General features: G+C 34.6%; 1 protein-coding gene across 1 annotated transcript; it reads left to right on the top strand.

The window, feature by feature from the left end:
- The first annotated feature begins 4,977 nt into the window (after nucleotides 1-4,977).
- Nucleotides 4,978-44,189, top strand: LOC150100763 (QRFP-like peptide receptor). Its single transcript, XM_090401606.1, has 7 exons — nucleotides 4,978-4,988; nucleotides 35,307-35,626; nucleotides 35,823-35,944; nucleotides 39,747-39,870; nucleotides 40,027-40,232; nucleotides 40,617-40,737; nucleotides 43,520-44,189. Exons 2-7 carry the CDS (start codon nucleotides 35,324-35,326, stop codon nucleotides 43,850-43,852), a joined length of 1,209 nt encoding a protein of 402 aa, XP_090257732.1. The 5' UTR covers nucleotides 4,978-4,988; nucleotides 35,307-35,323; the 3' UTR covers nucleotides 43,853-44,189.
- Nucleotides 44,190-72,089: the final 27,900 nt, after the last annotated feature.

The following is a 72,089-nucleotide window of genomic DNA, read 5'->3' on the forward strand; positions in this document are numbered from 1 at the left end:
ATGATCTGGAAAAGAAAAAAAAAATATTTTTTTCTTCGTACAAAGTTTACCGATGTTATTCAAATAACCGGAATATTTTCTATAGCTTTAATTCTTAGCGACGATCTACTTTTTAAAATTCACGGAACGCATTACGTCACTAGTACGTTATCACGATATGAAGAATTGATCAACATCCTTGTTTTTTTTTCCCTATTTATGAAAACGAATTGAAATGTAAATAACTACTCATCAACTGAGCAAAAATAAAATACATATTTATTTTGCCATGAAACCCAGTTGTCGGGTTTCATGCGAAATGTGTGTTAAAATCACTAAAGACAGTGTTTTATTATTGCTTGACTTATTTTCTTCCATTGAGACAAATGCAGAAAAATCCACCCCCCTCACACATACACAGCAATGCAAAATGCATACTAGTTATATTTCATTAGCGCCTAAAGTACTGTTTGTCATAGATATTGCTTGTCATAGATATTGTTTAGCACTTTTAGTGCTAAACAAAAATTCATTTATCAGAATCAAATTTGACAAATTTCGTTAAAATGAAAATAAAAAACTTTTCTGTAAGCCAAGGGCAGAAGATGACATTAAGTCGAATATTTAAGTGTGCAACCAAGTGCAGCTCAACAATAGTTGTGATGCATAAATACGTTGGCATCCTTTGTTATGTAAAATGATTGTTATTTGTTACACGAATAATAAAATAGACGATGGTCCATAATAGATGATATGGCTATAAATCAGCAGATCAGCATAAATGACTCCATTCATTTACAAGCAGGAATACAGAGATCGACTGGCTCTCAGCAGGGATAGGCTGACATACGGCCAATGAGCTTAATAATAAACAGATAAGATTTATAAGATGAAAAATCTGAATCTTTTTGTTGTGTTAATTTTGCAGTTGTGGAAATGGAGAACGAATAGGAAGTGGTGGTTTCTTTGCTCAAGTTTCATAAAGAAATGTTGCTCGACAACGTAAGCGATGCCAATTTCGTAAGCGATGCCAATTCTCTGTGTCCAATTATATGGATTTCAGAAAATATGTTTTTCGATCATAACAAAGCACGTTTGGAATTAATTGTCAAATTTGATTCTGATAAATGAATTTTTGTTTAGCACTTTTAGTATGTGTCAATTATTTAATTTCCTAATATTGATCATAAGCATTCATCACTGATATTGCATGTGCTTTTACATTGTAGGAAAATGCATACAATTAAGTAGCTACAAGTAGAATGCAGACAGTTAACAATTCTTCATATCATTATCAATAAAATCCTCGTTTACTAAGTCAGTAATACCAGGTCCATTGTCTTGCAAAACAGCTTAAATACGGATTTTGTCCTTACAGAAATGCAACCGACCATGCATGAAATAAATTCATTTTTAGAATTAATAATAACAATCATAGAACATTGGGGCAGGTGAGACTTAAGAGGATCGAATTGCTTGTTAAAGATAATAATCAATTTAGGGGATCAGTTCCACCAGGATGGTACTCTAGGGGAAACTTGAAACAAATAAGGCAATAATTAATAAATACTGAGGCTTTTAAATGTAACAAACAAGCCACTTTTGGGAACATAATAAGTGAAGCGAAAACCACTGGTGCAAGATGCATAGCGCTCCGTATAATATTTATTATGGGACTCACACCCACCCCGAGGTTTAAGTCGTCTGTATGTACAATGCTTTTAAGCAGTTTTTAGGAAATTGGGACCTAATTGAGAGCACTTACAGAGGTTTCTAGACAACTCAGTTCAAATCTTATGCTGATGGAATTAATATTGTTTTCTATAATGAGGATCTCATGAACTACGTGGTCATTGTAGAGATTTTCTTTTCGGAATCAAATGCTGGACATTTCAACTCCTGCTACAACACTGAGTTTCATTGATTCAGCTGCAAATGAATGATAAACAGCTGATAACTCAGAGTAATTCTGTTATAAAAGCTGACCATTGTAATTTTAAAAATTGCAAAGGATTTTATACTTGAAAAGTACAAAATGAAGTTATATGTTAAAACATTTTGCTATCCACAAGCCTCTAGGAGAAAGAAATAGAAAAAATAAATGTCTCCGATATATTTTTTTTTACTCTTCGAAGAGACTAGGTAGAATTCTTTAAGCTTAATTTTTCATTGGAAATGTGTAGACTGCCGTCTCCAGTTGTTCAGTTCATTTCTATCAGCTTCTTAAAGGAGAAGGTTGCCAAAATAAGGCATTTGGCACCACCAATGTTTAATGAGTTGTAAAGTTAAAATCAAAGTTTCTTTACGAAACAAAAAAAAAGTAATCTGGGTTTTTCCTAGGAAATCAGCTAAAAATGCTTCGAACAAATTCATCAAGTAATATTTCTAGTTGTTCTATTGCAAATTAGCTTGTGCTTTTGCTGCACTAAGGTAAAAATTGACAATTGACATTTATGTCTTTAGGGGTGAAGCAAGATGCTTTTCATATTCCCCGCTATCTGTTGTGGTTGCAGTGAAGGTAAAATTTATGAGCACAATGCTCGCCCTGATTGGGCATGGAGATTATGCATCACTAAAGGAGGCCAATATAGCTTTTGGTCTTCTATATTTGAATATGTCCGTTGGATCGTATGCTGTAGCTTGTTGAACCAAATCGTTGGGATGTGTGGACGTCTTTAGGAAAAACTTGGTGACTAAGGATCGTAGAAAAGAGAAAATATAGGGAATATTTGTGTCTCTGTGGAGTTGAATGTTTCTAACATACCACGGGGCGTTCAAAATCATTCTCAGGCACTTGTTCTGCACTCGCTGTATTTTGATGATGTTAACATTAGAGGTGTGGCTCCAGGCCGGAGAGGCATAGGTGATTATAGGACGAATTGTCATCTGGTATAGTTGCAATTTGATTCTGTTGCTGAGCTTGCTATTTCTATTAATTAGCGGATAGATCTGTGCTATGGCTTTAGATACCTTTGTGCATGCAGACTTGGTGTGTTGATTGAAAGATAGCTTTTTGTCGAGAATTACACCCAGGTAATTTGTTTCTGACTTCCAGGGAATTTTAGTATTGAATAGTAACAAATCTCCTACAGGAGACATTGGCCTTTTTGAGAAAAGAACGGCTGAGCTTTTCTGGGGGTTGACTTCCAATCTCCACTTAGAGAACCAACCCTCCAGCTTTAGAATGTTTTCTTGAAGCTTTCTAGTAATGAAAAGGGGTCTGAGAGATCTGGTTAGAATTGCCGTATCGTCCGCATATAGGGCCAAAATGGAAGTCATCGGATTGTGCGGGATGTCTGACATGTATATAGAGAACAGTAATGGAGCCAGTAGAGATCCCTGCGGCACTCCAGCAAAGATCTGGCGCTGGGAGGATGTAGAACCGTTGATTTTTACTTGCATTGATCTATTTTGAAGATATGAGTGGATTAAATGAACCATTTTAGGTGAGATGCCGGCTGAGATAAGCTTGTGCAGGAGTCCAAAATGCCAGATTTTGTCAAATGCTTTGGATAAGTCTAGGAAAACAGCGCCTGTGCACTGGAGCCAGTTGTAGCTGGTTGTGATGTATTCAACAATTCTGTGGATTTGCTGGGTAGTACTATGGTGTTGCCTAAAACCAAACTGTTCTTTTGGAAGGATGTTTAGGTCATTTATTGAGGCCTGAAGTCGTGAGAGGATGACCTTCTCTGCAACCTTACCCAGATTTGAGATGAGACTGATTGGACGATAATTTTGGGGTAGGTGTGAGTCTTTGCCTGGCTTATGTATGGGAATTACGTCAAGTTTCCAGGTGGAAGGAAAATAGTGAAATCTTAAAATTGCATTTATTATACTGGTCAGGTACACTACTGCCCTCCGGGGCAGAAGTTTAATCACACGATTAGTAATGCCGTCTGGTCTAGGAGCTTTTTTTGTTCTTTAAATTTTTAATAATCTAAGGTAAAAAAAAATTTCATTTTTTTATCTATTGCTTAACTATGAGAATATTTAAATGGTGTTTTTCGAAGTCATTTAAGAAAATAAATAAATTATTTAAAAATAATAATAATATTTCTTAATTTTAATTTTTTTTAGTTATCGTAGAATTACTGTTATATACATTAAGTTTGATTTTAATAGATATAATTTGTAATAATAATAAAAAATTAGAATTTACTGAGAGCAAATTATATTTGTATTCTATTGCAAATTAGCTTGTGCTTTTGCTGCACTAAGGTAAAAAAAAACTTTTCATTTCTTTTTTATCTATTGCTTAACTATGAGAATATTTAAATGGTGTTTTTCGAAGTTATTTAAGAAAATAAATTATTTAAAAATAATAATAATATTTCTTAATTTTTATTTTTTTTTAATTATAGTAGAATTACTGTTATATACATTAAATTTGATTTTAATAGATGTAATTTATAATAATAATAAAACATTAGAATTTACAGAGAGCAAATTATATTTGTGTTCGGATGATTTTTCATTAAATTTAAATAAGAATAATGATGACGTTTTATTAAATGTAAATTAAAAATAATCTATTTATACTTGATGCATAATGATATGAATTACAAATCTGAAAAAAAAATTATATTTTGATAAATATTATTCAGAAACCGAAATGTTAATAAATTGTAATTAGCTATTTCTCGTCGTTCTTAACGATATTTGCTATGGACGGGAAAAATGGATAAAAAATAAAATAAAAGATGAGACAAGATTAACAATCTCTGTTTTGTTATTCGAAAGGCGATGCATGGAACTGTGAACTCACGAGTTAAAACATTTTTAAGCTAAGTGGATCTCGATCTTCACTCTGACTTTTTTTTTCCAAAATTTCTTATTTTGTAATTCTTTCAGGTAAAAAATTCTTTCTTAAAAATGTTTTTACACCACTTTCGCATCCCTCTGAGATCTCTTTGATTAAAAAAATGGGATTAAAATGGCGGTAACGCTTTTAATGTTAACAGCTATAAGAAATGGCGAAAGGTTTGAACTACTGGAAGACAGCAAAATTCGTGAGTAAAATATATTAAGTTCGTTAACAGGCTTATCTGTTTTTATGGAAAAATATGTATATCGAATTCCGCTTTTCTTTTGGGTTGCACTTCACAGCGCATCCACTATAAGGTGTATCGATATTCTGTGAAATGCAATAACAAGTGTACAATAACAATCAATGTTGTTGTTTAGCTCTCCGCAAATCAACAATTTAAGAAAAATGACTCAGGAAAAACCAAGATTTGGGTGATTTGATGCAGTTAGGAGTGTTTCAGAAGAGTGAAATCAAAAAGAGGATCCATCGGAAATTAATAGCAGACTAGTCGCGGAAAATAACTTGTGTTTATCGTATCTGGTATACTTCATACGTCGCAAAACGATGTGGATAATTATTAAATATGCATCGTGAATTATTCATGATATGTATCAAGTTGCAAAGTTTGTTGACAAACTTTAGATAACCGCCGAATGTTTGCAGAAGAAGAGATGAAAGAGGTTGTCGTGGATATTATGAGCTATTTCAGATGCGTTCGTGAATATAAAAATAAAAAATGTCGATGCGACTGAATAGGGTCACATCCCTTCCCATCCCAACAAAACTGTGATAAACAGTTTAGTGAAGACAAATGAGAAGAAAGAAATGCGCATTCTACGTAAGCCGATTATGGTTATTAAATCACCCACTATTTTATTGGCTTGGTTAAGAAGATATTCCCAATTTTTGCATCAACTTTATTAGTATAAGTTTTAATAAAATGCTTTTATTGCATTTCAAATGTGTCTCTTTTCGAGGTAGTGCTATTACAATCATCCTTTTATTATTAGTTTATTAATTAATTTTTTTTGTTTCAAGTTCATCTGCTCTTTTTCTAACTTTCTTTCTTATATTTTCATTAAGGTGGTTCTTAAAAAAAAAAAAAAAAAAAAAAACTTGATCCAATTCTCGACACGACGTGAGGAATCTTTACAGTATTTTGTTTAAATAAAGGCGACGTAGCAGAGTTTTTTTCACATAGGAACTGTGTTTTCCCTCTGTTCAAAAACCAGCCACAGAACACACATAATTAATGAAACAATGACATGTTCTTCATTTCCCACGATGGGACTTCACGGCGGTGCCATGTAGTAGTAGTAGTAGTAGTAGTAATAATAATAATAATAATAGTAATAATAATAATAATAATAATAACTACGGGAATTGTGGTTAATGAAGTGGAGGTGAGTAGTCTATTGCATAACCTCTTCACGGAGTTCACGGCGGTGCCATGTAGTAGTAGTAGTAGTAGTAGTAATAATAATAATAATAATAGTAATAATAATAATAATAATAATAACTACGGGAATTGTGGTTAATGAAGTGGAGGTGAGTAGTCTATTGCATAACCTCAATGTCAATACATCTGTGGGATTGGATGGTATACCAGCTCGTGTTGTACGAGAAGCAGCTAAAGAATTGTCAGTACCCTTGACCATTTTGTTTAATTTGAGTCTCGGGTCTGGGTTAGTCCCGAGCGGATGGAAAGAGGGGAAAATAGTTCCACTGCATAAAGGTGGTTCCAAGACTGCTGTTGTAAATTACCGACCGATTAGCATATCAGGAATCATTGTCAAGGTCTTAGAGAAAATAGTCAAGAGGAAAATACAAGATTGGATAGAAGAAAATGGGATACTGTATCGGGGACAGCATGGTTTTGTGAAGGGTAGGTCATGCCTCAGTAACTTGCTCACGTATTATAACACAGTGACGGCTGAACTGGATAAGGGTAATGGGTTTAAGGTGATTCTACTGGACCTTGCCAAGGCCTTTGACAGGATTCCACATGGAATTCTAATCAGTAAATTGCAGCATATGGGAATGGACATAGGGTTGGTGAGATGGATAGGAGGGTGGTTGACGGAGAGATATCAGAGAGTGGTTTACTCGGGAGTAGAGTCCACAAGACGGCCTGTGACTAGTGGTGTGCCACAAGGATCTGTTCTTGGACCACTGCTGTTTAATTTGTTCATAAATGATATAGGAAATGATCTGAGAGGAACAGTTCATTTGTTTGCGGATGATGCGAAGTTGGGTAGGGCAATAGTGAATGCAGATGACGTCAAAATTTTGCAGGATGATTTGGATAGATTGGAGGTCTGGGCTATGGAGAATGGATGTCAGTTTAATGTGGCAAAATGTAAGGTTATGCATTTTGGGGTGAAAAGATTGGCGGCAGTTTACTGCATTGGTGGAACCCTGCTCCAGGAAATTGATGAGGCACGAGATTTAGGAGTGTTGGTGGATAAGGAATTGAAATTTAGGGGACACATTGCAAAAGTGACCAAAACAGCTCATCAAATCACTTGGTTGCTGAAGAATACGTTGACAAGCAGAGACAAGCAGGTTATTGTTCCTCTGTATCGAGCCTTGATAAGACCCCATCTGGACTACTGTGCTCAGATTTGGTCACCTATGTTTCTTCTTGATGGGGAGGAGGTGGAGAGGATCCAGAGGCGAGTGACCAAGATGATAGCAGGTCTGTGGAATGAACCTTATGAGAACAGGTTGAGGATTTGTGGGTTGCAAAAATTGGTTGATAGGCAGAGGAGGGGGAGATATGATTGAGACATTCAAATTACTGAAGGGTTTCTATAAAATTAATTCAGAAGATATTTTTGAGAACAGGGCTGGTTGTGGGAGGACTAGGGGACATCCATGGAAACTAGGCAAAAGTGTGGTTAGTAAAGGTGTTAGAGCTGGGTTCTTTACTTTTAGAGTAGTGAATGAGTGGAATGCGCTCCCTGAGTCTGTGGTGGATGCTGTGACAGTGAATGAGTTTAAGGCGAGGTATGATAGATACTGTATGAATGTCAAATAGTTGTGATGAATATGATTTGAGGCCTCCCTCGATGAGTCTAATGACTCCCTGGAGTTGCCCGTAATAATAGTAATAATAGTAATAGTAATAATAATAATATCTTGAAACGAATCTATTTGTGATATTGATCTTGTGGAAATTGTAGCACATATCTTGTGCATAATGATTTGCAGTGAACTATTTAAGGAGATGCCATGGAGAGCTTTTCAACTCCCAAAATCTTTAAGGACATACATTGCAAATAAATAGATAAATAAAGTTTGAAGAAGTTCAGAAATATTTGCTTTCAAATGACAAGATTACTTATTTTCTATGCTAAGATATTTACTTGTGCATTTGTTCGTAACTCGTCTGGTGAAAATTGATCAGTTGTGTGCTATTTAAATAGAAGGTGTCATGTGAAATTCCAAAACTGCTGCCCTTTTCAAGTGTTTATTTTAAGGTGATAAGTTTACGTATTAAACCTAGGTGCATTACATTAACGTACAAAGAATTTAGTAAAGCATTGAAATCAGACTCAGCTTTCAGAAGTTCAAACTTCGTACCAATAGTTGGAAATATTCCAGTCTTAAGGCTTGAAAACTGATTTGAATTAAAACTCTCAGTCTGTGCAGGTGTCTAAAAAGACATAAAAAAGAGAATGATTCAGAACTTATCCATCCTGTGATCATCCACTGTTCTAATCTGTAGTGAGTGGGATATGTATGTTTCCCTCAATCTAATGAATGATGGGATAGCAATGCTACTTTACTAGGGAATTTTTATAGAACAAGGTGGTTTCCAGTTATCCAACAGTAAATATTTATGTCTAGACATGCGTGTTCAAGGAGCCGGTTAACCTGTTTTCAGAGACAACCAAATTGAGTTTTCTGAAGAAAACACCTCCACCTCAAGATGAGACCGGATAACTCATCTTTGAGTAAGAAGTCCTGATGAAGGTTTTTTCACGTCCTCTACGGGATTTCAATTCAGATCTTTCCAACTAAAGGGCTCCCTTTAACCCAATTGAACTACTGAGGCTCTTGGTTGAGATAATCCCCTTAATGGTAGCATATCCTATATATTATTTATAGATATAAAATTGCGATAGTCTCGGGTAAGTTAATTGCTAACAACTAAATATGTCCGCTGGCCTTATCGTGAACATTTCTAATAGTTTCATGAAATCTGATGAGCATGCTCAGTGCCGGGTTTAAATTCGTTATTTCACAGTTAGTTTATTTAAAAATTGGGAATTATGTCCTGATTTTAAGCAAAAAAAGAATGCTAATCTTTTTTCAGTACTTGCCTCTTACCTTTCTAAACACTTATCACATCTTTTATAAAATCAACGGATTTTAGAGAGAGAGAGAGAGAGAGAGAGAGAGAGAGAGAGAGAGAGAGAGAGAGAGAGAGAGAGAGAGAGAGAGAGAGAGAGAGAGAGAGATAGTTTGCATGCGTGCGTTTGTCCTTTGTATACGGTATTGAAAATGTACATGACTTTCTCAGTCTTGGTTTGCACATCACTAGACCAAGTCACCTACTGCGATCGTACCTTGAACAAACAGAATAAGTTTGTAGCGTTTGAGTAAGTTTCGATCCGTAGCGTTACATACTCATCTGAACCAAAACAAGGGATGAACAACAAAAGCGAAATTTTAAGGAAGAAACTTTATTATTTATTTATTTATTTATTTATTTTAAATGAATGTTCTTATTTTTATTGACTTGAAATGAATACCAAGTAACAAATAATTGGGAATCGCGAATTTTGCCTTTATCACCTGAAGTATTCGCCATCGCTGTCCAAGACTCATCCAATATATGCATTCTTAATATTCGTTGCACAAATTTTTGTAACTGATTGAAGACGTCTTACTTTATACACTTGAATTACACACTTGAACCTGAAGGAACATATTGAGTTGCTGATACGTTGCGAGGTGACCCCGTGCCTGTTTGCTAATTGGACTGAAAATTTATTAAACACGTACTTTATGTCTTAGTTCAGGATGAAACCATGTGCATAACTGAAATTATTATGGTACTGGAGAAATTGTGTTCCTTCCAGAAAGAGTCTGGATTAGCACTTGATAATATTATTAAATGGAAATCAACCAAGTACTGTATAATTTACGTGGTATACGTATGATTTGCAATCAACTTTTTTAATGTCACTCCTACCATTAAAGTGTATAAGCCTACAGCGTATTATTAACACGGTAGGACAAAGATTGTTTAAAATTATTTTTAATATTTTTATTTTTTTATATGATCCAGAAATCTTTCTTTAGATAATAGACATGAAACTTTTTCAAGCCATTTCACGGTTCCGATAAGCAGGATAGAGGTCTCACACTGAATACAGAGAGAGATCTCACCTACAGAAAGGCACAGATATCCAGGTGACCTGTTAGTTTACAAGCTGCTGCGGAATTCGAATCTAGAGACTTTTTAAAAAAAAAATATCGGTTTGAATGAACAAACCATTCGGCCAACTAGGCCGACTAATGAAATTGTTAAAGCCACCGTCCCCCCAAAAACAAACTTCCGGATCGTTCTTGATAAATATTTGCTTTTTGCGAACACTTTGGTGCCTTGAAAATGGCAGCTTCAATCTCTTTAGCCATTATGCTATTAAACGCAGAGAGAGAGAGAGAGAGAGAGAGAGAGAGAGAGAGAGAGAGAAACCCACAACATCATCTAACACTGAAAACTTGACAATAAAAGGATTACTGTACCCACTTCGAAGCCCTTCGCATTCCTATAATGAAACACGCTGTAATTAATCTTATAATTACAGTGTGTTTTATGGAAGGCTTATGCCCAAATATAGGATACGAGTTCGTTTTCTGCTTTTGGTTCCTTTAAAAGTTCGATAAAAGATACCACAAACGTAACAACCACGTCTCTTCATCATTCCTGTTATTCAAGCTGTTTGGTAACTTAGTTTCTCTTTTTGAAAACATACGATCGGTTTTAGACTTCAAAGATAGCAGCCGAGTTACTGATTTCAAAAGGGCCGACTTGGACACTCATTATACAAAGAACGGACTATTATTCGTGTTCAGAAGATTATAACCGGCCAGCCAAGTCACTCGATTCCGAATAGCGGAAGGCCCCCCTTTTTTATTAGAAAGAGAATTCTTAATGGCCATGAAGAGTATTAACAAACAAAATCTTACTGATGTTTGCAGAATTAATGAATCTCATTTTATCTTTGAGAATTCTTTTCAAAAACAGACTCCGTTTTCTTTCTTGTTGGTCAGTACAGGAACTAGTTTGATTACTTTGGCAAGGATCTCCAAATTCTTTAGACACGTTTGTTTCATTACACTACTACTATGCTAAGCCATTGTATTATGAGACGTAATAGAATGTGATCTCACAGGAAAATAATAGATAGAAAGAAAAAGGAAGAAATACGAAAAGGGGAGAAATAAAAAAAGAATACAGCGAAAAGAGGAACAGAGAGAGAAATACAGAGTGGAGAAAAGAAGTTATTTAGGGAAACAAATGAAAAATAAATAAATAATGAAAATAATTCGATAAATTGAAAAAGAAAAGATCTTCTGCTATCAAGATTGATGACACGTTCGTGACATTTTTCTAATAAAAATCCAGGTAGTTACATTGGTGAAGAACAATAAAAAAAATTCTGAATTTCAGCCATCTTGAGATGCAGATGATTTCATCGAGCTCTGTGAGACCCTTATCTTAATTTTTAAAGCATTGAAGTGATTTTAAAATTTTGTAATAATGCTTCATCTCAGAAACGGGATCCTCGTGTTATATCACTGAAACCATCCACGTTCTGATTTAAGATAACTGACAACCTTTCGTTAGTCAGAACTGTGAAAAAAATCTCTAAAACGTTGCTGTCCAGTCTTGCCACAGTGTTATGTAGAAAAGACATAACGGAACTGTTGACTTGCCATTCTACAATTCTCGAGGTCTTTGTGATATAGTAACAGAGTCTCTACATCCTTATTATATGGAAGTGCCTGTCATAATTTTACCTTTACGTCTAGTACAGTGTGTTTCGCTATTGTGGATATCACGCACAGCTATTCTCCCTAAGAAAATGCCACATAAAATGGCGACACTAACTACCGTAAACCCCGAAAGAACTGAATATATGATGACAGGGAAATGAGATCAACACCAGACATCTATGGCTGAAGGACTTCATCAGTTGTTACGTATTGAATGAGGAACTTGCAATAATATTAAGCGATCATATCTGAAGCCATGACTGCCATAACATGCTTAAAATATTAGGTTGTTTTCATACACTTAATCTGTTCATTCAAAGATATCCCGTCTTTCCAATCTTGTTGCTTAGAAAGACTAAAAAAATGTTTTATTTAAAAGCCATACTTCCAACTGCATTTATCGTTGCAGTGAATTGAATTATCGCACGTTAACCAAACAGTCAGGTGATTAAAGTTTTGTCAATTTTTAATCTATCGAAAGAAAACGTTTAGCGGAAAACAGACATCTAGGTGCATTTTTCCTTTCAAGACGAAACATTCCACCAATCACAGAGCAGGTAATTTATGGCACGAACCCATATCACACCTTTGTGCGAGAAGTAATTAAAGGCTACTTAACCACTTAACCAACCTTTCCGTGTTTTACTGGCGAATATTGAGGCTTTAAATTTGCTAACTTGTCTTAAAGTTGATCAAAGATCTCTAAAACTCCGTTCATTTCTCTGGGGGAGCGACTTTATTCCCTCGAAAGATTGTCTCGGTATTTCCTTATGTCACATTCTTTAAGTTGATATGCGTTTTTCTGCCAGCTAAAGATAAACAAGAAATCTGTAAGTAAAAAAAAAAAAAATTGCCCACTTTCTCCACTAGCTTCATACCATGAGAAGTTTAGGACTCGCTAAGTATCTAATAATGACATAGTCCAAGCGCATTTGGCGAATGATTACACGAAAAACGAAGATTTTTATCTCCCAGTTTCATGTGTTTAGGAGAGCTGTTCGTGACACCAACGATTTTTGACCGACTGAAATTAGAACGTGCACGACAGGCTCACACCTTTAGCGATTGCAGAGGAGATCGATTAACGGTTATAGGAATTTTTTCTGAACACGGCTGCTCTTTGCAACAAGGGGAGTGCGTGTCTGATAAATAGTTAAATATCCTTTCGTAAATTGTAGCTTGACACAGGAATTTGTTTGCAACACCATTCACTAAAACAATGCCTTAGCATAATTATTAATGGAGGATGGTTATACTTGGAGGTTAACAAACAATCTTTCATATTTCTTATTGTCTAATAAGAAATTGAGGTATAGTAAATCCCCCCTCCCAAAAAAAAAAAAAAAAAAAATATGTTTTTGGGTAAAGATCTGAGTTCCAATCCCATCTAGGACCAAAAGGTCTTTATAAAGACTTTTCAAATGAAGGTGAGTTGTTGTTGTCGTCTCATGAAAAAGAAGTTTTTAACCCCGGAATTAAAGAATTTTTATTACGCAATACAGTTAAATCTATCAAAGAACACGCGCAATTAACAGAAATAACACGCTAGCCTTATAGCCTTGATTACTGCTGTTGAAATTCAAAACAACTCCATTCAACAATCGGAACTGAACTTTTAAAAACAACAGATAACAAAAAGGCCGATTTTCTACAACAGATATCATCGAAAATTGCTAAACATTAATAGAGTATGTGGAAAAGATTTCCATCTAGGATGAGATAGACTTTGTAAATGTTTCTACTCAAAGGATTAATCAGTTTTGTGTAGCTGTCAGAGATTGAATTTCCACTACCGAAAATCGTGTTTTTCCAACCAACCCAATTATTTTCATCAGTATAAACTATGTTATCCTCATTCAACCTTTCATAGGAGAAGAGCTTAGACTGCAGTGGTGTAATGTAAAAAAATGTTTACACAAAACGAGGTTCAATAGAAATTTTTATAACGTCATTTGTTCGTGTTTTCCACTGAAGTTTTAGTTTTAAGAGCAGAGTAAATCTGATTCCATAAAATACTTAATAATTAATAGCTTAAGATAGTTTTTATGTTGGAAAGAACGTGATAGAAATTTGAGGAAAGCTTTTAGTGGGTGCGCTGGGTTTTCTTGTTGCCAGTCTTATGCTATTGTACTATTGATAGACGCTTTCTTTTATAACAGAATCTAAAGGAAACTGTCTTTCATTCGTTCAGGCAGACTGCGCTATTTGAGACCATCGCTGAGCTTGTTTACCTTCTAGAGAACACGTCTGTGCAACTTTTATGAGCGGAGGCCATATTACACACGAAGGCCACTGTAGACAAAACAAAAAAGAAAGAAAATAGGAGAAAGGGAGAAAAAAAGGACATGCGAAGGTGTATATAATGCATGACTTCCATATTAAACATGTTAACGAAATAATTAAAATATTCATGTATTTCAAAACCCTGTGAGGGAGTGTAAGGATCTTGATCCTGGACGAGTCTTATGACTATAACAGATAAGAAGAGAGAGAGAGATTTTTCATGTTCGAAGAATTCACACAAAGAGAAAGAAAGCGATCAACTCACTAGTAAGCCAGTAAATTGGAGAGGGTTAAACAGTTGGAAAACATCGTATAGGAGCTCCTTTCATTCGTTCCGAACCAACTGGCTATGGACACATCTTTACTGACTGATCACCATTAGAAAATGCAAAGCTAGGTAATTTCTAATGTGAATTTCTTACAATCCCTTTCTTTACACATGCATCAGCCTTGCTTTGAGCATACAGTGCATTAGTGATTTTAATACAATATATGTTCAAAGCAAGCACCTTTTTATGATTAAAAAGAGGTTTGTGCCCACGAGCGATCGAGAACCTCTGACACCATGTCGCCATCATGGAGTCAAAACCATAGTTTCTGCTGGTTGCAATGCTTTGTTGATTCTGTTGTCTATTTCCATATTTAATTTACCATCTTCACTAAAAATCGTGTCTAAGTAGCTGAAATGTTTTACTTGTTCTATAAGTTCTCCATTCCATTCACGACGCTGTTGATATTTTCAGTGCTTCTGCCTATTTTCATTGTCTTATTATTGCTGATTTTCATACCAAATTCATTACAATGGTTATTCAGTTTAGTCAGGGTAACTTGCAGACTTATAGCAGATTTATTTAGAAGTATAACATCTTCCTCATAAAGTAAAGAGCTGAGATTAACATCTCCAATTTTGATATCATGTTTAATACCACTTTCCTTCATAATGTGATCCATAGATGATGAATAACAGTTGAGATAATGTACAACCTTGTCGCATACCGGAAGTAACATTAAACCATCTTCCTGTACTTCCTTCAGTTCTAACTGCTGACTTACAACTCAAATAAAGACTAAGTATGGCTAATGTAATGCCCAATTGACATAGCTTCTCTTTTGGCACCCTGTATTGAATAGCTTCTCTCTTGGCACCTTGTCATATGCTTTTTCCAGATCTACAAAACTTAAATATAGATCTTGGTTATATTCCCATGCATACTTTTTCAACTATTTGTCGTAAAGTGAAGATCTAAGATCTAATCCTGACAGCCTCTATCTATTTGCCCTGAATCCAGCTTTTTCTTCGCCAAACTTCCCTTCCACAATCCTTCTTAGCCGATTCTCAAGTATACTTGCATAAATCTTACCAAGAACACCCCGTAGGGAAATACCCCTGTAATTCTAACATTCAGTTTTATTGCCCTTTTTTGTATGTAAGTAGTATGAGAGTTCTATTCAAATCATCTGGAATTCGTCCCTTTGTCCAGGCCTTCTGAAGTATGCAGTGTAGCCAGTGTGAGACTATACTTCCATGTTTGAGCATTTCTGGTTGAATATTATCTACTCCAGCTGCCTTTTCACATTTCAGGCTTTTATCACTGTGTTGTCACTGCTTGTTCCATTTAGCAATTTTTCGAAGTAATTACTCCATACTTCAAGGATATCTTTTTCTCGAGTTTTCATGTCCCCTTTATCATCTCTAATTCCTTTTACAGCACTTTTTCCTCCACTTCTGGACTTTGTCAACATCCTTCAGAATATTTTGCCGCCTTCCTAGTATTTATTTTCTGTGTTCTTACCAAAGTCTTCCTTACCTTTACTAAACACATTTTAGTGTTTACCTTTCTTACATTTATCTCTGTATTCTCTAACAGCACAAGCTGACTTATTCGTCAGGAACTTTTGATACGCTCTTTCACTGCCTTTTTAACTTTCTGTATCCACTATGGAGTTCTGCTTTTTCTGTCCTTGCAGACAACCTCACCACATGCCTCTCTGGCTGAATCAATCAATGTTTTCTTCAGAGTTTGCCACTGAATTTACAAGGTTTGGTTCCTGTTCTCAAACTCTTTCATGTTTTCTTGAATAATGTTTCTGTATTTTAGTTTGTATATTTATTTTACTGACATGGAAAATAAATTTTATCCTGCTCAAGACTAAATGGTGATTACTTCCAATTTCAAATCCTCTGTACACTAGTGTCCTGCACCAGGGAGAAAACATCACTATCAACAATAACATAGTCAATGAGACTTTCTTATTCCTAGCCTCTTCTCTCCATGTGAATTTGTGCACATTTGTATGTGGGAAAATTGTGTTGGTAATAACCAGTCCATATCCTGAGCAGAAATCCAACAGGTGTTTGCCATTATTATTAGATTTGTTCTTTTCTCCAAACGTTCCCAAAATATTTTTGTATGTCTGACAATCATTTCCTACTCTACTTTTTAGATCCCCAACAAGGACACTTTTCCTTTTTCATTGTGTCAGTTGCGTTCTCTAAAGCATCAAAACTTCCTCCACTTCTACCTTAGTAGAACCTACTGTGGGACCATAGGCACAAATAAGTCTCATTGTCCAGTTCCCCATTCTCATATTTGCCCACATTACTCTACTTGAGACTGACTGCCATTCAAGAAGATTAGCCTCGTATTTTGTATTCAATACTATAGCTACACCTTCTTCCCCCTGATTGTCATTGCCAGAATATAACATTTTATTTATTGTTCAGAAAGATCTCACCAGTTTTTATCTTTTTTGTTTCAGTCACCCCTATTACATCGATATGGTACTTACCCAATTCCTCAGCTAGCTCCATTTCTTTGCCATTCAGGCTTCGTATGTTGATAGTACCGATCTTGAACTCTGGTGATGTTGAGTTGGGGGTGTGTTTCAGGATTTGTTCCAGTAGCTAACGTTTTCGCTGTTCGCCCTGGTTCCCTGGCGAAAACAACGGGAGCCTTGCGGTCAACTTCCCAGCTGGCATGAGATTCTGTCATGCTTTACCATCATTTTACTTTGCTGTTAAGCCAATAAGAATACAGTTTGGTCTGCTAAATCCCAAATTGCCAGCCCATCCTCTTTCGTTCATTATCCAGGCAGATACCTAACAGGGTGCACCACGAGAAGATGAGGATTGGACATTAGGTCAGAAGCCCTGGTCGGTTTTCGGCATTCCTTTAAAGTCTATGTGGAGGTAACCTCTCAGTTATACAGCTGTGACCCTTAAGCATCCCTGTCTATTTTTTTCGGGATGGAAAACTAGAATTTCAATGATAAAACTCTTCACATCCTATATGAGACCTGGTAACACTGGGAAGTCAAGGCTCAAATCTTCTACTATGGTTTTTCGCTCAACCGCCTCTGCTTTTCACTTTTTCGTTACCCATCATACTTTACAATTTTATGATGTAGGGAGATTTACTACACTAAACTAGTCTGGGCTGAAGATACTAATTTTTCTTTTTATGATCTGCACGGACTTTCTGTTGTTTTGTAATATGCAATGCTATTTCACCCGCTAATGCTGTGGACTTAACTGCATGAGGTGGCTAATTCGGTAGCACTGACAAAGTACTTCTTATTGTACTTAACTGTTTAAATTTTCTCTTAGTAATACTATTTGGTCTCTTATTTTTTATTAAGCTAATATCCCCTGACAGAGCCTCCGCAGCCGAGTTGGTATAGATGAGGTGGAAAGACCCGAGTTAGAATTCCTTCTCTGACCTGATAGCGGGTCTTTTCAATCAAAATGGTGAGGTAGCCCGTCTCGTACGGAGATAGAAGGTTTTTCTTCCGGAGTTTTTATCCCTCAGAACAAGACAATCTGTCCCGTGAACTCAGATCTACAGCCAAAAAGTACTTGCCCTTACGGGATGCAGCAAAAGTGACGTGATGGTTGCATTAATTCTTCATAACGCCTCAGGTACGGAAGGACGAGTTGAAGAAGAATACCCCCTGGAATGATATCTACGTAGATGGTTCGAATTGATTTCAATACTACGAACAACTAGGAACTTATTTGAACTTAACACAATTAAGTGCGTATAACAGTTAATTGTAATGTATAAATAATTCCTTTTTAATACTTTCTACAATGTCATTTATTACAAGAGTTTTGTGTAATTATCTTTGTTTTCTTACCTTCTTATTATATTCAGTTATAATGTCTAGAAAGAGTATCGCCAATTATTTCAGAATAAGGTCAAATAGCTTGAAATCATTAACTCTATTCTTTGTATAATTTCAACTGTACTCCGGATGTTGACAATCACTCGATCCTCTTCTTTGACTGGCTTTATAACATGAAATATTTTGAAATATTTGATTTTAAATTTCATAAAATTTTTTATTAAAATTTAAAATTTTAAAGTAAATGATGTTTCATAATCGAAATCATCATCTGAAAATGCAATTATAATTGCTAAATTAAAATTTAAAATTTTATATATGGTTTTGAAAGTCTGCGCGCAAAGTAAATTTTATTTAACACACACACACACACACACACACACACACACACACACACACACACACACACACACACACACACACACACACACACACACACACACACACACACAAAGTTTGACGCATTTACCATATTTTGCGTTGTTCTTACTGGCACACCTTAAGACGTTTTCAAAATGGGAAAGTCATGCAGAGATTCAAACAATCTGGCAAAGTCAGTAGTAAAATAGAAGCATTGCTCTCTCTGCCACCAAGAGTCAGTTGCTCTTTAACAAAAATAAATAAACAATTCAGCGGAACTTCTGTTTATGCTTACACTTCCTTTTGTTTCTTGAATACAATCAAATAACACACTTCTTATTTTAGCTGTTCACTCTAGAAATATTCTAGTAGGGATGGAACAACTTTTCTCCCAAACTTCTTCCCGTTCTCACTTTAAATCAGAGGACTAAACTCTCATCACTGGTTTCAGCATAACAGTATACATGATTATTTTTCATGAATGAGTTAGCGTGTGTTGCCTTGTAGGTACGTTTCAACATCACCCAAAGAAAGATCACCATAGGTTCGAACCTCGATTAGACATATTTGTTCTATAGCTTTTTTTTTATTGTTGGGTCGATCCTCCGAGTTAGTTGATCTTGGGCACTGCTAGAACTCTAAAACGTTGAGAAGATTTTTAGACTTACAACTCAAAAAAATCGACCGAAGAACTCACATTATTTCTTACAATAATCTATGCATTACGATATGAGATGACAACATCGCTGTACGATTTTCCTGAAACCTTGAAATTATGGCAGCTATGAACTTAATTACGAATGAGGTTGAATGGTGGAAAGCGACTACCTACCGATTTCCAAATGTTTGTTAGGTTGAAAAGAGTTCTGACCTCTACGCCTTTCGGGGAATGGGAATTAAATATTGATTTGCTTTATTTGGGATAAATGAACTAGAGAAGGCATTTGCAGTTGACATTTCTTAGCATTTATTCGTTGTTATGCAATTTGCACATTTCTTGATATCTCTCTCTCTCTCTCTCTCTCTCTCTTGAACTTAACTGAAAGCAATACAAGCCTCTCGCTGTATCATTACGCAGTTCGAAAATAAATGTCTTTGTTCTTACTGACGTAATGCTAACAGCGTTAAGGTTCACGTTAAAGCTGAACTGTTGAGTTGGAAGGAAGGAAATCCAGCAGTTGCGGAAGTAATAACTTATTTAATCTCAAAATGCGAAATAAATTTAAAATGTGAAAAAAGGAAACTGAAAGTAAAATCGAACAGGATAATAGATTAGTAGCTCGATAACATATTGATATTAGATGAAGATTCCGAGAAATCAATAATTAGAAAGAATATTGACAAATGTACACCCAATCGTACGTAATGTAAATATAAGGAGAGAAATTAATATCGCTTCAAGGGCTCTTTGAGGTATTAAGTTTCTGCAGTTTCAAAATATTTACGGTTGGTCATCTGTCAATATTGAAAGGAATAACCATTTCGCTGTTTTATTTCAAATATTTCCGCAATTTCCAATAAAATTTACTGTAATTTCTGCCAATCTGTCATTCTGGGAAAGTATACTCATCGATCTCAGTGGTTCAATTTTTCCGTTGCTGTAATGGCGTGGTGTTATGCAGTGAAGAAACTTGTACAGGGGTTTGTAATGGATGCAGCGAACGGTATTTTTCGTTGCAGTTTCATCAATGGAATCTGCAGTTTAAATTTCAGTGAATGATTTGGCTAATATCTAAGATGCAGTAAGAACAAATGTGAATTGTTTACGAAAGTTTTAATTATATGTTTCCTGTTCTTATTTTTTTTTTCAGTGGGAAAAGAAAATAAAGGTAATTACTTTGTGCATTCGTAATTAGGCTGTTATTAAAATGTGCGCTTTTATCAATGTTTTCTCGCACATAACACTGAATCCCAGTAGGACAAACACCAAAAACAGCTTCCATTTATTATTAATTGTTTCTGTGCGATTCTGTTCATAACCCGGAAGTGATCGTGTTTAGATATTACTGATGAAATTTATTTGGAAAGCTCAAAATAATTATCGTATCACATTTGGACCAAAAACTTTCTTTTGAAATTGATAAATAAAAATTCTGTATTCGTCACTGATATTTGAACAAATACACCGAAAATCAATTTAGAAATGGTAAAAGTTAATTCTGTTTAAGAAAAAAAAAGGCATTGCGGTCATATATTTTGTGGCGAAAATGTTCGGAGTATTATGCATTTACAATAACTTCCAAACTTTTGAAACGTTACTGTCTGGTGATAGAATTTTAAACTAGTAAGAGGACTCTTCAGAGACCCTGTCTTTAAAGTAGTACAATGATAAATCAAAGCTGGAATTTGTGAACATTTCGAGCATCGGACCGCAGTTACGTCATCGATTTTTACATTTTTTGTTTTTAAATTAAAAGCTAGATATTTTTATAAAAATTGCAAATCAAATCAAAATGTCAAAATGCAAAATTTATTTGAATGCAAAAGTATTGGTGGCTGCTCTGTTGCATTACAAGTCAAAACAACCAAGACCATAAAATCAGTTAAATATATTATCATTATGTATGTTTGAGTTAGCTATATTAGATACTGCCATATAATGCTTTATTGCTGACAACTAATTCATATTCATTCAAGTTTTAATTTGTTGACTGAATATTAGCACTGTGTGATACGAAACAAGAGTTAAATCTTTGGAAAACCAATAGCGCGTGACCTCTTTGGTTGGAACAATTCTAGACTTCATTACTCAATCCTAAATACGGTTACGTGTGTCCTATGCAAGCATGCTGCCTAATCCGCACACTTTATTAATGCGAGAGTAAGTGGACATTTCGAAGCATATAGCCAGGATTTCTTGAGTGTCGTCTCGTACGTCATTAGCACGTGCGACGTATTCACTTAAGGGAGAGAGAAGTGCTGCCAACCATTCGGAGCATTTCAGTTGTTTCTGTGGCTTTGATAATTCGGTTGTAATTGCCTATTCAGCAAACGGATATCATCTAGGAGACGCGAAAATCTCCTGAGATGAGCGTAATTCAATTATAAACCTCTAACTGTGAACACAGGAATTAAATACATTTTAATTGTAGGTGTTTCTGGCATTCGCAAAGAACTGTTGTCCTTTAGATGGCGACAAAGTTCGACAGAAAAATTGCTGCTTATGTGGATGATAAAATTGATAAATGATGCTGATGATGAAAAGTATAATCATGGTGATGACAATGGAAGGTAGTGATGATGACAAGACATAATGATGGTGATTGTGAAGATGAATAACGACGGTGATGACAATTACAAAAATAGCTAACAATAGCGATTATAGCAAAGATGTACATGATGGTGATAGTGTGGATACCGTTAGATAGTGGAATTGATGAAAAAGATAGATATTGAAGATGATGATGATGATAATGATCATGGAAAATATGGATATTGACGATAATGATGAAGTAAAATATCGGTAACAATGATCAATATGGCAAAGTTAGGTAATGGTTGTAATGATGAAAATAATGACGATGAGTGAAAACAATGATGATGAAAGATAATGATTGCAATGGTGATGATGACAAGAAACATAATGATTGCGATGATGAAAAATAACAATGCTGGTAACAGTGGATGAAAATGATTACGGCAAGAAAAACGAAAATTGTGATGGTGAAAAAATAACAATGCTGCTGACAATGGATGAAGATGATGACAAGGAAGATAATGTTTGTGATGATGAAAAAATAGCGACGCTAGTAACAACGGATGAAGATGATAACAAGAAAGATAATTATTGTGATGATAAAAATAGCGACAGTGGTAAAAATGGATGAAGATTATGATCATAAGAAAGATAATGATTGTGGTGATGAAAAGTAACGATGCTGATAACAATAAATGAAGGTTATTACGTCACGAAAGATGAAGATTGTGATTATGAAAAAAGTAACGATGCTGGTAAAAAAGGATGAAGATGATAACAAAGAGGATAATGATTGTGATTATGAAGAAAAACAATGGCCGTGATAGCGATGGTTAGTGATGGTGTAGATGACAAAGACGAATAATGATGATGAAAACGATAGTCATGATGGTAATGATGAACGAACAATGATGATGATGATAACGGAAAACCATGAAAATATGTATGCAATTCGGTCATAAAATGTCATCACAGTAGCCTAACTAGATTTTGAGATTTGGGTAATTATTCACCTGACATACAATAATCATGGTGTTCGATGTCTGTACGTTGATATGACATAAGAAATGAAATCATTAATTATTCAGTTTAGTTATTTGCAATTCATTTAAAACAGACTCGTTTTAAAGTAAAGAATCGCAAGAAAGTATGTAGACTCATTAAGGTAATTCGAAAAGACTCGTTTCTTTTCCAGATAAATAAACATCTCATTAGACGACGAATAACAATAGGAAACGGTACTTGAGCAAACAGAAGTTTGGTGGAACCGACCGAGATGAGTAAGTAAAATACGAAGAGAACGTCTCATCGGTTACTGAATTGAGTCTCCTCACAGAAGACAGCCTCGCTGTTTGAGGAGAGATTATAAGAGCAAGAAAATATGTAGAAAAGCATGAAGTAGCAAAAACTCCGGAACTGATCAGGAAGTACGGTATTATTTATTGATCCAACGCAACTATTGACCGACGAAAATATAAAGTCATAGGGGCCGGATGCAGCTATGGCGCACAACAATGGAGGGTAGTCCGTAGAATACGGATGAATTCATTTTGTGGGTCAGGAGCTTATTCTTTTGTGTACACCCACCATTCGTTCCATGAACCCTAAAGAATTCTGTGTTATCTGAAAATATAGTTCTTCATATAGACTACACATTGGAAAGATTAGGAGGGACACGCTTCGGATGCATGACTGAAGTTTTTATTAAGGAAGTATCCAAGCTATACTTATTGTGTAGTTGATTCAGAGAAACGGGGGAAAATAAGATCCAGAAGGGGAAAAACAGATGAAGGAGAAGTTAAAGAAAACCAAAGAGGCTTAGATGAAAAAATTAAAAAAAAAAGATTATTGAAGTCAGAAAAAGACAAACCTTGTGATGCTATACATATATGTATTTATCCATTATTTATTTTCAAGACCCAAAATTGCTTAGCTTTGATTAATTCCTTCTTTGTCTTTGATTTTTTTTAAATGCGTTTATTCAAGACCAAGCGGATAAACTCTTTTGTTGGAGGGGAAAATTGTTATGCTACTCTTTTGTAAGTATTTAGTCTTCTATGTCACTATCCACTCTCTCTCTCTCTCTCTCTCTCTCTCTCTCTCTCTCCCTCCCCTCTCTGTCGTACGCGCACATACACACACACACTTAGTCGAAGCAGGTTTGATCATTATCGCGACCGACAATCGGATGATGAGAATGGAATCTGTGGATAATTAACTGCACAGACAACGTTAATTAGATGTAGATAGATTTACTTGTTGTCCATTTTAGATGCAGAAGCGTTTGGTTTCCCCGACTACCCTGTAATTTAGTCCGCGAACAGAGTATCACATGACACCTTAGTGTCTCTTGCTCCACTGCTGGGTGATAACCATATGACACGAAGATAAATATAAAAGACTTTATAAGTATGAAAGCAATTTTTTTTCTTCTTCTTCTCGGAGAGAGAGAGTTCGTATAGAAGTAAATGACAGTCGTGGAGACCATAAACATGACACGCTCTTGTACTTCTTACAGCTATTTCGCATTAGTTATGACGTCATTATAATCCTTACCACATAATTCCTCTTTATTGAAGTACGTCAAATATGCGCCAGTAATCTCCTCAATATTAATTTAAAGATTAATGTTAAAGGTTAAGAAAGAACGAATTTCTAAATTAAAACACGAATCTAGAAATTATATTTAAAATAATAATCGCTATTAGACGTTATATTTACAAAAAAACGATTCTTTGTTATTACGGTAAATGGAATTTTTTAAATATTCTTCATGCTGAAGTGTTTTCATTTGGGAATTTCAAGTGATATTCTATAAAAATGCGAAATATATTTCTAAAAGACAAGTGGATTGGATCTTTTGAAGAGAAATAGATACGCTTACAACTATGCCATGGTTACTAGAGTATTTCTGTAGCCATGAACGATAGCAGACAACCCTTCCAATTTAGGCAAGATTCGCACTTTTCATCTATTATTGTACTTTCACTAATTAGTCAAGTTATGAGATATTTTGTTAGACTTTTCATAAAGTATTTTAAAAGTAGGCTCAAGTTATTAAATCGTCTGTATAGCTTCTGAGTGCCAACTTACTACACATTAATTTTGTTTCTCTCCTACGGCGTAGATTTGCTGGTAAATCTTTCCAAAGTAAAGTACATAGCGATAACCTGTATTGAAGGTTTTTTTACCAATATTCTCTTTAGCTGATAGCTCGCTAACTTTGAAAAGTTACTAGAAATATTAATGATAATATATTGTGTATGTTTCCCTCAACCTTATGATTGGTGACGTAGCAACATGTCACAATACTAGGGAATAATGATTATGGAACAAAGTGGTTTTCCGTTGCCTTCCTTGCTCTACAGTAAATGGCTAAAAGAAATTTTTTTTTCTGTTTTGACAAATAACTGAGATCTTTATTTTATAGTGAAGAATTTATGGAGACACAACAAAGGTGTTAGAATAATTACTTTACTTAACATTAGGAAAGTAACATTCAACGTTTCGACCCCCGTATTGAGGTCATCATCAGGAAAAATACATTTGTATAAGATACAAGCTACACGTCACTGCACTATACAAAAGTAAGATGAATTTAAATGTTTGTTAATCATTTAACCTAACCTGACCTCTTGTGGTAAAAAATAAATAAAATAAAATAAAATAAAATAAATAAATAAAATTAAATAAAATCAAAATAAAATAAAATAATATTTTTAAATAAAAATGAAATATAAAAGGAATTACATTAAATATTACTAAAGTCATATTGAGATTTTCTTTGCTTTGGGCTCGTTCTTGTTGTTATACGGATTGCAGATGGGATTCCACATACCAGGAATGACTAATCCATCATTTTTGTTCAGGTTTGGATAATGTTTCAGCATTTCATAAGCTTCTTTGATTTTTTTTTCAAACCAGATTTTGGTGCGTTGTAGGGACTTAGTGCCTTTCAAGTCAATTCTGTGGTATGTTTGGAGGGCGTGGTGTGATAGGCCGGTTTTACCAGGGAAGGTATTTAATGTGGCATTTGTGTTCATCCTTTCTAAATGGGATGATGTGTTCTGTTTCCCCTATGTTAAGTAGGTTACAGTTACATTGAATTTTGTAAACTCCTGGGTGTGCCAGGTATGGAAGAGAATCTTTGGAAGAGCTAAGTAAATTTCTTAATTTTGTCGGGGGTTTGAAGGTAGTCTTAATGTTGTATTTAAGTAGTGCTCTATCTATATTTTCTGAAATGCCCCTAATGTAGGGTATGGCTATGGTGGCATTCTTGTAATATTTTTTGTTTTTAGAGGCATTTTTATGAAGGATCTTGTGAACCGTTTTTTATTGTAGCCATTTGTTTTTTACAAATGGCTAATGATTTGGTTAATGATTTCAAATTCTTGCTTCAGAGCTTGTTCATTGAAGCAAATAGTTAACGCTCCGTGTTTGAGGGTGCTGATGACTCCTAGTTTTTGTGTTGGACGGCGGTATGAATTTTTATGTATGTATTGACCTGTGTGTGTAGGTTTGCGGTAGACTGTGAAGGAAAGGCAGCCTGGGGGAAGACGTGTGACGAGTGTGTCTAGAAAAGGAAGAGAGTTGTTTTCGATTTCTATGGTGAATTGGATACGTTTGTGTTGTTTTTTTCAGGTGGCTCAGAAATGTATTTAATGTTTGGCAGCCGTGGGGCCAAATGGCGAATTACAGTTTTTCATGATATTCAACTAAAGACGAGTGGTATAATTTCATCCCATGTTACAGACAATTAGGGAACACATAGATTGACATTATTATTACCAAAGTTGAATTTAAAAGAACCCAAGTAACTTTCCCTAAAAAAATAATTCAGCCCAAACAGTAAGCGAAAATATACTGCGATCAACATTGCTTTATTACTATACTATTATTGCATCAAATTATCTTTATTTCTAGGTTGCTATTCTCAGCCTTTTGCGTATTTATTAAGCTTGTATATAAGAATAATTACGCAAATATATCTGCACATTTCGTTTTCTTATAATCGGTATTTTTCTTTCTATTTTATGAAGGTTTACTCTACTTCTTAAACACAACACATGCTTGTCCAAGGACTGCGGATATGAAGAATTTAATAAACTGCATTAATAAAAATATTATCACTTAAAGAGCTTAATTAATAGTGAAGGTCAAGAGGGATTGGCTGCTGATGCGAGCAAATTGATTTCGCCTTACCCTTAAAGAAATTTCAGACCAGTCGGCATGAATTTAGAACAGGAAGGCACCATCATGTTGAAAACAGAAAATTAAATTGCTAATTGAAAACTTATGAGTTCACCGTACCATGAAATTGCAGTGGACACACACACACACAGACGAAGTTTGGTGTGGGATTGTCAGGGAAGTATGGCATGCAGGATGACTTAAAAAAGAAGAAACGAATGGTTTCAATCATCGTAAAGGAGGCAGTCGTTTTGTGTGTTAGATCTTGATTTTCTAAGCAATATTTGACTCTGTGTTCTGTGTAAATATTCATGCAGTAACAAATGTATCTGATTCAAATTGTTCCTTTCACATTTTATTCCTATTTATATTTAATGGTGAACCCAGAATGGCACAAGGAGGGCTTCAGTGAGGCCTTTGTGGGCTTCAAAGATCAACAAAGATCGAAACTCGAAACCTGTCATTATCATATCGCAAAAACCATTTGAGAATATCTTAAAACTTATTTTGTCACCTCATTTGTTGAGTAAAAATCAAAACATACTAAACGAACTGCTTTATTTTGAAATATTTGAAATTTGCAGTTACACAAACTAAACAAGTGTAATTTTAAGCAAACCCGAAACCTTAAAACGGAACCGAACTTCTATAAAAAAAAAATCTCCACCATATTATCGTCAAAACACATAACAAATGAGAAGCCATGATCTGGCACATAACCTCCTCCAGATAGACCCCCCCCCCCGTAGCTAAACGCTCTCAACTAATTTGAAACGCGCACGTCGCTATCTATCGCGTTGGTTCATCGTACAACTTGCAAATATTGTGACTTTCAATCAGTGAAAAATTTGAACCATGCATGACCAACTCGAGCATCGTTGGGAATGATATTTTGTCTGTCCGTAGCAACACTTTCATGGAAACTGAGGGGATGGAAGTCACCGCTTAGTGTTCTGGCGCAAACTTCTATAAATGAAGGCACTTTGTACTTCTTGAGCTCAAAAAGCATAGCAGGCGTAAAGCCCACTTCTTTTCAACAATTCCCTCTTTCTAGCTTTGTCTTTCTTTATGTTTCTGTGAGAGGTATTTTGCTTTCTTTTCATCATCACTTTCCATCTTTTAATGACGTTATCCACAGTCCGTCTCTAGTTCTTGAAAGCGATTGAAAACTGAATATGGCAGATGATAGAAGTCAAGATTACACTCGATTTCTAGTATTAAACAGAACTGTAATACTCATTAAAACCACCCTACCGGCCATTATGGATCAAATACGCATCCTCATACGCTTCGTATCCACCATATATTTCAATGTAATATCAATGGTATTACAATTTTAATATGCACTTCGCATCCATGATTAACTTGACGTCTTGACCGGTAGCGTGGTTAAGAGCCTGCATTCCTTGCCATTATACATCACCATTTTGTGCTACATGCTTTATCATTGGTGCACATAATTTGAATGGTTGGTTGTTGAAGATCAACTCATTTTGTTTGCTGGCCGTAATTAGTGATAACAGAATATTAATACTTCCGTTTTGAAAGTCATCGTTAATATCTTAATGTTTGTAAGCCCATCCCACATAATTATCTGTTATCTGCAACACCAAACATAAACACCGATAGTTTAATGAAACTGTGGTTAATTCGAACTGTGCGATCAATACCAAAAGTGAAAACGTTTGTATTTGAGATTTGTGTGTGATTAGAAAAAGATTGCTTTCTACTTGCTGGCGTCGTAATCTGTTCCGAAGAGTTCACAGTAAAGGACAACGTGGTTGGATAGAGATATCATTCGCTGTTGAAATCGGTGGCTGTTATGCGCGCTTTTTTCTTCATTGAATAAAGAGAGAGAGAGAGAGGGAGAGAGAGACTTTCAGTTTTTCAACTTCAGCAGCCTCTCAATTTTTCTCAATTAAATAGTTTAAGAACCATTCGAGGCATATTGTATAAAAAATTATCTTCTTGATATAATGTTGAATTAAATGGCTGAATATCAACTACGGTTTTACTATCTGAATATGATGTACTACTAGGAATAGACTGAAATTAGATAAAAAAAAATTCTTAAAAAAATCGTTTAATTTTTTTTTACTCGTACTTCTATACGCTATCTGAAAATGCTCATACAAATAGATTTGAAATGAGGATTGCTCACAGTTTCTATTGCAAATTGTACATCATGATCACTCATTTACTTATATTACTCTACAATGGGGGGAGGAAACAACTAAACAAATTCTGTAAACACAGCTGAGTTTGCAGAATTTCAAGCTTCTCAATCACATTCTTCCCACAGGTTCTATGAGATTAATAGGCCATCAAACACGTTCAAGTCAGGGAAGTCATCTATACAAAAAAAAAAAAAAAAAAGATTACAATTCATCAGCTTCTTTCATTGGACATTGGCAAACTTCATAGGATTCGTCCTTACTCTTCACTTGTAACAAATTTCTAAAAGTCATAGAAAACAAGTGCTCCATGCTCAGAAATATCCGAGTTGGAATCCAGTTTAAAGCATAGAGAATCTTTATGCTTTAAACTGGATTCCAACTCGGATATTTCTGAGCATGGAGCACTTGTTTTCTATGACTTTTAGAAATTCTCTACAAGGAATATTGAAACTGAGTTAGTTTGTAAGTATCCTAGCGAGGAGAGGCTTTCCTTCATCAAACCACACAAGCTAGTCACAGAACACTCAAAATTATCCAAGAGGATGAAGTCGTATCAAGATTGTTCTGTCCTAATCCTTCTTATTAGAAGTTTAAAAGCAGTAAATGAACACGTACTGGGTCATAAAAGAGCCGAATTAGTAATGATTTCTTCAGTAACTTGAGACATGGGAAAAATGGTTAATAGACATCATGTGGAATTCCACAAGGTCCCCTTCAAAAAAAGATAGGAATATGACCCTGTTGGGTGATGCGTTCTGTGAAGAGGATTTGAAGCCTGTGATGTTACTGTATTCAGTCAGCCGCTTCGTGAAAACCTGATGAAATCTAAGTAGATAAAGTGGAATCAATGAATATATCAAATTGTAAAGAAATTAAGATTTAATGAAGAACAGGTATCAGAAACTTAAAGGATTGGGATGGATTTCATATTTTACACAAAATATACTTTCTTAATTAGGAAAGTATATTTTGCTGTCAGCTTCCGTAGCGAGTTTATTTGGGTGTTTTAGGAGGGAAAAAATAAAAGTCCTTAATGGTGACGTGTCGATTTATGCTTTATGCACGAATAGTATTCTTCACATAAGATTGCTTTATACTTTTGAAACGTCCTCAGAATTCTTCAGAAGTAGATATTAGCAAAGCAAGTAAAACGTCATTCCGATACCAACTTCTATAGTTTCGGACTAACAAAGATAAAGCGAGTGATAAAAAATGTTCATACATTTTGATATTCAGTCTTATACAGTATATTCTTAAGGGCCTTTTGTTACGTTTTGTGAATGCAACACCTGTCGAATTCGATGTTCAATTAAGAGACTTTGAATTGGTTTATGTTTATTTTGTAAACATTTCGATACATTTAAACAACAGCGAATTAATGAAATATCGCAAATCGAAATATTAAAAAAGCACGGATTAAAAAAACAGTTCTGACTTGAACACAGAATTTTTTTTTGAATAGAAAAAAAAAGGCAAGATAAGAAACAAACTGAAAGCACTTCTTGACTGAAGATGATGTGTAAAAAATTAGATGACTGCAAAGAAATGTCCAAAACCTCAAAAGATTCGCTAATAACCTTTGAAATCCGTCTCCACTAACGACAATTCTTCAACTATACGCGTATTTCGTTGTCGCTTGCCGTCTATCACTGACTCCTAAGTTCGTGCTTACTCTAAAATTCGACAAGGACTGCTTGGCAGCTCGTTTCGACTGCAGTTTAGACACGGCACGCACAGCTTGTCGTATTCATCGATGACAATGCTCCATTCACAGAAAACACAGGCCCGCGCGCGCGCGCGCGCGCACACACACACACACACACACACACACACACACACACACACACACACACACACACACACACACACACACACACACACACACACACACACACACACACACACACGAATATTATTTGTGCGCTGTTAAACGAGCCTTTCGAGATATTATTTGATCTGTAGGTTACCATGGTAACCTTCATTGTTTTCCAGGAGCGAGTTGTATACCACAAAATTCGATTAATATATTGTGTCAGTTATCAAAACCAGCATCGTAAGTACTTACGTATACTGCCTTATAAGACTTTTTTTCATTCTCTTAATTATTGTCTGAATGGCCTTTAAGAAACAGAAATCGAGTGTAACTTCTAAGAGAAAGAAAGCATTCTTCTATTTTTGTACGTCATGGACACCAAGTTGTTATTTGCAACGTATGGTAAAATACGCAGTTTTCTTCGGTTTCAACAATTGCCAAACATTTCTGGTCTAATCTGGTTGTAAGGGCGATTTTAATTCTCTAGACATCGATAAATATTGAATGTAATTCATGTTCGAAGTATTTTATAAAATACATATTATTGTTGTCGTTAATTATTGTTAATTCTTATCATTGTTGATTATTAAATAAATAACATTAATGTTCTGATTGCTACCATTAATTAAACATAGTTGATATATGATTATATATTATCAACCAGGAAACGTGGATAAGCAGACGAATAGTTAATAACATCATTAACAACAAAAAAACTCTTCAAGTGATACATTCTTGATTGTTATCTGTAATTTTGAGCGTTCGTACAGTTCAATAAAGTCATCTTTAATACATCACGAAGGATTATTTTACCATTTAAAACACTTTTATAATTCCGTGCATTGGAGTAAGCTGACTGAAATCTTAACTGAAAATGACAATAAAATGTTTGAATTTCATAAATGGGCTAGAACGTTACAGTGTCATTTTCTCCTTCTTGCAGATAGATTTATAAATGTTTCAGTAACTGGAAAACGAAGTTCAGGATAATTAGAGAAATTCACATCTCCAGAATAAAAAAATAAGGTTGCTTGCTGCATACTGATGTATAAAATTCTCTGTAATGGTTACATCTTGTTCTAAGAAAGGATTCCGTTTTATTCTGGGATCAATGACAAACCACCATAAATGGATAGAAATCTGAATTCTTTCCACGATGCATCATTGATCTTCTGAACCAGTAATTCTACCTCCACATAGAAGTTTGTACTAAAATTCCGTACAAAATTGTTGCACACAAAGTGAAACAATGCTTAAGCCTGACCATGGAATAGATCTCGCCTTAATTGGACCCTAAGTAGTTGGATAGCTGTACTGAATGGTGGATTGCGGTACGCATTCTTCAAATCAGCTGAACATGCTTGAGTATAACATCTGCCAGGAGAAAGTTAGCAGTGTCTCATTTACTATCTGTCAAGTGTGCTGGTATGGTGTGGAGATGTCTATATGTTTCTCTTTTTGACTTTAATCTTTATTGTGAGGATAAAAGAATATTTCAGCGACATTTTGATTAATTCTATTTCCTACGCTATGACGAGTCGTGTGGAGTTTTCATTCCCTCAATACAGGCAAACTGAAAAAGAACACGCGCGGCTGAGAGACAATAGAATATGCAGAGACGATTGAGTGCTCCAAGTTTATAAGATCTTAACCTAACATTTCAAAGAGATGAATGAGAATTTTACTACTCTCAGTCTTTGTTTTTTTTCTCTCTCTTTAGCTTAGTTACTTTCTCTAACTACATACTTATCTATATTAATTCAGGAAAATTGAGAACCATTTGCATCAAATTCTCTTTATTCGTATTTGTGTCTATCATCCCAAATATTAGGATAAATGCAGTCCATTAAACTTCACTAATTTCCATTACTTTTCGGTAACAAACTCACCGCCTGGAAAAGAGTGTGTCCAGTATTTTTCTAGTCGATGTTTTTTCTTTCTTTTATGGACTTCCGACACGATTCTCTGCCTGGAAACCAATTGCTGTTGGCAACTTTATATAAATCAATAGCAAACATGACATCAACAGCTGTTAGTTTATCCTCTGTGAGAATAACTTGGTGTCTTGATCCGATTAGCAACAAACTTTTCTATTGAGTACACGATAAGCAGCAATCGTGCACGAGCCGTGCATACAGATCACAAATACCATCAGAACGTTATTAATAATTGAAAGCTCTCTTTGGTTCCTAAAGAAGTGATGTGACTTGATGGTTTCTAGAGCATTAAAAAAAAGGGAAGCTTATACAACTGCATTATTTAATATATATACTACCGGCCAAAATTATTAAAGACAAATATTAAGCGATCTTATTTCCTAATATTGGCCTAATATACGATTAGATTTAAGTGATATATTGAATCGCTGAAATCAAGACATCTTGCTTAAGAATGTAGACGTTGGTTTTACGTATGCCACATATTCCTTCAGAATTAAATCACTTAAATTATTCCACAGATTAATTCACTAGTTGGGCCATAATTATATCTGTGGATTGCGTATATTCTTCTGACCAGTTTGGCTGTTTTGTGGATGAAAAATCCGAATTCATAGAATCAAAAACACTGTCACCTTCGCATGAGACTGGCTAACTTACCTTCAGTTGAAAAGGTTCTTCATGTACGTACGGAATTTGAATTTAAGTCTTTCCTACGAAGAAATAAATGTCATGAAATACTACGGAATTTCGTAAACTTCTTCAGCCTCGATTGCCACTACTCCACCCTTACTAGCCTTGTCGTGTTTCTACTTTAATAATTAAACGAATGCGAAATGTCCATTGAAATTGAGAAAACATGGATATGAACAAAAATGAATTGATACTTTTTATCCATAAGTCGGCTTGAGTGTTATAAAAATGTAAAATAAAGAAATCTACCATTACATATATTTTTAAATGGCATGTTTTGTTAATATGAAATAAATAAAAAAGTATCTTGTATAAAGAAATAAAGAAATCATCAACAAGTATCGTTGTTAGGGAGACTGAGATTTCACGCGTTTAATGATTCTGAAAAAATTCAAATAACATTCACTTAGAACAGTTTTTGTCCTAAGAAGTAAAATAAAGAAATCTACCATTACATATATTTTTAAATGGCATGTTTTGTTAATATGAAATAAATAAAAAAGTATCTTGTATAAAGTTCTGAATTTCACGAAATAAAAATAAAAAATAATTGAGGGTATACAAACGCAAAAAAAATACACGTTTTTATCTTCCAGAGATCAACAAAAGAAACATTCTTAAGAAAAAGAAGAAGAACAAATAAAACAGGAAAGCGTATTGTCGTCCAAAACAAGACATTCTTCCGTGGTGACAGTAGTCGTCCATTTTCTTAATGTTAATGCAAGCTCCAAGGCGGGGATAGAACACAAGTTATGAAGTATTTCATTTCAACTGTCTGTAGAGAGGACAACCAATGAATCTGGGAACAGAATGATGATCTGTGTAGACCCAAGAGAGCCGTTAATATGACAAGAGAGCCCGGAGAAGGTGATGACACTACTTCTCGTACAACTCTATCTGCCACATCAATTCTGCTAGTCGGTCCGTAAAATGCCTTTCGAGGGACGCAGTAATCTTTTCAGACTGCTCATTACTGGGGGTTGAGAGTTTAGCTAAAGGTAGAATGTGCATTCTGTTTCACTGACTCGCAAAGAGATGCAGACATTTAACATATTTTCTTGCAATGGCTCGCAGCGATGTTAGTTTAGAAAATACCTTACGAAGACACACATGCAAAATTAAACAAACAGGTTACAGTTGCTATGAAAGTTATGACCAGCCATGATAGCGCTAGTAATGTTCACATTTACAAATCTAATCATTATATTTTGTACTATCATCAACAAGTATCGTTGTTAGGGAGACTGAGATTTCACGCGTTTAATGATTCTGAAAAAATTCAAATAACATTCACTTAGAACAGTTTTTGTCCTAAGAAGTTTTGTTGACTCTTTTCATTTACAAATCTAATCATTATATTTTGTACTATCATCAACAAGTATCGTTGTTAGGGAGACTGAGATTTCACGCGTTTAATGATTCTGAAAAAATTCAAATAACATTCACTTAGAACAGTTTTTGTCCTAAGAAGTTTTGTTGACTCTTTTAGACAAAAAAAAGTTTTATTTTGCGCTGTTTCAATAACTTGTGCTAACTACCTGTTATGCTCTGTATTTCGTTTTAATCACATTCTGCTTCTTGTTATTATTCTGATAGATTATTTGGTTGGTTGAATAATGTAATTGAATAATGTTTTTATTTAACATGCTTAACCAGAAGTGGTTTCACTTCTGAGTAAACAGGACTTATCAATAATCAAATGTTACTTTTGCTGATTAATTTTTCCTTCTAGCAATTCAGGGTTCGGCAATGAAGGGCGTGGTTTTCAACATGTCTTCGTTGGACAATTCTACCAACTCAGACTTCAACGGTGAAAACTCAACTCCCATCTACGAATATGATTTCGATGAGGCCATTAATACTTTCTTCTTAGAAGACTTGATACCAACCACCGTGGTTTACGGTGTTACCCTAATTATTGGACTACTTGGCAACATCCTCATCATCTACACGGTAATCAGCTATCGTCACATGCATACCATAAGTAATATTTTCTTAGCAAGTTTAGCATCTGCTGATCTTCTGGTAATCTTAATATGTGTACCTGTGAAGGTAGGTAGCGCTGTATATTCTGCAAAAAAAAAAAAATCTTCGTTATTAACATTGTATTATAAAGGATAGTAATTGGATAGTAATAATTACGGCTGTCTTTTGAATATGCAGTTAAAGAACAGAATCAGTTTTAATTACAGATTTAAAACATAAACACTTTCTCTGTAATAACATGACGTTCTTTTATTTGTTTTAGTTTGCAGAACTGTTCTCCTTCACGTGGACATTAGGCGAATTCTGCTGTAAGTTTGTGTACTACGTCCAGAATGTGTCAACCATATGCTCTGTGCTAACACTGACCTCCATGAGTGTCGAAAGGTGAAGTTACTGAATGAGTATTTAAAAAATAAGATACTTGAGCATCTTAATCTGTAAGAATTCTTATACTAAATACATCTTTAAATATGCACGGAGACATTAAGAAAGAGAAAAGACATCGTTAATAGACAAAATCCAAATTCAAACAGCCACACTTATTAAATGAATGCAAAATTAATTCTTGTTGAAAGTGGGACACACTTTCAACAAGATATTAATGTGCAGTTTATTTTTATTTTTTATTTTATCAATAACGTCCTAATATACAGAACACATTATAATTAAAATATCATAAACACTGCTTGAGGAAGAGGCGATGGCAAACTGCTATATTATAGCTCATATTACTAACGCTTTGAGCTCATTCTTTGGATCAAGAATCATTCTGCTTCGATGTGTCTGATCATACATGGCAATTCATTTCTTCATTCTTTGTGATTTAATCTACGTGCTTCTGAAATTGAATTTGTCTAATGGGATTAAAGAGGGCTCAGTGCATATTGGAGGACAATGTGTTTCGTTTTCTGAAACAGAAGTATTCATTCTGCGATAAAGAATATATGCAAAAAAGTCTATAAACAGAAAACAAACACTTCAGCTATTCAGATGTTTTCTGTGGGAAATATTTATTAACACACATTTCTCTATTTAGTTAGAATGACCAGTGTAGTGCTATAAAATTGACGTCTACATCCATAAAGCTAGGCTGCTCTGAAGAAAGCCGTCTGAGTTCGAATGCAGTCGTCGACTAGAGGGACTCTTTCTAACCCTATTTTCCGACCGTTTACCGAGTTAGTCGATCTCAGACGTGAACAAGAAGGATTATTCTCCTGGAAACTCGAGATTTTTTGTCCCGTAAACTCAAGAAAATTGATTCTAGAACTTATACTATTTCCGCCAAATAATATATTGTGCTAGAGTTACAGACCCAAGATGGCGGCACTTGTGTATAATTAGTAATAGTCTTCGGCCAGACATCTCTGATTGGCTGCAAGTGTCGACTGAACTGCCCCTCTGTCTCGAAAAGTTAGATAGGTTAAAACGGCCTCACCCACTCCTTATGTGGATAAAAGGTATCAGCTGATTTATTTATTTGCTTAAATAGATAACATTAAAATATAGCCCAAAAGTAGCCTAAATAATATAGAATTGTATTGAACTAAGTGTTTCGTGTATTTTTAACAGGCTGGAAATTTTGGATTCTAAGTTTCGCTAAATTTGTTTCAAAGTTCCAGCTACTGGAAATTTTATCCATGCCATAAAAAAACGCTGAATTCATGAACTGATTTAGTTATTTCCCCATTAACGAGATAAAGTTTGAAATGAATTTGTGAATTTCTTTAGTGGTTAAGTGAAAGAACTACTTTAGAAGTCCTTTTTAGTCATTAAAAATCTCGCAAGTTTTACCCATAGAAGGGAACAACATTAGCGTTTAGCTTTTATCTTAAAAGCGTTACTGAAAAGCGTCTTTCCGTAGGAGCGAGTGTGTTTGCCAAAGTACTACACAAGTATTCTATTTCAAGACAAGCATTCAGGTTCCTAATGAGATGGTAATTCTATCCAAAGTGCACAATGAGACGTTAAATTCATTTTCTTTGCTTCAATTATCTTCTAGAGTAGCTTTCTAGACTTCACGTATAGCACTTTTAAACTTGATACAACGAATTCAATAGAAAGTAAAGTTGATCATTTCGCAGCAGAAATCTTCAGTTCCTAAATCGTCATCATCATGATTACTGTATTAAGTATTACATCTTCAGCGCCCTCTAGATTATTTTCTTCTCTTTAAGCTTCAACTTGTTGCGTTTGTGATAAATCAACGGAGGCAATTTGTCCATTGGTTTCCAATTCCTTCCTAAAAAATAATTTTTCTGTTTTGTTTGAATCCGTTCTACGAATTTATTTATTCCATTCTGATCTTTTTTTACACATTCCCTTATAGGTCGTAACTTACATTCTTCCTAAATCTTTTCATTTTTTATTCTATCAAATTTTATTCAATTAGCTATTTTTCTTAAGATTTTTTATATCGCATGTTGTATTTGTTTATCGTATTTTACATTTCTATTCGTGTTTAACCTAAGTTAATATTGATCGGACTACTTATTTATATGTTTTTGTTTTTGTTTGTTGTTAGGTGTTTACTTTTCATACAGTTGAAATGAAATATCCTGATATTTTATTAGCCTTAAAGGAATTGCTCTTTTACACGTTACTCTGTTTATATTTCCAACGTTTACAGTGTTCTTAGGTATTTAAATTTCATTTCTTGTTCCAATATTTTTCCACTTAGTTTCAGTTTATATCTTATTAATTCTTTTATTTTGGACTTCTCTGTTGATATTTCCACACGTGGAAATATCACCAGAGAAATATCACCAGAAATAAATTTAAATTTCAACAGTGTTGAAATTTAAATAAACATTGGAGATCATCTTTATATCCTGCAAGCAATGTATCATCTGTAGATTCAATCAAATTCATATGTTATTGATTTTATGTGTTGATATCTTATTACACATTCATTGTTTTGCCTATATATCTTTGATCGTTTCGATTATTTTGAGTAATGCTTTGCTTGATGTTAGTACATCCCATAATCTGATTCTGTCAAAAATTTTCTCAAAGTCGGTGAAATACGTAAATATTAGTTTGTTATATTCTATCGCTTTTGCTATTATTTGCCTTACAAGAAATATGGTACACGTTCTTACCTTACGGAATTCTCCATGTTTATCGTTATAACTTAATCTTGATTCTTTTTTCATATTTTTGCATACGTCTTCAGGATACCGCACAATAAGTTTAATCCTCGATAGTTTTTGAGTTCAGATTTTCTTTTTTTTTTTTCAATACTACTATTGTAATGTTCATCCTCCATTCATCTCTTTTCTTAAAGATTGATTAAACGTCTTATGTTTTAGTCATTTCGTTATAAATTCCATCAATTCCAGTTGATTTCCGTGGTTTTCAATTTTGAGATGATGGTTGTATTAAATTAACGTCTATTTCAATTTCATTTGTGTTTTCTGTCTGTAATATTGGTGACATTTGGATTTTGCTTCGCCTTCACATAATTTCGTAAAACACTTTTCCCATTGGTTACTTGCTATGACTGATATATTTATGTATTCACAAATTTAATTTCTTTTTTCTTTCATTTCGAACAGTTCTGCATACTTATTTCTGTGCTCCGTAAAATTCTTAGAACTCTAATATCCAATATTTCATCTAGTTTTACTGTTCTATTTTTATTATATAATATACGATAGAAACATATTCTTTGTCATTTCTGCACGTTAGTTTGCATTGACTTTGTGATTAAAAAAAATATTATTTATTCTAAATTCGTTATTTATACGAAACTGAAGTAATTTTGTTCCATTTGAGATTTCAATTGCTTCATTGAATCTTTGGCATGTTCCTGGTATTACATTGTTTCAAATCCTTGGATTTAAATCTCCTGCTAATATTAATAATTCAGTGGTGATGTATTTTTACAGTTTTCCTTAACGTTTCATAAAATGATTCAACTTCCGTTTTCGGGTTTTCTTCCTTTGGGCTATGTACTGATTATATTTAGTTTTATTTTGCAATTTTATTTTTATTGTCAGTATTCTTTTAGATACGCATTCTCATTCTTTTATATCGTTTTGAAAATCGTCATCAATTATAATTCCTACACCTGATTTAGTTCTCTGTAAAAATAGGGGATGCTTATTTAATTGCTTAAATCTTATATTTTAGATTTCACATTTAGATATTCTGGAATACATTACATATTCAAGTCTTTCTTTTTCAGATATTATGCCATTATTCATCCGGTAAAATCGCGTTATCTGTGTACTGTAAGCCAAGCTCGAAGGGTAATAATTGCCATTTGGAGTGTTTCCCTTATAGCTTCGGTACCAATTGTGTTTACGCAGGTAAATACCATCTTTTATTTTTATGTACGTTAGTTTTATATACGTTTGCCATTACTCTAAAAAAAAGTAATCATAATTCCAAAGAAACTGCAGTAACAATTAATCCTAATATGATCATAAAAATAGTAACTGTGTTGTATTTCTTATATTTTTTAGATCCACTTAGAAGTTGGGGTGAAGTACACGGGATATTGGTGCGTTAGAAACTGGTTTCAACCAGTCTTGTGGAAGGTCTACGAAGTTTATATGCTAGTATTAGTACTATTAGCGCCCTCTGTTGTGATGGCCTATACGTACACTCGTATTTGCCACCAACTATGGATTGTGGTAAAGGAAAGAGCCAACATGACGTCAGGAGAAATGTAAGTGGGTTTTGTTTGTGTTTATTGAATGCGCATGTTAAATAGCAATACATCTGCTATACATGCTTATAAAATAAGTAAATAGCACAACCTGATTGGGTTCTACAGTTGATGATGACCGCTGTACAATTCATAAGCAGGTTCTACGGTGATAATTGGAGAAAAAAGAATGCAAAATACTTGAAATGATTTGTTATTAATCATAATATGATCATGATATTTATGATCAAGATATTTATGAAAATAATAATTTCATCATAAATATCTGGTTTTCCTAAATTGTGTAATTTTCTCTATTTAATGCTTTTTAAAATTTTTTAAATTTCTTTTCTTTTTTCTTTTTTTTTTAATTAACCTTTCGTAATAACGACTTTTTTTCCCTAGGCCCGGAACAGAGATTGCCTTGAAGGAATCTCATCCCAAGAATCAACATTCCACTCATCACCTACCGAAGTCGAAAATGTGTGCGCAGAAGGTGGAGAGTGACAACGCTACTGTGAAACAGGTCAGCCTCATTCTAGGGGTGAAAAAAAAAAAAAGGTTAACGGGAACGTGTAGGGTGAGAGAGCATCAGCGACATATGGATTAGATTCTGTTTCGATTTTGAGCATTAAAGTTTCCAAGCACGCAAATATAATAACAGTTTGTGTTTAGTGCAGTGTTCGCTTTCATAAATACGGAATGAGTGAAGAGTGGAATTAGATTAACGGATTTATTTATTATTTATAATGGACCGAACATGTTCTGTTAAGAATTATCATCTGTCCTTCGTATTATTGTAGAAACTAGTTCTTGAAGTGGGGCTCAGTTAATCTTCATGTACACATCGAATCTTACAATTGAATCAATACATTTTGACATTCTCATCTTAGGTTAAGACACCAGTATGTGTACGAGTAACGCATGTTAACGCATTAAATAGGGAGTGACCAATTAAAGGAAAATTTGAATTCTGATATCGCATATTACATTTAGATCTTTTTTTAGAACTGACGCCCAGATAACCAGTAAGCCTTTCATCACTGACCGAATGAGTATCAGCATATGTATTTTTGGAGAGCATACCTCGAATTTCACTGGAGATAAAAACCCTTTGTCTTAGTCCGAGACAGCTAACTCAGCTTCACTTGAGAAGGCCTACTTGGCTTCTTGAAGGGTTTGTGTAGGTGTTCTGATCCCAAGATTGCTTGTCGTATCGTTCGTTTAACTTCGCCAGGTGGCTAAGAAGCACTAAACAGCTATGAAACACTGCTACAGTTTTAAATCTTTAAAAAAAAAAAAACAGGTAATTGCTGTTCACCGTATTCATTTTAGTTGTGTCATCTGTCCTATCAACTCTAGATGATGAACATCATCTTGAGTTGATAAGACATAGCCTTCTCATCTACGTGCAAGATGTGTAAAGAAGAGAGAGAGAGAGAGAGAGAGAGAACTAATCTTAGAAAATGACGGTTCGCTGAAACTGTGAGGAGAAACTGATAAAACTAAAACAGGTAGTGTCCACAGATTTAGAGATCAAGAAAGCATAATACGGTATGCAAGTTCTTTGTCCCATACCGGTAAACATTCCAGTGTTGATCAGCACTCGCAGATAAATGAGTCAATCAGCACTGAGACTAATGTTGATATGTCTATTGGTTACTTATCTAGTGTGATCATCGATTTAAAGAAAGAAGCAAAGCGAACTGAAAAAGAAATTACTGCGAAACACACATTTGCCAAAATAGATGAGTTCCTATTTATTATTATTGAACTAACTGCAAAAAATCAAAGAACTAAAATACAAAACTCAGAACGGGAAAAATTCCAATTTTCAGTACGAGTTTTAGTTTCAGTTATGAACTTAATTAATTAAATTTTCTGTGATTTCAGTCAACAAGCAATACACAGAAATTACAAATAGTAGACATCCTTCGGGATTTCATGAAAACGAGTTTGGGATTATTCAAAAGATCTCACAAAAAACTGGAATTTGATATTAGTAATAAGGATATCGAATCTGGACACCCACCATAATGCACAAAAAACAAGCCAAAGCACGTTATTGCTAAATTTTCATCCAAGGCGACAAGAGACAGATGGCTGAAAGGTCACAAAAATATACGTAAAATAGTCAAACTGGGATATCACAGATCAGTTTAAAGATGATAAAATATACTTTAACTAATATTTGACAGTAAATATGCGATATCTACTATGCCGAGAAGAAATATAACCATAAAAACTCTATAAATATCTCTGGATTAAGGACGTAAGTTCTTGCACACATGGCGGATGAGGTGAAGACCTCGAAAATGTTTAAGACTAATGAAAGAAATATCTAATTATCTGACAATATGGATATTGCAAACACGGATATTTCTGAAAATATTCTCTATAAATGTAGTTTGCGATTATTAAAATAATTAGAAACTGACTTATATTTGGAAGAGTTTAAAAAATATGATCGGGCTAAGGATTATATATCTTCAACAGTGTTAATCATAACAATTGTACAATAATAAAAACCGCAGAGAATGTCTACATATACTTAAAGAATTTCAGTCATTACATAACTGCTATTTGGAGATCTCGGACTCATCTTATGACTTCACACAAGAACCAAATAGCATCCAAATGACATCAGTTATGATAATGTTATTTTAATTGGCGACTTGTTTTGCTAGGAGACAGACTTTGTTCTCTGGATTAAATAGATTTATTAGCTATGCAAGGGATGGAGCAGTATGAAATATTCCGACAACAGAATTCAATGATTGCGCTTCATGTCTGGATTTCATTCGTTAGGAGATGAAGTACAAACAAAATCCAGGCAGAAGTGTTAAATCAAAATAACAGATCATTGTTCAAATATCATCAAAATTCACTTGCAATCAGCATTCAAAGACACAAAACATGACAGGGACTGGTATTCCATATTACAGCGAACTAAAACATACGCACCACTTCCTAGAAGCAGATAAAATCTGAAAGCAAGTTGACGATGCTTACTGCAAATGCATGATGTTAAATACTGCAATAGAACACTCAACTGGCGTTCTCCAAGATCAAAGTGACGAGTCCTCGGATAACAAGACATTAAACACTGTATGAAACCTAGAACAAGAAGTAAAAAAATATGACGCATTTTTTTAAATGCAAAAAAAAAAAAAAAAAAAAATGCAGAGGGGAAAAGCGAAAAAAAAATTTTTCGTGGAGTGAAGTTTATTAAATTTCACATAGTATTGATTCATGCGTGAGTAGGGATTTATGTGTGTTATTAATGCATTTGTTTTGTTGTTCAACAGGTTATCAAGATGTTGGTGGCTGTCGTGTTGTTGTTCATCGGCTGCTGGGCTCCCATCCTTATTACGAACGTCCTTACGGCCTTCGGATACCTGCACGAGCTAAACTACGGCTACCTGAAACCGATGAGAACGGCTTTCCATCTGATGTCGTACTTCAACAGTTGCATCAATCCCTGTCTGTATGGCTTCATGTCCCAAAACTTCCGTAACAGCTTTCGCACCGCACTTAGAACCTGTCTGTGTGTTGGTAGACAGCGAATCCAAGGACAAACCTCCCTAAGTCGCACTCGCACCACTTCGATCAGCTACGCCAGGTCTACGTTTGTCACTTGATCGTGGACGCAAAAGAGGAGGAATACGGAATGTATTCCAAGTGCTTTACGGTAAACATCACGGCACACGAGTTGACTGACGTAAACATATCAGTGTCGTTACCGTGACTAGTGCAGTTGCTATGAAGTATTTGTGTCGTAAGATGTAGGGTGATAATTCTAGAATATTATCTAAGCCATCTATCTCTCTAAGAGATTCCAATGATCCAAGACAACTCTCACAGAAACTTCAGAAGGAAGGTTTTCGTTAAAAAAAAAAAGTATTATTTTATGTGTGTCATCTGACATCATATATGGCATCACCTTAACTGTGTTGTTTCATAGCTGCACATCTGCTATAAAATAAAGGCCATGAATATCGTTTGGTATGCGTGACCTGTGTAAAATATATTCTGTTTTAATTTATGTTAATGTATCCAATCCTTTAATATAACTTACAGGCCTGAAAAGTTTGTTTTATTTCGTCTTTATACATCACATTAATGTAAATTCTCCATTTGTGTGGTATTTTAAATTGAGGATCTGTCAGCTCGTAAGCCTAAATCACTTACTCTATGCAATACGAATAAACTTGATATCAGCGCCACGTTGAGATACGTTATCTAATTTCAATAATATTTTTAATTCCCACAATAACACTTCAATTTCACGATAAATAATAAATAATTTTATTATTTATCGTGAAATTGAAGTGTTTTTAACGATACTTGTGGCATAATGATTAGAAATATATACGCGTTAGCACAAGAATAATGTTTAATTTGCAAATATTTCGGTCTGAATATTACAGACTATCTTCTGTGGCTACATAGGAATAGTTTTAAAAAACAAAGTGGAATACGAACAATTGATCAGTCATACATAGAACGAGCCGCGTGATGTCATATCGCTAAGTATTAGAAGAGTAAACATTTTTAAAATATAATTAAAGATATTAATTCAGAAATTCATATAATGATCTTAAATAACATTAGACTGATAAAAAAAAAGTTAATATGTTATCCTGATTAAACTTTCCCAAATTTTTGATATAGATATACAGTCATTACGATTCAAGTTAGGACGTTGAAGTAAGGCCTCTACACTTTCTTTAAATAAACGTTCAAATTTGTAGCGACATCTGTGTAGGAGGAGAGTCTTGGACCAAAGGATGGTGTGGTTTGTTTCTAATCCATGCTGAGCTAATCCAGATTTCTCAGGTTTGTTGTGTTGAATTGATGACTGATGCTCATGAATTCTTTTTTCTATGGAACGTCCAGTTTGTCCAAAGTCTAAAGATAAACGCTCAACCTTATCTCTACCTGGTGTATATCAAGTTCCTTGTAATTGTAATCTTTCTTACTTTGGACAAACTGGACGTTCCATAGAAAAAAGAATTCATGAGCATCAGTCATCAATTCAACACAACAAACCTGAGAAATCTGGATTAGCTCAGCATGGATTAGAAACAAACCACACCATCCTTTGGTCCAAGACTCTCCTCCTACACAGATGTCGCTACAAATTTGAACGTTTATTTAAAGAAAGTGTGGAGACCTTACTTCAACGTCCTAACTTGAATCGTAATGACTGTATATCTATATCAAAAATTTGGGAAAGTTTAATCAGGATAACACATTAACTTTTTTTTTTATCAGTCTAATGTTATTTAAGATCATTATATGAATTTCTGAATTAATATCTTTAATTATATTTTAAAAATGTTTACTCTTCTAATACTTAGCGATATGACATCACGCGGCTCGTTCTATGTATGACTGATCAATTGTTCGTATTCCACTTTGTTTTTTAAAAACTATTCCTATGTAGCCACTGAAGATGGTCTGTAATATTCAGACCGAAATATTTGGCAAATTAAACATTATTCTTGTGCAAACGTGTATATATTTCTAAATAATAAATACGTTTAGTCTCAGTAGCTGAAACTAAACGCATTGTTTACCACATACTGCATATGTTTTCGAATATACCGGACTAAAACTAGGCAAACAAATGCACTAAAGTTAAAATAACATTCCAAATTGACGTGCATGGTAAACAGCTTTTGAAATTAAAAAAAAAATAACCAAGAAAACGCACGAAGTTTGAATCTTTCATCCATTTCCTAACACATAATTGTAGCAGAAACTAGTCCGTGCGGTTAGTCTAGTGGTTATGCGCTTCGCAACCATGTGCCTGGGGAAGGAGTGTCCTAGGTTCGATTCCCGTCGACAACGCGAGGAGCTGAAGGATCTTCCTTAGCCATAGCCAAGTTAGCGGGTCTTGGGCGTGGACAGCAGGGTTTTTTCCACCAGTTTATCTGGGGTTTTTCATCCCGCAAGCAGGCAAACCGGTCCGAGGACATACACGGATTTCAGTCAGGAATACTGACCTAGCCATAAGTCTGATCGCTATGCCGGTTCTGGAGCCGGGATAAAATTTAGGGAGGACTTAGATGGTGCCGTTCCTCCCCGTAAAGGGGACTCACGGACGTGTATCATCACACGGAAAGGAAGAGAAGAAGCAGAAACTTTCCAGTGTTGTCCATGAGACCAATGAAAAGCTTAAGTTAAATCATCAGCACAAGATCTATAAACATTCGCTCAATGTGTTATCTACGAATTTCCAAACCATTTCAGTAATGAAGTCGAAGTGAGAAAATTCCGGAAGAAGCTAATCCATCGCTTGGATGCTGCTGCAACAAACAGACTACTTCGGGTATTTGAGGCAGTTCGAATGACATAAAATGTGCATATAAGCATATGCGTGGGAATATCGGGTGATTATAAAATAACGTCAAGTGTTCAGAGCCCTCTAGCGAGTAATATATTGGACGAAACACACCAATATTCGGTAGACGTACACAGTGGAACATGGGGATTCGATTTAACGAAAAAAAAGTACCAAATGTCGCCAACAGGGGAAATTTTGGCGCTGTTTACCGAGTCAAATGCATTAATTTGCATTATCGCGTTTCTTTTGAGCGATCATACAACAAAAGGAAAGCCTGTGAGATTTCTTATCATTCGTAGACGAACTGCTTTTCGATGCCTCTTACCTTACGTGAGCGTGCTTTGTTAGTCAAACGTCTACCGAATATCGTTGTGTTTCGTCCAATACATTACTCGCTAGAGGGCTCTGAACACGACGTTATTTTATAATCACCCGGTATATCACATCATTATCAACCAGTGTCCGTTGCTATGTTTTTATTATTATTTATTTATCTATTTGTTATTATTTTTTATTTGAAGCAAGTGACGTATTTTCTTCCTATTACGACATTTAAGGTATGTTTAACGCCCCCCCCCCCCACCTCCCTCTTTCCGTTCTGATTTTGAAACAGTTTAAGTTATGATTTAATAGGCGCCTTCTATTGGTGAAAAAGCGAAATATCACAGATTTTTTTTTCTGCTGCTGATATCCTTTTATCTGTTTCTACGAATACTATAATTGCACTCACTTGAGGACAGTTTCATAGCAAATATACCTGTACCTGCCATAAATAGATGCTTTTGTCCCCGGAAAACATTAATTCCTCTTCCTCATCAGTTGCCCAGAAAACACGATTATGCACCCGCTCTAAAAAGCTATTTAATTTTTAATTTTTATTACGAGATCATTTCGTCAAAGTATATATTAATAAGTATTAATGCATAAAATAATAAAAAAAACATTATTTTATCATTTTTTATGTTATATAATTTTGCGACTGTTACTTCCCAACGCCTGGTGTGAAATGTACCCATAGCCCTTCCTACAGAAAGTTTTTTCATCTTCCTTAATTGATTGATTACCAAGGGTCGCTGTAAATTATACTTCTTATCTGTAGATCTGTACTTGTTTTTAAGCAGGATATTGGGGGGGGGGGGCTTTAGAGCACACTAACTGCTCGTTAAGAATATCCAGTTAAAAGTCAATCTTACAACACTTTATATATATATATATATATATATATATATATATATATATATATATATATATATATATATATATATATATATATATATATATATACACCTTGTCTGAGAGACAGGACAAGTAGATGCAGGTCAGTAAGTAGATGCATATCCAGGGTCAGTAAGACAAACCAAGTAGGGATTAAATGAATGAGTAGTGATATATAGCAAGAGAGTTAAAAAAACATTGTGTTGGGAATGTAAAGAAAAAGGTAATTATCAAGCTCATGACCTCCTTCCAAAAAGAAACTGAACTTTTTCGAAAATAGAAGACACTATTGACACCACCTGTTGTATCTTTTTGTTGTCGAAAGCGGCACCCTTCATTAGTGTTGTGTCAACTGTTTATGACATTGTTTCATTAGAAGCCGAGTTATAGTGCCAAGAGTGACGGTGTGTTTTGACGAACGGTCGGAAAATGAGTTTCAAACAGAGAGCTGAGATTGACTTTTGTGTTAAACTTGGTAAAAGTTTTACCGAAACGCATCAAATGCTTCAAAAAGCATACGGTGATTAATGCTTATCCGTTACTCAAGTTTATCAGTGGTTTAAGCGATTTCAAAGTAGTCGTGAGACGCTTGAGGCCGACAAAAAGCCGGGCCGTCCATAAACTGGACTGAGCGAAGTTAACATCCAAAAAGTGCGTGATTTCATCAAAGAAAACCTGAAATCGTCCGTGATATTTGAAAGATTCCAAAATCAACTGTGCACAACATTTTGGCCGAGAGTTTGGACCTTCGTAAATTTAATTCGCGATTTTTCTCCACAAGTTGATCGACGACCAAACAATGTATCGAATTGAACACTGCAAGGACCTCATTAAAGCCGATCGTAAGGACTCGAACTTCCTTGAAACGATCGTGACGAAACGTGGTGTTTTGAGTATGATCCCGGAACAAAGCGCCAGAGTGCTGAGTGGAGACTACCAGTAAAGGGGCATCCGAAAAAAAGTCGCTTGGAGAAGTCAAAAGTAAAGACAATGCTGATTTGTTTCTACGATTCCAAGGACATTATCCACAAAGAATTCGTTCCGCTTGCCTAAACGGTCAATGGTAAGTTTTATCTCGAAGTTCTGAAGCGACTGATAGCGAGAATTCGTTGCGTACGGCATGAATATCGTGACGACCGACCGTTCGTCAAAACACACTGTCACTCATGGCACTATAACTCGGCTTCTAATGAAACAAATGTCATAAACAGTTGACACGACACTGAAGGTTGCCGCTTTCGACAACAGGTGGTGCCACTAGTGTCTTCTATTTTCGAAAAAGTTCGGTTTTCTTTTGGACAGAGGGTGTATTATTTTATAAAAAAAGAAGCTCTCAAAGAAACGATGTAATAATTAGGCACTCGTTCCAAATGCCTTTTCTCAGAAAGAACCTACCCTTCACTGCCTGTCACAATAACCTGGACTGTGTTGCAACTCTTCTCACTGGAGGATACCAAAACGTCTGATAGTGCAGATCGAAGAAAAGAGATACACGGCCTAATTCTAAAGAAACGGGTATAATATTAAAAATAAATTGGAAAGTAAATAACGGCGCCAACAACTTTTACGCAAAACTCGCTGCTCATATTAAATTTCCTTTCACTTGAATGGTTATGTAAATAGCCAGAATAGCGAAGAAGAAGTGAGTAAGCGAAAACTTGATTCTCATTTCCATTAGAATCGTATTCACTGGTAGCAGGCGTCAACAGAGCTTGCGGACAAGTAGTTGTAGAGTTTCTATTTCTGAATAGACGCTTGCTTTGGTATTAAATTGGGTGTATCATTCTCTCTTTCACTGTGTGTGTGTGGGGGGGGGACCATTCCCAAATAACAATCAATTAATTCTTTGACTGAACCTACTACTTTTACTGATTGAAATGCTTGTAATGTTTGTAAACAATAACAAATGCTAAATATTTTTAATAACACGCATTAAGTTGGGTCAATTCCTCTGTGAATATAAGAAAATGCACGCAATATTTTTAATTCAACAGTTTTTAAAACTCCTGAAGGAATATTAAAATACTGAAAAAACGAATATACAATTATTATTCTTAATTATTCTTAATAATAATTTGATATTCGTGTAATTAGCAATCTTATTGTTAACTAATTCGTTAAATTTATTATAACTCAGTGCATTTATTGCAGTCATGTTACGGCAACGTGTAAAGCTTAAAATCTAAACTGGCATTTATCCGCCGATTCGCTTGACAGTTTGTAAGATAACTGTTGGCAAGTCAGCTGATGACTGGAAAAAAAAGCCGATTTTAAAGATAATCTTTTTATCTTAATACTCAGGACAGACTAATCTTATAAATGTTACCTGAGTTCAGAGCTCTCCAATGATGGTCAGCTAGTAAGAAGAAAAGACAAACTCCTATTAATATCAAAGAAAGTAAATTTCGAACTAGAGAAATCATCTTGAAGATAATTCAATTGCCTAAGTTGACAAGAAAGTAAAAAACAAAATGGGGAAAAAAACTGTCACGAGGTGAAAAGGATCATGGTAATCGATGGGTAATTTATAAAATTCTGTAATTATTTCTGATTTTTCCTTGGCCTGCTTTTCGGAACAAATACGAGGGCAATAATGACAATTACGGACTAAATCCCACGCACTCATTTCCGCGGTCAAGGGCATTTAATCAGTCCTTGACCACGGAAATCAGCAATTGGGCAACCTTCTAAATGTTTAATGCCTAGAGTTTTTCTTGTTCGCAATAAGGTAGGTGGTATACTTGAAATTCGCAAACATTATGATGTTTCTGTTTTCTTTGCGTGTGTCTTCAAGCAGGATATGACCTTAAAAATTTTAAGATGCTTTCTACAGGACAGTCAGTGACTACTAGAAAACGAAAGGCTAATTGAAGTTTTCTAGTAGTCACTGACTGTCCTGTATAGTGCGTGAGATCCATAATGTGCAGTAGAAACATAAGATGGTGAGGCTATCATCTCTCTTATCTCGCAGTTAGTATCCTATGCCTGTAGATGTTGTGTTACCTGTTTTGAGCGACGAAGAACATGAGTTTCCTGTTCTTCGTCGAAAAATCCTTTACCATCGTATGAAACCTACTCACCATTTGATTGAAAACACCTGGGATTCAAACTCCGTTCTTTACATTCAAAAAGCTCTTTTTGTACTACCAGCTGATCGACGCCTGCTCAGTCGCTGATTATAAGTACTGTACTTTTCTTTTAAACTACTTTGTCTTTCACACAGACATGCTCGTTTTTCCTTTAGCAGGAAACTCAGGTATTTTACCCACATGTCAGAAAAATTAATCATAGAACACGCATCATTTTATTACTATCATCATCATCATCATCATCTGCAATCCACCAGGTATCATTAATCTGTCCAGGGTGACAAATGGCATGAATTTCACGAATTATCTAAATTCATATTTATACTTGGATGTACAAGTAAATAGCTATCAAATGTGTTGAATGTCAGCTTTATGTTTTGAAAAGGGGGGGGGGAGTGATCACAGCACTTAGATGAAATTCAACCGCACTTCCACAGCCTGAGAACGACTAAGCATTTTTTCAGCATTGAGTTAGTCTTGGTGCTGGAAAAAATAGCGTAATAAATGATGTCATCAGCATACTCTGCATTACTAGAAAATCAAAGAATTTGTGCAAGAGCTGAAGATTAACGCTATTGAAATTTAACAGTTACTTCTGAAAACTTTGTCCTCAATTTAATAAATGGAATCTTAATTAATTTTAATAGAGAAATATATAAAAAAAGCATTAATAATAATGTAAAATACAAAGATAGGCCAAAAACAAAGGTGGAGTAAAAAAACTAAAATTCATTATTCTTTTATGAATGGTGAATTTTAGATTTTAGAATAAAATCAGAAACATTTACTTAATTAAAAAATATAGACTGATATCGATACGAGAATACAAAGAAAACAAGTGATCTACGGGCACCACCTTTTGATTCTGGATATTTCTTTTCTCAAATGAACACCAGGCTTAAAAAAAATGCATATAGTCATGACTTTTAAATTAATCTTTTTAATCCCTTATTAAAACGACATATGCAGATGATCCTTTATAAACTGAAATAAATAAAAGCTACTTGGCAACAAAGTCCGGTGCCATCATTTTTCAACCAAGCTGAGAAGTTTGAACATGGATAGTCGGACAGTTTGGTTCTGATGATTTCCAGTTAGGTTAGTTTTGTTTTGTAGTGAATTTTTTTAAAGTCTTATAACACAAAATAATGCACTTTACATTTTACCCACATGTTATGTAATAACATGTGGGTAAATGACAATTTACCCACATTAACATGTGGGTAAATTGCCATTTACCCACAAAACGAAAACTGTTACGTGATGTGCGATGATAGAGCCTACTTAGCTCAGATGGAAAGACCTGGGTTCAAACCCGTGGTTCGAACCCAGGTCTTTCCATTTATCAGGGCTTTTCAACTGAAGATACGTTAGTTCATTTCAAACGGAGGTGGCAGATTTTTTCTTCATGAGAACTCAGATTTTTTTGTTCCGCAACCGGTAGAACACACGCAATTTACAGACAAACTCGAGAATGAGGTCTCCTGGAGTTAGGGTTAGAAATCGTGTGTACTTAAGTGCTTTTTAGGGCCACTGATGATGATGATGATGTGTCCGAGGATGAGATCATATGAAGAAGATAATCATGTAAGGATATGGAAAATATGCTCTTCCGTTTTAGATTTTCATCTTATGATTTATTATGATTTATTATACTAATACACGAAGAACAGTTTTTGATGAATTTCCATACACTTTTATTCTGATTTGAGAACTAAATAGCGATTCACAGATAATCACTGAGTTCGTTGTAGGACCAGATATTGCTGCATACTTGCAATAAAAACTCTTTCATTTCGTTGTTCTTCTTCATCTTTCGCAAAGGTCTTAAACCTGTTACGACAAAATTTATTGCAATCCATCTTTCTACCGTCTTCGTGGTCTTACAACTGGTTTTTAAGCACTTGCTTTCCATTTTTATATTCGTCTAATTATTCTTTCTTTTTTACATTCTGTTCACCGAAACATTAAAAACATAAATAATATTTGTTTTCTAGAAAAGAAGCTTCCAAAACAGTAAGAACTTGGGAAATGACATACAAATTTATGATTTTATATAACAAGTAACACACCTTTTAACCTATGCTGTTCTGTAAAAATCATTGCTATTCATAAGTCCAGATAGTGCCATAATACATTCGTATTTATGCAAAAATAAACAGGCCATGAGTTTAGCGGATACATATTCATGAGTATCAGTGAAAAACTTATCTCTTTCATTATTTATTGATATATATTCGAGCATCGTTAATGTCTGGATGTAAGTAAAATGCCATTTTATATGGAAGTTGTAGTTACAACCAGTAAAACAGATATGGTCTTTATAAGAAATATTGGAAAGCCATACGTTCCTTACGGTATAAACAAATATTTCTACTTGGTACATTCTACTCGATCTGTCTACTCTTCCAAAACTGTGCCATCTCTAACATATGAGATCGTGCTGGAAGAGGGCAGACAAAGTTATTGAGAATTAAACCGTGAAATATATCTATTCCCTAAAACCACTGGGGATTGATAGCGAACATTCAGAACTCATATAAAACTTTTCAAATATTGCAACTCTTGCCTAAAGGAGAGGAGACAGCGACAGGATCGGCGAAAGTTAAACACGTGGTCGAGAATATACAAACTTTGCTAACCATACCAGGTGGTTCTGTCTGTGTCAATCTTCGTCAACTGAACCGTACATACTCAAACGGAAGTACAAACAACACCTAAAGTATACCCGTCTCTTGCAATATTTACAGTATCGTCAGGGATTTACTTACCGTCAGCAGGGAATTGCAAGACGGACTTTGAGGAAGACACTTTTATGGAAAAAAAAAAAATCACAACTGACTTTTCTGGGTCCTCAAGGAAAACTAGAAGGATACGTGACCAGGAAGTTATTATTCTGCTCCGATGGCAAAAAATGTTTAAATCGGAGTATTTCTATATTTGATATTTTTAAGACCGCAAAGAGAGAGAGAGAGAGAATTTTTAAAGTTTTATTACTTTTGTTCTACGTAAGATTAACGAATATAATATTTTGGATTCAAACATTAGCAAACGACCATGCAAAGAATTTAAAAAATATATTTTGAAACAGTAGAATAAATAAATAAATAAATAAATTAATAATAATAATAATAATAATAATAATGATGATGATGATGATAATTAATTAATAATAAATATTTTCAAACAGTAGAATAAATTAATACATAGATCAGTCAAAAGTTCGTATTGCGCATTTTGACGAACATAATCATAAATAAAAACTATTTCACTTCCTCTGTCGGAGGATAACAAGAACTAAAAATATTCATTTTTAGAATTCTCTTTTTCGTTAAATGCAAATCATATGAAAAGAATGTAAGTCGATTAAAATATTTTAAATATTGGACACCGAAATTACAAAATATAAAAGAAGAAAAGGAGTAATTAGAACTGTAATTGTAAAAAATACAATCAATATTTAACTCCTTTTCATATTTTAATAATAATTTCTATGACTGAAGTATTCGTGTAACAGATGTATCTTAAAGTGCTAATTAAATAGACTTGATCTTCGTTGATTTTCATATTATTGGGATCACACTGAATAGTAGGTGGAGAAATTCTTCACATTATTTCTATCGAAAAGAGATTAAAAAGGCTACATACTCTTTGATTAAATGTTTGTTTTATCAAATACATTGGCCATCACGTTAAACAAGTAGTTCTATAAAGTCCTACGTGTTTATTCCTAAATTTTTACCTTGGCATCAGTCCTAGAGGGAAACCCTGTTGCGGTAGTTATATAAATGCAAATGATCACAAATAAACATTCAGTTCAACAGTTGAGAATAGGACAAATATAAGCACCGGAGATTTTGGTTGAGTATTCTAATATTAATCGGAATTCGTCAGAAACGGGAAGTAAAAATCTTCAGAGAATTGCCTTGGGAAAGGAAAAACCAACTTGGGAAAGCGAAAAACATCTCGTAAATGTTAAAATAATGCATTTTAAACTCTTATTTAACAATGCACGTGCGTGCGTGCGTGAAAAAATAGATAAACTTTGATGAAATTTGATATTCGAAAAATCTTTTTTAAACATCTGTGGATTTGTTTTAAACTGTACAGTATAGAGCATAGACTTTGAGTAAAATGATTATAAATGACACGAAAATAAACACTTTACCTCTGAGATGGTTGATGGACAATGAATTTCGTGAATGTATAACTGAATAATGCCACTCTTGTAGAGAGATGTTATCCATTCGGAATTCAAAAAGTTTGGGAGACTCGTAGGTATTACCATCAATTCCACCTATTTTTGACATATTTTAAATGATGATTTAATTAATTAATTAACATGCTTTAATTTATTATAATAATGAAACGAATGTTTAATGAAAGTTATGAAAATCATAATTTTTGGATGTTTGAGTTAGAGGAAGGGACATTTCAGTTTATAATATTCTATTATAGTTTTTATATTATCTTCGTAGTTTTATATTAAAATTTGATGTTAGTATCTCTCTTCATTATGTTTTATCATCTTGGTTTTATTTTTCACATAGTTTTTCTTTATTTATGAATGTTATAATGGATTAAATAATCGCTTTAAATACAGGATAATAAAAGTTCACATTTTAAAAGGCTATAACTGGGTAACTACCCAGCGGAAATTTAATATTAAATATGATGATAATGATGTGCGCGACAATGTTTTGTGCAAAAAACAACGTTAGTTCTCAAAGTTGCCCCTAGGTTGATACATGGTGCTGCAAACAAATGTCTCCAATGACGTAAGCTTTCAAAGAAGCTTCCATAAAAGCAGTTGACGTCTTTTATGGAAGACAGACAACGTCTTAAAGCCCAGAGTGTCACCATTACCGAAGGGTCGCGCCCTTCTTGTGAAGTTGTTTTACCAAAATAACAGCTGTGCCTTGGCAGCATTGCGAAAATTCAAAACATTAAAGGGATTGAAAACGGGTCCTATGACTGCAAATGGTTTAAGCAAAATCACCCGGAAATTTGAAGAGACGGTTCTTAGATGCCTGGCATACATACCTGGGAGGTCAAAAGCCTATTTCAGCACGTTGCCGACAATGGAGGACAGCATATCGAACATGTTGTGGTGTAACCATACAACGAGCCGGGTGTACCTTACGTTTTGTGACGTTTTGAATTACCCACTACGGCATTGCAGCGCCATGTATCGCCCTAGTGGCAACTTTTGGAACTAACGTTGGTTTTTGCGCAAAATAAAATTCCATTGCCGCACACATCATCATGATGAATATTCAATTGTTCCGGTGAATAGTCACCCAATTACAGCCTCTCAAAATGTGAACTTTTATAATTCCCCGTATTTTAAAGTTTTGCATTAATGCAGGATTTTCAAGTGATGATAACCGAATAATTTCTTCTTTCAAGTTATTTAAATTCATATTAGTTATAAATGCACTTTAATTTGTATTAAAAATATATATAAATAATTTTATAGAAAGAAAATTGGGATGCTATTGAACAATATTTCCAAATATGAAACTATACTGCAGGCAAGTTGAACAAATAAAAACTATGGTAACAAAATGGCCGCCAAAATTGTTTATCAGAATTTCCTAGAAGATGGCCTGTCAGCTCTTCGAGACCGACTAAACACGGAAACTATTCTCTTATATCTAATCCAACATTTTATTAAAAGTTAATAGAAAAAATGTCTAATAATTTAATAAGCTAGTTTTTAACTCTTTTATTGAAAAAAAATGCAAGAAAAAAAATTGCCCTCATTTCAAAATATATTAACACTTGATGAAGCGATTATTACACTTCTATTCTCTCTAAGCTGCAAACCGTGTAATTTTAGAAGGTTATTAAGTCAAATTCCAGTCGTTAGTAGACAGTGCATTATCTACTAACAGCTGTAAAAACAAAGTTTTCAACATCAATTACTAAAAACAACACGCCACCACTCAGTTGCTAGGCAACAGAATGAAAAAAAAAAAAACCTGCGAGTAATAATTACCCTGTCAAGTCTACTGATCTATGACCAATAAATGGCTGTCTTGCCGGTTAATCCATGAATAAATGGCCGACAACTTGCAGCGTGCCTTTGGATCCTTTGCACTGCAGGTCAGTTGCATTTAGTGGGAATGTTTCTGGTGATTACATCCTTTACTTATTAAAGAATACATCGACGTAACCGAAGATGGATCATTTTGTCAATATTACAGTTAAGGATGTATTCAGTCAAAACTCCTGTATTTCTAAATTCGAAAAGCGAGCCATTTTAGTGAAATGTTATCAACAGTTTTTGTACAGACTGCTTTTTACTAAACAGCAATTTAGTAAAAAGAAAAAAGCTGCAGTTATTAATTAATATGCATACGCATACAGCCTTTGATTTTAAAATGACTCTGTTTTTAAATTAGGATAGATGGATAGTTGATGTGAACCATTTAGTCGCCATTTAAAAAAATCCATTACTCATTCTTGCTATATTCAGAGTGTTACGTATACATCAGTGCCATCTTTTGGATGAATTAAGCATGCATTTCAGAAAAGTTGATTCGATATATATTAATATTAATTTAACGTATTTTAATTTTTATTATATCTTAAGTAATATTTTTATATTTTAACTATCAGCCAGCCAATCTCCAATCCAGCGAACTAATCTACTGTTCAGTCCCATCCGTTCCAGTTTAATAACCAGCTTGTCATGTGGTAATGTATCAAAAGCCTTTGAAAAATCTAAATATACCACTGTGTATCAACACCCTTATCCAATGCATTTATCACTTTATTCTAAAAAGTAAGCAGATTGCTAAAACACGATCTTCCGTTAACAAATCCTTGCTATCCACGAAAGAGTATTTTTCTTTTCTCAAACCAATTCCGAATCTTGGTCCTAACTAACTTCGCTAACACCTTAAACACAGCTCCAGACACACAGACTGGTCTATTATTCAAAGCTCTACTCTTATCACCTCCCACATGAAATGGAACAGTTTTACCTTCTTTCCACTGCTTCGAAACTTGACTCAGTGCAAGACTCATATTGAAAATATATGTAAAAGCTGTTGTCTCAGAAACGTTGCCTCAAAGCATGGTGAAATAGCATTAAGTCCTTTATCCTTATTTACGTCAAGTTTATTCAATTTCTCATATACCATTTACTAACAATTCCTCCTCCTTTTCCACTGCTTTCAAGTTCTGCATGATGCCACATTCATAAGAATGAAATACCTTTATAAGTAGCTCAATAAATATCTCAAATATATCCTGCCCGGTGGTTATCATTCCTCCGTTTTCATCAATCAATCCCATCCTTCCATAATCATTCTTATTTCGACTGGTCGCATATCGAGAAATTTTTTTAGGATTTTATGCGCCGCATTAACTAACTGCTACTCATACTGCAGTTTTGCCACCTTTATCAAGCGAGTCACATTCCTCGCCTCCTCTTTATACTTCTCAAGCAGCTGGTTGTTATAACTACTCATCTTGTGCTTCTTCTATAATACCTCCTTCTTCCAGATTGCATACCTTATCTCTTGATTCATTCATTTCACACCTGTCCTATTTATTCTCTTAACCTTTGGAATATATTCTGATATTGTCCTCACCAAATGGAAGAGTGCTAGAATAAATCGGCAAGACCTTTAAGGCTCCTTAAGGATATTGAAAGAAGAAAGTTGAATTGCATTGAACACACTGAAAGGATGGAAGAAGGAATTCTCAAAACAGTAATAGAAGGTAAAGTTCCTGGAAAGGGAGAAAGAGGCAGCCCTCAATGAGATGGATGGAGTGTCTGGAATGAATGATCTTCAGAGAGTTGAAGCCTCTAGAAGGACATACAACAGGACCACCTGGAGATGACTGCGTAGCACATTACCGAGGAACGGCACTACCATACGGCAATGATGTCCAGTGAATAGATGGATGAAATATCAGTGCCATCTATTGGATGAATTAAGCATACATTTTCAGAAAAGTTGACTCGCTATATATTAATATTAATTTAACGTACAGTAATTTTTTATAAATTTTGTGTATTTATTAATTATTTATTAATTACTATTATTTATTTATTATTATACTACTGTAAGTCCAGGTATGTTTATATTTCTTGTGTACTTTTCCGAAGCTTGCTATTAACTGTTCCCACCCTTTGGCCACTGATTGCGTAGTTCTGTGATAAATCATTGAGTTTCGTTCAACTTTCACACTTCGCAGCTATTAGTATTGGCAACGAAGCGTATCGATACACGACAGAAAGTAATGTACAATACTTTTTTTAGAAGCAATTGAATCGTCACGACGTTTGCCCTAGTTATCTAACTGACACGTTCGTCCAAGATCGTTAGCCTTACAACTGAACTCTTAAAGGGAATAAGCTGAAGACAAAAACAAAACAAAAAAGTGGTTTAGAAATCTGTCAATAAAAAGTCTTGTCTTCTAAAAAAAAAATGGACGTAATTAAAAGTTGGAAGGCGTGGTTCATATTAACCTTTACTGCACAATTAAAATGCAATTTGCTGACAAGAATTATTTTTCACTCTTTCAATGAACAACACTTGAAGAACAGCTCTTTCGATCAATAATCGTAACTTTATCATTTTTTTGCCTGCTTTTTTCGGCTTAAAGCAATTTATAGCCGCTTAAAAAAAATCGTAGGTCCGAAAATCTAAAAGTTGAATGAATAATGAGAAGATTTATGCTTAAAATAATATTTGGAAATCAATGTTTATTTCGGGCAATGGTGAATGTGCAAAGTTCAAAGTTAGCAGAGAAGTTTAGTCAAAAGCCAAACTCATACTGATTGTTTTATTATTCTTTTTGGATTCCGATGAAGAAGGAGATGTATGGCACAAATGTCCAATCAGTAAGCATTGTACTGAAATTCTGAACAGAGAGATACAATAGTAAAATGTCCATTGATGTACTGACATTAATGGACATTTATCGTCGAGCATGTAATATCACACGCTAGTTGTCTTTTAAATTGAAGATTTATCGTTAAATAACGAGATTTGAAGTCATTAACTTTTTGAAGACACTTGAAGTAAGCCTTCCCTCGATGAATCTTTGGACTCCTGGAGGTGTCGCACAATAATAATAATAATAATAATAATAATAATAATAATAATAATAATAATAATAATAATGAATTAACAGAAATCTTCTTCCTCACAGAGGAACGAGATTTGAAAAAATTAAACATCATTCAAAAAGAATATTTCGCTGCTTGATTTAGAGGTTGTAAACGTCTATTGAAATGTACCTAAAGTAACTACTTAGAAAATATTAGCATACGTTTAAAGGAAAGATTATCCTTGTCCGTTTTATCTCCGTAATCCAAGAACTTTTGTCACATTCTTATTTAACTGAGAAAAATCATGTTTAGTCGCAGTTCGAGATAGCCTCGAAACCGAAGAGTTACTGCCAACTGTGTTAAAACAAACTTGGAAGTATAGTTTATTTTTAATTGTTTTTGTTTTCAATTTAGATAGGAATGCCCTTCAGTTTGCTAATATATTAGTGAAAACGAAGCTTTATCATTAAAAGCAGAAAATTCAGATAATAGGATTTTTTTGTAATGCAATTTCGAAAAAATTTCATCGCAAAGTTTTATTAATATATTGCAAAATTTGAAGATCTATCTCAAAACATTATGATTTAAAGGCAATATCTTTAATTAAATTAAGAACATAGACCGACATCGGAATTTTAAAAATTCTAATAGACGAGTATTGATAGTTTTTTTTTATTATTAATCCTTCTCTCTCTCTCTCTCTCTCTTCCCCTACAGGAAAATTGCAGGAAACAAGGCGCCATCTATTGCCAGTCAAGGTTCGTGAGATGTAATGGGTATGGAAAGAGCAAAGGGGAAAAAAAAAACTTATTTCTCAGCCCTGGTCTTATTCTGTCGTTGGTGCTATTTCGGCTATCGTGTTACGTGTCGCTTCAAGCTTTGATGTTGGCACTAAACAGAACAGGAGAGTGTAAGCCGAGAGGCTTAACGCTGCCTAGAAAGAAAGGATCTAATAGCCACACGGAGATAGATTGGATTTCTTAACAGTTATGGTGTTTCGAGAAGACTTGGGTAATATCTCCATAGAAGAATTAGCCACTCACAGAGAGAGAGAGAGAGAGAGAGAGAGAGAGAGAGAGAGAGAAAGGTTACTGCTAGTAACTTAATGCAGCTGGTTCCTCGTAATTTGTTGGTTGGTACATATTCTTCGATGCTTCTAATAACTCGTTATATCAATTACCATTTGTTTATTATGGAGTTATGAAACCAATTTATATCACGGACGTAAAGTGTCTTTTTCATTTTTTTTAAAGAAAAGGCGATGAAAAATCATTTTACACGGTTAATTAAGCTGTTCTTTCTCTCCAGTTACATTAGCTGTTATCGAAGAATACAAGAGCTTACCTGAACACACCTAACGTGGTGTTCATCCCAATCTCGATCATAGACCTGGTGTGGAAAAAAATTCATGACATCACCGGCATATATGAGATCTTCTGAAATTTAGTAGATAGTGACGATAGGAAAGACCTAGGTTCGAATCCCAAATAGGAGGGAAAAACTGTTATAAAGATTCTTTACATCCTACACTGGAATTGAATCCAAGTCTTTCCAATCTAAGGGCATCGCACAGATTGCACTACAAACGTTCCCTAATGTATCTACGATGTTATTGAGTGCAACACAGTGAGGCCCTTAATAGAAGGATGAAAATGAGTCAGGCACGTTTGTTCAATGATGTTTGCATTAAGTTAGCAGAAGTAGTCTTTAACGAAGTTCTTCAGAGTTCTCAATGGCAACAAGAATTATAGAGGATTGTTGTTGATAAGTATTACGTCATGAGATATTCCATTTGTTAACTGCATTGAATATGTTTGTCTTTCTTTCAGAAATTGATTAAAATATGAGCCCTGATAACTCATTTTCCGTTCCTTTCGCGTCTCTTCCAACTATCCTTCCCCAGGTACGCAATAAGAAACTGGGATCAAATAATTACAACTGTATTAAAGTGACATACCGATATCATGAAGAAAACGTTTTGCTTGTTTGATATTATGAAGGCACAAAACTTTAAAGCCAGGGTGACTTACAGAGCCATCTGCCGAAACAAACACTAATGAACTGTCACACTTAATTTCTTTGAAATCAGCTGATCGCTAGAGTGGTCTTCAGAAATATTTAGTGTTGAACTTAATTGCTTTCACACATTCCAATATAATTCGAATTTTGTTTTTATTACAGATTTCAAAAGTAAATTGCGTTCAAAAATCATTAACGGTGAAATGTGGTGGCTATCGCCTACTTTACAGAGGCATTTTTTTTTATTTCATAAATTATTTCATTTCTGAGCTTTGATAATGATTCTAGCAATTGTAATCCACTGCTTTGGTTCTTGAAAAAATAAAAATAAAATAATAATAAAGCCATGGATTTTCCAGTTCTTATTGATGGTAACTTAGCATCGTGGATGGTCCTTCTGTAGACTGATTCTAAACAATAATGATGACGTTGAGTTTTATGATCTTTTCTCGAAATATCCGTCTCAACGCGGTTGATCTCGAGGATTTTTCCAAAAATAAATTTCATGTGGGGAGAGGAAACCACAAATTTCATTTGCATGTACCTCTCTAAAGACTTGGACACTGGATCGCTTTACTCTATCATTTCCTTTTTTTTTTCTTGATCTCAGATCGCACCTTGTTATCGGAATTGTTTTAACCCTCTGGTTACAAAGTATTTCCGATCCAAGAAAAGACTTCAATCAATTACGAGACCGGAGAAATAATCTCCCATCTTTTCCGGCGTCTGTTGAAAACAACGAAGAAACATTAAAGTCTACGGGCGATCATTTGCGTAGCTTTTTAAGGATATATTTTTAACAAGAATCGTTTTTTTTTATTTTAAAAAGATGTATCTGATGTTTAAGTGAGATAAAACTGGTTACAATATATCTCTTCGAGGAAGAGATGTGACAGAAAAAAAAATCCTGTGTTTTTGAAAGGAGGAAGTTGGATGTTGTTATACGTCTGGACCCGACAGCTGACAACGTAAAGCAACAAGAAGGGGGGAAAAAGAAAGATAAAAGATGGACGATAGAACTTCTTAAGGAAAAAACTGCTACTTGATGATGCATTTTTCACACGAGAAGAATCAAAATTAAAGTAAAATTAATAAGAAATTACAGAATCTTTTCAGAGTGTGATGTGAACATGATTGAATTAAAGTTGAAAACAGGTCTTTCAAAATTATTGGCATTTGTTAATAAATATGAGGTAGCTATCTAACGGGGATTTTTAGATCTGTAAGGCTGGTCATATCCCTTGTCTCCTTGCTTAGGTTTTCGTGCTACAACAGTAACTGACAAGTCATGATAATATTCTTTTTTGTAAAGGAATCCTAAAATTGTGGTTGAAATAAGCAAAATAACAAAAATATTTGAAATAAAAAAAATTCTTCCTACGAATTTAATTAGAAACATAAAAGCTCTCAAATTCGTTAAGTTTGGTCATAATAATTATTATTTACACTTATCATGTCGTCTGGTTTTTCAGATATATATTCTTTTCGAAGTTTTTTTAGGGATTATTTTTAAGAACTTATATTTGTACCCAGGTTTGTTTTCAAATTTATCAGAATAAACTGAAAGTATTTGTAAGATAAGTCAATCAATTCTGACTCCAAGTTCATGTCTTAGTTTACTTGTCACACCTGCAAAATATCTTTAAAATTTCCAAGATTGTTCTTTCTTTATCACTATCTTTCAATTCCTCTCTCAAAATGAAATGCTCGGTACCGCATTGTAAGTAATTGACATGATCTATTGTTAATTCTTTTAATCTTATTATTAATTCCAAACACAGACTTCTGGTTACGTCTACATGTTCTTTTACAAAATTTTATGGATTACTACCTAATCTATTTGCGGCTGTTTTATTCTCGCAGGGAATAACACGGATATTAATAACTCCTTATTGTTAATGCTTTGCCTTTTCTTAACTCAATAAATAACTGGATCATAATGTTATCATTAGTTTCTCGCTGCGATAAAGCACTTCCATCTTTAATTTCCTGGCATCCATCGTTATAAAACACCGCATCATCTCAGACTTCTTCCAAGTATATACGAATTTAATGAATCTTCGAGCGCACACAGCTCAGATCCTTTTTTATGAGCAATAATAAATCTAGGAACCAATCATACGTTGGCTACTGCAATTCTTGCTAGATTAGAAATGTTTGAGTAGAGACATGAGTAGGCGTTCTTAATCCAACTTGCACTGATTATTGCAAATGATGACAGGATAAGCGATTACTTAATGATGCTTAATGCCCTTCTGTACATTGTCAATGATCGCTGTTTAGTTCATCGATTTTAGTTCTTTATTTTGTTGTTGTTTTTTTTACATCGTCTTAAGCTGTTAATTATTGTTATCTATCTCATTGTATGTAGTTTAATTATTCTTGTTTAATCCAAGTTATTCAGTTGTTAATTATTGTTGTTTAGTTCATTGTATTTAGTTTAATTATTGTTGCTTAGTTCATCATATTTAGTTGTTATTATTGTTGCTTAGTTCATCGAATTTAATTGTTAATTATTGTTATTTACTACATCATATTTTGTTGTTAATTATTGTTATTTAGTACATCATATTTTGTAAATTATTGTTGTTTAGCGCATTCTATTTAGTTGTTAATTATTATTTAGTTCATCGTATTTAGTTGTGAATCTATTTCTTCCATAAATAATGAAATAAATAAGTTTTTATTCATTCAGTTTTATGTATGATTTATACACCAAAATTTAAATCAAGTCAGTATCGGAATATAGTCATCAATAATGATGAGTGGAGATATTAACATTTTTTAATCAATATTCCTTTGCTTAATACAGGCTATTCAATGCCTTCCTCTAGTGTATAATTTTCATACAAAATGAACATTGACGGAAACTAGAGAACGACACATCCGGACGAAGTGTCACTGGCAGCAGATGTTGTTGTCACTGCGAAGTCTTTAAACCCAAGGACATACGTGGAGTCATCGCATAGATAAAAGAGCTTTGTTTAGTTTTTAATACCGTCGAACGCCCTGCTGAAATCGAACCATGGACACTATTGCCAGACAAGTTTCACTTCTTAAACATCTGTCAGTAGTGCAATAAGCTACATAACGAGTTCTTATTTACCGGTAAGAAACTGTCACAACGTTACAAAACTAGCTGAACAGCGACATAAAACTGCAGATGTTTTAACAATAGCGAAACCGACTTTTGTTTTTAATGAAGAAGGCCAAAGCATGTTAAAAACCGACAGCTTGTGCCAAACTTGTTCTTCGCAGTGGCATCGATATTTACCCGAAAAATATATAGCGTGTTAAATAGAATTCTTTGCGTGATTATTATCGAACCCCCCCCCCTTCATTTGAAGGCATTACTTACCGTTTATTATCATTCCCATCACGTATACAAGACATTAATAATGTATTATACAATACAAATCAAGTTATATAATTCATTGTACAGACTTATACAATACAATTCAAGTTTTGCAATTTAATATACAATATTATGCAATACAGTTCAAGTATTACTATCATTTTCTGTTGGTAATTACACTACTTTTTGGCTATTTATGTTGTTACAGTTAATAAATGTTTCCTTATATATACAAATAGAGTAAAATACATTTCAGTAGTTTTCTTAGTTTATAATAAATTACTGGTTTTAGTGATAAAGTAAGTTAGTTTGTGTATTTATGTGTAACCAAGGGCCGCAGCCATAGTGGTTACTAGAGAAATAATTAGCTCGAAACAGTCACTGCGAGTCCAGTGAACGCATCTATGAGGGCTCACCTTACACGGATTGATTTGATGTACATGTTAATATGTTAGTCTCCTAAGTGAATGAACTAGTTAGTATGTTGGTATCTTAATTGGATATGGTATGTGAGTTAAAATGATCTCTTATACTATACGTTTAAAGTAATTGTCAACATTCTTTAGTCCCATGAGGTAGTCTCTCAATCTTTTTCTGAATGCATAAGCTGAGGTTATAGATTTGATTTCATTTGGGAGCTTTTTTAAGTTTTTTTTGATTAAGCTTCCATTCATGCCATTTTACGATTATATCGTAGTCTAGCTTTTCTGTTAACGTGAAGTACATATATCTCGTTTTATCGGTATTAATGTTAAATCCATTATTACTAAACCATTTACTTAGTTTTAACATATCACTGTTAATCCGATTTTTTATATCTTCAAGGGTTGTTTCGGTGTATATTAATGTCGTGTCGTCGGCGAAGGATATTTCATGAATGCTTAACTCTTTTAACATTGAAATTTAAGAGGAAATGGTATCGTTGTTTTGAGAAGTGAGATCAATACTTGATAAACGGGTAAGCTATAAAAATCATCCTTTTTACCCGCCAATAAGAAATCGAGAGAAGTTACATTAGGAAGAAGATGCTTTGGCTTTGTTTCAAAAAAAAAAAAAAAAGAAAAAAAGAAAGAAAGCTTCGCGTTCGTTATTATATCTAACTGTGTGTATTAATTAAGACTAATTGTTTATAGTCGAAGTTTATATTTTCTCAAAATTATTTCACGTATTATTCATGTTGCATACTTTCTTAGGTGTGATGTTTATAAAATGTTTGTAAACAGATCTTATTAGATCTGATTAAGTTTTCTCAATGTAAGAACACCAAGCGATTCATTTCAAAATGCAAGTGGAATTCAATTTTAACCCAGAAACCTCTTTTCTTTTTTTCATTCGCAAAACGGACAAACTAGCCGGAAAACACACACAATTCACAGTCGCAATACACTATTTCATAGGCGTGGTTACTTCGGCCGTAATGGAACGTTGGATATTAATAATATTAGGATATAAATTAAAAGAAAAGTAGAAAAACCTGTGAAGGGAAATTACGTGCTAAGTTGAACTGCAACGTAAAATAAAGCCAGCAGCCACAACGTAACAAACACGAGAAATCGTGGAAGTAAATGGAGAAGTAAGAGTGATGAAAATTGGAGCAGTTGTGAAAGAAAAAGAATATGGTGTAATGGATATGAAAAGGTTGCCGAACAAATACAAAACGAATTTATGAAATACTGTAACTGGAAAGGATATGTAAAGGTGGGATTACGAAACAATTAACAAAAAACACCGCACAAATAAAAGGGTAAGGGGTGATATGTGAGAGAGAAGACAGCTGTAGTGGAGGGGCCATCCAGTGATCCGAATGCTGCAAAACTGCAGAATATACTGTGCGTCATGGGGAAGCGATATCTGAGGGAAAAAGTTCACACGGGATTTTTCCCTTCGTTCTAGTTTTTAGTACCGTCCACAGTGATGGCACTAACCTATGCTAAGCTGTGCTACCTGAACAATTGCAATGCTGTTGCTGCACTCCACGAATTTCGCTACTTGAACAAATGTCCACGAGATCCAGTATCTTCATGTGCTCTGCGACGAATGATTAGTCGTTTTGAAGAAACAGGATCGTTGAGAATTATACCTGGCAGAGGTCGCAACCCAATCAGTTCATAAGTGAATGAAGTTTCTACTGACGTTTTGAAGCAGACCCTGAATAAATTTCGTGCATTGCAGCGTTGGTTCCTGCAATGCACGAAAATGAATCCAGTCATTTTCATGCTCGATGGGGCTTCTCCACACATCGGTCGATTCCGTACTGGAGGTTCTTCGAGAATATTTCACGGAAGCCAGAGGGATCAGCCGAGTGCGTTTCCCACTGCACGAGTTCACCTAATCTGACCCTCTGTGACTTCTCGCTCTGGAGATTTCTCAAAGACAGGGTTTATCAGGTTCATCCTGATAACTTGCTAGCTCTGAAAGATAGCATAATGCACCAATTCGCAACGTCAGTCCCGACCAGCTGCATTCGGCCTTTCACGAGCACAGTACAGCCCATGAATGCATAATAGAAGTGATAGAAGTGAATAAAAATGTGTTATTTATGCTTGTGTCGCGTTCTAAATAGGATTCGAACTCAGCTCTCTCCAAAAGGCCACCGTATGCCCTTTATAACATCTTTCTGGCACACATCTGGATGTTGAAAAAGTTCAGACGATTAAAGATAATATTAGAACTGTGAAAACTTTAATTTGCAGACGGATTAAGGAAATGTGAACTACGGACTTTGAAAAACAAGATAAGGTAGAGTGGTGAGCGAGTGTACAAAGATGAATGACTTGAAAGAAAAGCATCACACGCCTTGTATAAGATTGTATAATGCCGACATCTCTGGAAGCTCAGAAGGAGTGTGGTCATCAAAGGCAAATATTTTTATGTCAAGTGGGAGAGTAGAGTGTGTTGCTACAAGTGTAGGCGAGGATAATGATGATCAACGACTTTAAAGGGACTTTCGATGAGCGTCATAATCCTGGATCTCTAGTAGAATCTCATTAATAATAAGCGAGTTTCTAACACACGCCTTTCCTTCTGCTTGGAGATGATCTTTCCTCGCAATTGTCCACTTTTTTTCCTTCATCGGCTTAAGAACATAAGGACGTTTTATGAACCATTTTGCTTTGTTAATTATCCTCATTGCCTTTACTGTCGTGGAGATAGAACGAAAGGAAGTTCCCTTTATGGTCATGCACTTCTGACAACAGTATACAATATGTTAATCTTATTGCAAACTCTTTATTCAGCAAGCCAAAAAAAAAAAAAACATTTTTACTGTTGAAATATTATTGTCAGCTGTGTAATAAATACAGATCGATGTTCTACATCACGAAAAACACTTAAAAAGGCTGCGTATATGACCAGATCAATACCACAGTGATGGCAAACAGTTAAAAGAGTTTACTAAAATAAAGAGCCAAAAGGCTCCACTTCGGTATTACAAAATTATATACATCAAGTGGATATTAAATCGAGCATTATTTCAAAGTCGAATGTAGAAACTATGGAAGTTTCGTAGATGCTTCCCTCATCGATCGAGAGTTCGCTTACGAAAAATACACCTCTCCGACACTTCGAGTTCCTAATGATATGTTACGCTGCCTCAGCGATCATGTTTTCTATAAGGTCCGCGCTAGGGCAACTCGTAAATGCCCACAAGTGTATTCCCGTAAGCTCTTTGGTCAAATTTCGTACGAAACTTTCGTTTCTACATTCGGCTTTGAAATAATACTGGATTTAATATCCACTTGATTTATATAATTTAAAGGAATTTTTTTAACTTATTCGAAGAGATTATAATTATATCATAAAGTAGCTGGTATGATATCAACCGCCCGTGTTTTGCAATTATTATTTATGTGTCATACATGACCTCAGATACACTTCAATTCAAGTAGGTGTCAATCACAGATTTCCGATGGGAACTGAGCTTAGAGGAAAAACAAACCATCTTGAAATCGAATACTTAATCACCATCTAGAGTCAGAAATCATTTCGAAAATAAGCTCGAAACTAAATATTTGGTTTCGAGATTATTTTAGTAAAAATAAAATGGTATATTTTATTTTTACTGTTACTAGCAAATCAGTAATTGTAACTGAAAACGTAATTTGTAAGTACTTCTGTGTTGCAATTGCAGCTTGCAAATGCTAAAAAAACTCAGAACAATTAGGATCTTCTCAAGGAGTGGATAAGGGGGAGGAAGAGGAGCCACAGGAGGAAGAGGAGGAGGAGGAGGAGGAGAGAGAGAGAGAGATCAGATCGTTCACCAGAAAAAACCAAAAACCTAATGACCAGTTTAACGTATTCCATCTGCGATTTGGAATTAAAAATAGGATGGAAAACCGTGTATACCCGATTTAGCTTAAATGATTTCTGCACGCAAAGAAGGTAATGCACTTTTTAAACTATTGTTCGCGCAACACGTGACTTCTGTTAATAGGACATTAGCATGTTTAGAGATTTTCTCGCTATAATTTAATAAGTATAATCTCAGCAAATTTTCTAAAACTTCCAAATTAAGGACTAAGTTGTCAGTAAATTCGAATGCATTAGTAAAGCCATTTCAAATGAATTTAATTCGACAAAAAAAAAATCCAGTAAAATAGCATAAGTTAATGCATTTCCTAATAAAGATAATGTACATTTTCCCCTTCACTCCCTCCCTACGTTGGATAATACAAATGAAACTAGAAGAATGCATTAGTTTCCATTAGTAATGGAGATGATCATCTGGCGAGTGTGGACTTATGTATTTGCCTACTTTACGGAGAATAATCCGCAGAGAATTGAATGACTTGGTATTTTTATTAAGTAATGTTGGTACTTTGAAAAAGATAAACGAATAACTCTTTGGGATAGCCACGAACATCATCTTTTTTAATGCGTCGTGATGAATTAAGATTTCCAATTAAGACAATTTCTTCTGCCAAAAAACTGACTTTTTTTAATGGAGAGATTCCAGGCTTAATTGACTTTTAGCAAATGTTTTTGCGACGATTCTATAGCAAAAATAATAATCGTTGTTCTTTGCTAAACGGATTTCTTAAATGGTCATTTATGCTTATCTTTTAAATAAAAATCATTTCAATCAATTTTAGTTCCTTAAGTTCCTTAGATCCATTTGGATTAATCGTAGAAGACTCTTTTGACAGATGAATTTTATCTGGATTGATTAACCAAATGAAAGGAAATAAAATATAGTTAATGATGGGGACCATTTTCTTTTCCAAATGGTATTATCGAAAAATTAGACTTGAAAGATGTCGTCAAAATTAGTTTTAATCTGGAATAAGCATTTAAATCTATCTCCAGGCAGACTTAATGTTTGCATAAATTGCACTTGTCTTTATAAAAGAATTGGTGATATTTCATTAGTTTTTCGTTTTAAGAAGAAAATAGAGGTGGCGCTGTTGGCACTCAGCTATAACTATCTTTCTGTTTGTGCAAGCTTTTGTTTATCTTAAATATTTTTAACATCAATCCGTTCCCCAGTAGACCACTTATTTGGACTGCATATCACAGAGTACCAGTAAAACCAAATTTCCGTTTTGCAAATATACAGGACGCAAATATTGAGCTTCCGTTACAAAATACTTCGCTTCCTAGACGTGATTTGAACCGGGGTATTTCCAACACAAGGGAACATATTGCAGTGTCCCCAAGAATGTGCTAACCATATGAATCCCAACCTCCCATAGTGAAGGGGATATCAAAATCTCGAAGAAAAATTTAATAAGATGAAATAATCACATTGTAGTTGTAAAATTTATGTGAGGTTAGTTCCACCATGGGAAAAGTATTTGACTGTAGGCGGTAGATATCCATGATACTTACTGCATTCTGCAGTAGGCCAATCAACGTTTCTACACCCTCTGTCCGAAAAGAAACCGAACTTTTCGAAAATAGAAGAAACTAGTGGCGCCACCTGTTGTAACTTTTTGTTGTCGAAAGCAGCAACCATCATTAGTGTTGTGTCAACTGTTTATGACATTTATTTCATTAGAAGCAGCCGAGTTATAGTGCCAAGAGTAACAGTGTGTTTTGATGAGCGATCGGTCGTCACGATATTCACGCAGTACGCGACGAATTCTCGCTATCAATCGCTTCAAAACTTCGAGATAAAACTCCCCACTGACCGTTTGACCAGGCGGAACGAATTCTTTGTGGAGTAAAAGTAAAGACAATTCAGCATTGTCTTTACTTTTGACTTCTCCGAGCGACTTTTTTTCGGATGCCCCTCTTCTGGTGGTCTCCACTCAGCACTCCGGCGCTTTGTTTCGGGCTCATACTCAAAACACCAAGTAATGATCATTTCAAGGAAGTGTGAGTCCTTACGAGCAGTTTTAATGAGGTCCTTGCAATGTTCAATTCGATACATTTTTTGGTCGTCAGTCAACTTGTGGGGAACAAATTGCGAATTCAATTTACGAAGGCCCAAACACTCGGTCAAAATGTTGTGCACAGTTGATTTTAGAATCCCCAATTCATCTTTAATCAATGTGACAGACGATTTCGGGTTTTCTTTGATGAAATCACGCACTTTTTGGCCCGTCTTTTCTTCGTCCTCAAGCGTCTCACGACCACTCTGAAAGCGCTTAAACCCCTCGTAAACGGGATAAGCATTTATCACAGTATGCTTTTTGAAGCATTTGATACGTTTCGGTAAGTTAATGTATTTCCTGCATTAACTTACCGATTGAACTTTTACCAAGTTCAATCGCAGCTCTCTGTTCGAAACGCATTTTCTGACCGTTCGTCAAAGCACAGTCACTCTTGGCACTAT

This window comes from Typopeltis vanoorti, chromosome 12 (assembly GCF_054136105.1).
Source record: "Typopeltis vanoorti isolate ZY-2024b chromosome 12, IOZ_Tvanoo_1.0, whole genome shotgun sequence".
Lineage (NCBI taxonomy): Eukaryota > Metazoa > Arthropoda > Arachnida > Uropygi > Thelyphonidae > Typopeltis > Typopeltis vanoorti.

Bases quoted from the DNA above. Each gene is read 5' to 3' on its own strand.
- LOC150100763 (XM_090401606.1), top strand. From the start codon at position 35,324: ATGAAGGGCGTGGTTTTCAACATGTCTTCGTTGGACAATTCTACCAAC. The intron at 35,945-39,746 runs GTGAAGTTACTG...TTTCTTTTTCAG, and splicing joins ACCTCCATGAGTGTCGAAAG to ATATTATGCCATTATTCATC. The intron at 40,233-40,616 runs GTAAGTGGGTTT...TTTTTTCCCTAG, and splicing joins AACATGACGTCAGGAGAAAT to GCCCGGAACAGAGATTGCCT.